This window comes from Eptesicus fuscus, chromosome 9, assembly GCF_027574615.1.
Source record: "Eptesicus fuscus isolate TK198812 chromosome 9, DD_ASM_mEF_20220401, whole genome shotgun sequence".
Classification (NCBI taxonomy): domain Eukaryota; kingdom Metazoa; phylum Chordata; class Mammalia; order Chiroptera; family Vespertilionidae; genus Eptesicus; species Eptesicus fuscus.
Genome location: NC_072481.1, coordinates 16,600,999 through 16,661,333, shown reverse-complemented (window position 1 = coordinate 16,661,333; position 60,335 = coordinate 16,600,999). Strand labels below are relative to the sequence as shown.

Here is a 60,335-nt window from a genome sequence, read left to right as displayed (position 1 = left end):
AGGGAAGCAGGGCGGAACCAGGGCCGGTCATGGAGGAGGCTGGAGGAGCTGCCAGGCATTCTGCAGTGGGTGGTGTGTGGGAGCGCAGTGTCCTCTCTCCTGCAGCCTTTCTGCTTCTGTTCCATTCATTACCTTCTCTGGTTCCTGGAGACTGGGGTTCTCCCCATGAAACCCTAGACTGTCTCCCAGGATCGCTCCAAACCTTTCCATGGTGAGGAGGGGATCCTTTGAGAACAGACCTGATGCATTAGATATCAGAGTTTATGACTTTCTTTTCCATCCCATTTTATAGATGGACAAACACCCAAGATTGTAGAAAGCACAGCGAGGATCAGAATCTAAGTCTCCTACTCCCAGGTGGTCAGTAAGGCACTGTGGTTAAACATGTGGACAGCAAGCCCAGTGTTTGAGCCTCTGTCAGTGGTTGTCATACTTTAGGGAAGTAACTGGGCCTGTCAGGGCATCAGCTTCCTCATCTCTAAAATGGGAAATGGTAACTCACTTCTTGTAGGTTCCTGTAAGGTTTGATAGGCTACACCTGAACAGTTCCTGGCCCCAAATAAACATCAGTGTTAGTTATTACAGCAGTTAAGCCCAGCGGATGTGGCTTAGTGGATTGAGTGTTGTCCCATGCACCAAAGGTCATTGGTTTGATTCCTGGCCAGCGCACATGCCTGGGTTCCAGGCTCGGTCCTCGATGGAGGGCATGCAGGAGGCAGTCGATCAATGTGATGCTTCTCTCTCATCGATGTTCCTATTTCTCCCTTTCCCTTCCTCTCTCTAAAAATCAATAAAAATACATATATATTTTTTTAAAGACCGCACATTATCATTGTAGGACTCTTAACCACTTAAAAAGCACTTTGATGTGCACAATCTCAGTATGAGTTGGAGCTTCCTTACAATGCGGTGAAGTAACTACAGCAGTATCATAACACCCATCTTACCGATGAAGAGGAGTTGAGGGAGGCTCAGGAACTTTCCTGAGGTCTAAGTATGTATTAGGATTGGCGTTCTGAGTCTCAAACCTGGGCTGTCTCTGCTGGTGACCTCTTTTAGGGCCATTAATGAGTGGATGAGGCTAGCCTGAGATTCTGTAAATTACTATAACATAGGTGCAAACTATGGCCTCATTAGGACCAGAACCTGTTTTCTTTTTTTAATATATATTTTTATTGATTTCAGAGAGGAAGAGAGAGGGATAGAAACATCAATGGAGAGAATCACTGATCAGCTGCCTCCTGCACACCCCCTGGGGATTGAGCCCACAACCTGGGCATGTGCCCTGATCAGGAATTGAACCTTGACCTCCTGCGTCATATAGGTTGATGCTCAACCACTGAGCCACACGGGTCGGGCCAGAACCTATTTTTGATCCAACCAATAGAGTGCCTCATGCCTGCCATCGTGTCCATCAGTATGCCTTCCTTCCCTGCCAGACAGAGCCTGGCACACAGCAGGGCACTTGATGGCAGATGTATGGGGAGGATTCACAGTTCCCAATGAAATCCATGCAGGGATTTTACACAACCTCCATATTTGCTAGTCCACGTCTTCCAGATACTGTGACGGCTCTGGGAGGGCAGGGGGAGTTTGTTGTGTGCATTTTCAGTAAGCCAGCGCCAGGCACACGAGAGGAGCTCAAAAGCACATGACATTAAGTGACTTCTAAAGCATTGGGCCAGGAATCAGAGATAGGGATCCAGTCCTGAATTTGCTTCTAACTCACTGGGGTCCTTAGGCAGCCCATCCTTTTCCTGCCCCTTTGGACTTCATTGTCCCTATTTGTACAATGTGGGGTAGGGCCAGATCAGTGGTTCTTAGCTCTGTTGGTAATTAGAATGAATCTCAGACTTAAAAATAATGGGTGGATGCCTGAGACCCACCTCCGACCAATTAAAATAGAATCCCTGGGGTGGGGCATTGGTCGTTTTTAAAAGTATCTTGGGTGCCTCTAATGTATAGGCAGAACTAAGAACCTCTGAGCTATATGATCTCTTACTGCCTTTTAAGTTCTGCAATCACATTTCAGCACGCTCCTAAGCACAAAGACTGGCAGCCGCCCTCTGGGGCTACACCCGCCCACCACAGACACGGGTCCCACTTCTGTCTGTTCTGCTAGACACTTGCTGTGTAGGCTTATCTTTGCCCCAGGCTCTCGATCAGTATCAGCAGGGTTGGTGAGAGCTTTGGATGTCACACATGCGGAAGCACTTAAAAATGGAACACCATGGTCTTTTTACTGTCTCCAGTTTTGCCTTTTCCAGAATGTCATACAGTTGGAATCATACAGTGTGGCTTTCAGACTGGCCTTTTTCACTGAGCAACATGCATTTCAAGTTCCTCCATGTCTCTGGCTAGAGCTCATTTCTTTTTGTCACTGAATAATATTCCATTGTATGGCCGTACCACAGTTTATCCATTTACATTTTGAAGGACTTATTGGTTGCTTCCAGAATTTGGCAATTATGACTGAAGCTGCTATAAACATTCATGTAGATTTTTGCATGGACCCAAGTTTCCAATTCATTTAGGTACATACTAAGGAGAGCTATTGCTGGATCCTACGGCGAGGCTACATTCCTTTGTAAGAAACTGCCAAACTGTCCTTCAAAGTGGCTGTACCATTTGCTTTCACACCAGCAACGAGTGTGAGTTCCTGTTGCTCCAAATCCGTTGGTCTTGTCAGCTATTTCTATTCTAGCCATCCTCAAGGTGTGTAGTATTTCATTGATTTAATTTATAATTCCCTAATGACCTAATGTTGAGCATCTTTTCATGTTTATTAGTCACCTGTATGTCCTCTTTGGTAAGATTTTTATTCAGATCTTTTGCCCACTTTTTAAATTGGGTTGTTTTCATATTGTTAGATGTTTTTTTGGTATATTATGGATGTAAGTCCTTTATCTGATGTATTTTGCAAATTATTTTCTCCCAAGTACTTCTTTTTTATTGAAGGGCAGCTGATGAGGGCTGAAAAGGTGGAGCACAGTGAATGATTCTGTATGCCAGTGTAATGGTGGATACACGATACCATGCAGAACTGTGCAATACAAAGGGTGAACTCTATTCTAAACTATAGACTTTAGTTAATAATAATGTATCAATATTGGTTCATTAATTGTAACAAATATATCATAATAAGGCAAGATGTTAACAATAGAGGAAACATAGCCAGGGAGAAAGGAGGTATCTGGGACTCTACTATCTGCTCAATTTTCTGTATGCCTAAAACTGCTCTAAAATAAAGTCTATCTCTCTCTCTCTCTCTCTATATATATATATATATATATATATATATATATATATATATATATATATATATATATATTAAAAAAAATAGTAACTCCAAATGAAAGGGAACCCCTAGTGAAATATTCCATTGGCTCCTCCTTGCTTATAGGATGAAGCCTACCATCTCTCACCACGCCCAGGGAGCCCTCCACAATTTGACCGCGCCTTCGTCCATGGGCCACCCCTCCCTCTGCAGTGCAGCTGAGCTGAGTTACTCAGGCTCCGTCAGGGATTCTGGGACTTTGCACTACACTCTCTTGGCCTGGAACATTGTCTTTCCCTTGCCTGGTCAGCAAATGTTTTGAAAAAGCTTCTGCAGACGTCAGTTTGGGAACACAGAGGAATCTGTGACACCAGCCCACAGCACTTGCTTCTGGCAGGACCGCCTTCCTGTCAGTCTCCTGTACGAAGCTGAGCATACCCCGCTGGCCCCAGCCTGGCGTTCAAATGAGCAAACAGAAAAAATAATAAAATTTCAGTAGTGAAACCATTGCTCCTACAGTACTGAGGCACAGTTCCCAAACTGTGCATCAAGCCACCTTAGGGTGCCACATTAAATTCACAGGGGGCTCAGTAGAATGTTTAAAATTTGAGATAGTCAACATCTGTTGGCTATGGAGAGAACTACGTTCAAGGTAGTTCAGTTTCATCATTAGGCTGTGCTACATTCTTTTATATTTTTTTATTTTATTTATTTATTTTTTTGTGCTACATTCTTTTAATGTCCTCTTTGAGAACCTGCGTTTCTAGTGGTTGCTATGATAAAAAGCAAATAAAAGTCAGTGTGCAACAGGAAATGAGGTGGTGGTTTCCAATCTGATTAGAGAGTTTGACATGTTTTTCAGTGCCTAACAAGCACATGGATTCTACTAATTATTGTAGTTATTTAAGAAATAAATAAAAATAGTTTCATTTATATATAGTATTTTTAAAATGACAACTGGCTTGGAAAGACATAAATTCTTATTGATTCAACTACTTAATAAATCAAACTGTGAGGTATTTCTTTTGGGTTAGGGGCTCTATGAAAAAAATTACCGAGACACTAATGGTGGGGATAAGTGTGAGTTGAGAAAGTTTGGGAACCCCTGGTCTAAGAAATCCTCCAATCCAGGACACATAAAAACCCCTGCAGGCTGTGAAATAAATTTAGTGGGTTATAACCAGCATTTTTTCTCATTAATAAAATAGAATGGGAAATAGAATGGTAAATAGAACACATTGCATGTAGCAAGGGTATTATTGTATAAAACGTATGTTCATTGTATACATATAATAAGCACAGGTATCTTAGGTCGCAATGTAAAATGTCTATGTTTGGGTTCTAATTTAAAAGTTTGAAAAACCACTAAGACCCTAACCTCCTTATTTTACGGATGAGAAAACAGCCCGAGAGTGAGAGCTGATTATTGCAAATCATAGCCAGCCACCAGTGAGCGCCGGGTGGCCACTCTCACAGGCACGCTCCCAAGGCAGGCCTCCTTCTGCCTGGTAGAGGTGTGGTTACTCAAAGTCACAGAGCTACAGAGGTGAGGGACCAGGTACCCTCACTTTGGTCCCAATACCCATTCGCACCACACAAATGCAACCAGCCGTACCTAGAACAAAACGGTTTTAATCAATTGCGTCACCCTCACTCTCCTGGGAGCGGAGCAACAAAAAGGCTCGGCTCCTGCCCCCAGAGAACAGTAAGGCTTATGTGTCTCTCCACACTGCAGGGCCAGGGCTAGACAGGCAGGGCACAGTGGGAGGGAGGGAGGGAGGGAGGGTGGGTGGAGAGCAAGGAGAGAGGAAATGGTGGGCAGCTCGAACACAGGAAAGCAAAGGGGCCCCTGCGGGTCTGTGGGCCCAGGGCCCAGCCCCAGTGCTCCTGGCTCTCCCCTCCTTGGCTGGAGAAAGGTCATGAAGAAGAGACAGGGGAGCAAGTCCCAGCAGCAGGAGGAGCAGCAGCTGTTTCCTTCGCCAATAAATAGACTTCATTACCAAGGAGAAGAGAGGGGTGGAAAGAGGGACTGGGTGGGAGGGGGGAGAGAAGCTGCCACCTGTGTTGCTGGGATTAAAGCAATGACGAGATAGTGCCAGACCCCCCACCACTATCCTCACCCCCCTGTCTTCTTAAAACTGTGAAAAAGCTTTTCACATGGCCCTCCTGTCTCCAGGGCTGCTCTGAAGCCTGACTGAGAGGAGGCACCTGGCAGAGATGGGCGGGAGGAGGGAGGGAGGAAAAGAAGGGGCTGCTTCTCCCCAGAGGCTGCAGCTGGAGGGCTGGAGCCAAGTAAGCACTGAGGGGAGGGAGGAGGGAGAGGGGAGGAAGGATGAACCAACTACTGGGAGCAGCTCCCGAGCTGAGAGCCAAGGAGCAGAGAGAGGGGGGCTTGGTGAGTGATGGGGTGACCGCTGCATCCAGTGTAAAGCTTGGGGCTGCTGAGGAGGGAGGGGACTGAGTTAGGGACTTTCCCATCTGAGTGGCTCAGGAGACTCCCCCTCCTCCCCCCAGAGCAGCAGGGGACAGAGAAAAGCCATCACTTCTTTGGTCTTTGTGGCGGCTCTGCATGTGGGGTGAGAGGAAGGGGAGAAAGGGCAAGAAGGGCCCTTAGCAGGGAGCCCCACCTCAGCAAGAGTAGGCCTGGCTGGGAGCTCTGGCAGAAAGGTCACAGTGAGGCCAGGAGCGCCTGAGAAAGGAGAGTAGCCGTAGTGTGGAAGGTCTGGCGTGGGTGGGCAGGGTACAGTGTGGTGCCCCCTCTCCCCCTCCAAGGTCCTCAGGAAAGACTGAGTACCCAGGGGTGGCCAGTGAGAGCAGGCACAGTGGCCTGGCCTTGCCCACACCAGGTCCAGGGCTCCCATCCTTCCTTCTGCTTCCACCCTGACACAGTGGCTCTGGAGGGAGGGTGGGACCCCGTCCTTTTTCAGAGCCTTCCCTGAAGACCACGGAGGAGGGAGCTAGCCTTGCCAGTCAGGGAGCAAGAGTGGCAACAGGTCAAGGCTAGCCCTTATGGACTGGGAATTCCAATCCCCTTCCTGCTGCCAACAGAAGGGTAGGGCAGCCCTTGAAGACAGCTTCAGCCTGGCCTCCACACCTGAGGCAGGCCAGAGCCCTCCAGGGACCTGGGAGGGGAGGTGGGGGGGCAAAGGGAGGGGCTTCCCCTCCTGCTCTTTTGCTCAGGGCTGGGGTCAGTCAAGGGCAATCTGCCCCAAAGTCTGAAAGCCAGCAAACTGTAGCAACCCCCACCCCCAATGCCAAACTAACAAACAAAACAGGGGAAATGAAAAAATGGGGTGGGGGGAAGACAAACCAAAACAGAACCCCCTGCCCTCCTGCCCAGGGTGGAGGGTCCAGCCAGTAGCAGGGGCTGGGGACCAGGGCTGAGGGTCTAGCTGGGCCGGCACTGCACCTGGCCCTCGGAGCTGTCCTCATCGTCAGAGGCCCCAGCACCCCCGCTGCTCAGGCCTGTGATCCGGTAGCCCATGTTGAGCAGCATCACTTCCAACGGGTCTGCGTTCATGCGCCGCTGGTTGGCCTGGGAAGCGCCCTCCATGTCCTCCACGACTCTGCCTGTGAGGTCTTCACTCTGTGGGGGAGGGACACCAGGATGTATAGGAGAGGCACACATATGTGTAGGGGACGTACACGCAGACTGAGCTATACATATGGAGGAGGATGTGCACACCAGATGTCTATGGGTTTATATCGGTTTGTCCATATGTATACATGGATAGAAGGAACATACACACTGGAATATGCATGGGACACCCACCAAGACATATGTGAGGGATACCCACATGGGAAGGGACACAACACCCTGAGATATATGTAAGGGATCCACATGCTGGGATAGATACTGGGGGGAATACACACATCAGTGTATACATGGGGTGGTCTGCACCAGAAAATGATGGGTACACACCACATCAGGACATGTACATAGGGGACCATGCATGGGCATATGTGAGGGAGAACACATACTGGGTACCTAGGGAGGGGGTACAGCCACAACTCCCCATTCTTTGCTGTTGCCACTCCCAACAACCCTTCCTTTGTCTTTCTTTTCCTTCCTCAAGGGAGGGCCCTGTAGGCTCTCTTTAAAATTCTAAGAAAATTGACTTTGGAATTAGACACCACCTGCCTTCTGTTTGGCCAGCTGGGAAGAGGGAGGCGGTGGGACTGAGGGCCCTGGCAGCCTCAGGCTGGCCCACCTGGCGACCCGCCCTGGGATTGGAAGGGGCCACACTGTCCTCCTACGCAACCTTCTGAGGTGGTGCTGTCACTCCCATTCCAGTGTGGCGATGACAAAAACCTGGGTCAGAGATGGTGAAGTCCCTTAGGCAGTGAGTGAAGGGACCAGGATTCAAACTTAGGTGTGCCAGACTCCAAAGCCCGAACACTTCCATGTGACTGAGGGATAGGCCTCTGCACAGCTTCTGGGGGACACACCACAGTGTTATATGAGGGGCAGGGTACCTGGGAGCCTGGGGTCCCCTTCTCGTGACCGGTGCTGGAGCTGGTCTGGCTCCCTCCCTGCCCTCCCTTGGTTCCTGTGCCCTGAGACATCTTCACAGCTTGCTCACAGATGTGGCCCTCAAAGGCAGCTCTTGGCCCTGGCACTGCCCACGGTATCTGAACTGTCAGAACTCAACGGCTCCCACCTTCATAACCTCGAGCCCTCGAGTGAGAGCTCACTCACTTTCTGGGGGACCCAGCTCCCTTCCCAACCCTCCCAGGCTCAGCCAGAGGCCCTGCACAGGGTCCATCCCCACCCTCCACACTGTCTGGCTTCAGCCACCTTGTCTACACCCTCACCTCTGGCCGGGGATTCCACAGCCGTACCACAGGGTCGATGCCGCTGGTGGCCAGGAAGCAGTAGCTGGGGTGCGGCTGCAGGCAGTTGACAATGGACTCGTCCCCCTGGAGCACGCGGACTAGGTTGGTGGTCTCCTTTTCCCAGATGAAGAAGGAGCCATCGTCAGAGCCACTGACGATGTACTGAGCGTTGCTGGCGGGGGGGGTGGCAAAGGGCAGGGAGGTCAGGTGGGGTACTGCCCTACAGCCTCAAGGAGAGGCTGTGTGGCTTAGGGCAAGGGGGACTAGGGAATTCTGTATCTGCTCAGCCCCCAAACTCCAGGGTCTTCACTTGACTCAGCACATGGTAGTCCTCTCCATACTGCAGGGCTCCAGTCTGTTTAAGTGTTCTCTTAACTCAGAGCCAGGGAATGCCTGGGTCCCTCCAAGTTACTATCCCCAAACTACATCCTAAGCTCCGTGGGTGCCAGGATGGGGTCGTGTGTCTCTGGGAACACCCTGTCTAAACCTTCCTTCAGTGGTCCTGCCTTCCTGGACTGAGACCCCACATTTTACACACTGTGGACAGTTAGGGGGATCTTGGTGGAGAGATTCTCGATCCACGTTCATGTGTTTTACCTACCAAAGTGCAACATCTACAAAGGAGGGGTGGGGGGACGGTGTGGGGGACACAAGCTGTCCCTCAGTACCTGAGGCACTGTTCTGACCATGATAGGTGTGCCAAGACTGCCAGCCTCTGAGGGCCTTGCCTCATACCTCCAGCAGGAGGAGGCTCCAAGCACCCAGATAAAGAACCAAGCTCCACACACGGAGGCAGAGGGAGATGGACGAACAGAGCAGGTACTGCATTGGGTGTGCTTATGAATTACCTCATTAGTCCTCCTCACTGTGGCTCCATGAGTGGGGGTTAGGGTTTTATTTTACATGTAAAGAAACTGAGGCCCACAGGGGTGAAGCCATTTGCCCCAGGGTACAGAGGCAGAACTGGGACTTGAGACTTCTAGAAAAAGTATGCCCTCACGCCCCCCAACCTCCTCCTGCCCAATCAGGCTGTGCCCTGCTCCTCTTCAAGGCCTCAGACCTGCCAAAGAAATTGGCCTCCTTGATATCCGTGGTGGTGTTGCAGTGGCCACAATAGCGGAACTGGTAGTCGTAGCTTCGTTCCCGCAGCACCATCTCGTCTTCTGAGATGGAGTCCTTGCGGCTCGTGCTGCGGAGGCGGACTGGGCCACCGCCACCGCCAGCTCCCTTCTTCTCCTCTGGGGGCAGAGAGCAAGGGAAGGTGAGGGTCCAGTCCCTCTCTCTCCTCTCCCATCTTCCCCGTTTTCAGCCCAAGTACTTAAGTGTAGGCTACTGCCCTCTACCCCTGCCCTAGAAAACTGGGAACGATCGTGGGAGAGAAGCTTCTTTGGACCCAGTCCTTGAGGATATTAAAAATGAGACCTCTGATGCCAGGAGAGCCTTGGCTCAGGTCCCTGAATAATGTCTGGAAGCCCCAAGGATGCACAGGCGCAAGGTCTGTTTCTGTGGAGGTGAGAGGCAGGGAGGGGTGGGTGAAGCACTACCAAGAAAGTTTGAAGGGTTGATTTTTCTAAACAGATCCATCGTTCTGAAGGCAGTGAGGGCCAAGCCCTTCCTTTCTAGAAGACAAATTATCATGGATCCCAACTGAGGCACTGATGGATTAAGGGCCTTGGGTAAAATCACACCAATTTTCTCAGTGCCCTAAAAGTGCCTTGTTCCTGCCTGCTTCAGGGCCTTTGCATGTGCTGGTCCCTATGCCAGGAACTATTCATCTCCCATAGCTACACTTTGTATCTAGTTAACTCTTCCTTCTCACCCTTGAGATCTCAGCTTAAATGTTTCTCCCTCAAGAACCCCAGACAGCCGTCAAGCCCTCCTCCATATACCTATACTATATCAGGTCCCCATGGCACTCATCCCACTCTTAGTTTCTCCTTCATCCCTTGGTTCCATCTCTAGGCTGTAAACTCCATGGAAGCAGAAATCCCATCTGACTTGTTCACAGCTGTATTCCCAGGACACAGCACAGTGCCTGGCACATGGTAAATGCTTAATAACTTCAAGCAAACGGATCACTGGCATGATTAATAAATTGCAAAGGGGAGAGGTAGGAGTCCATGTCTGCCTCCAGTGAGCTCACCCTTCATGTTTACAGATCACACTGCAATCACCCAGCCTGCTCTCCGCAGCTAATGGGGTGAGCTGAGCAGGGCTTCAAATGCTCTCTGTGCACATAAGGCAGCAGGTTCAGAGGCTGTGCTCTGCCCAAGGTCACATGGTCACCACATGGCAGAGCTGAGATTGGAGCCCGAGGCTCCACACCCTGCATCCAAGGCCTTTCTACTGCCCTCTGCTGCTGTCTCTGTTGCAAGTGTGCCAACGGGAACAAGCACAACCCCGGCAGCTGCCCCTCACTCAGATGCCCAAGGCCCTGTCTGTGAGGGGTGAGAATGCCCTGCAACCCACACATCCTGACTGGGCTCGGCCTACTCTTGTCCCAAGTCCCAGGCACTACACCAGGTAGGCTATTGCTAATCCTCACAGAATGGGAAGTGCTATCCTTCCTCATTTCCAGATGAGGAAATTGAGTCTCAAAGAAACCAAGTGAGTGTCTCAAGGTCACATGGCTTCTAAATCAGCATCTGAACCCAGGCCTCTCTAACCCCAGAACCAGGTCCTCTCCAGAATGTCATGTAGCACCTCAAATAGGAAGAGTGACGGCAGCCCCTCCTCAGTGCCCACTCACCACTATCGTTTTTGGAGAAGAGGGCGGCCGTAATGTCACGGCCCAATGCATCACAAGCGCTGCTGTGGGCCTGCTCCGGGAACTTCCCTTTGAAGTCATCCAGGCACTCCAGGGCCTCAGCCACGTACTTGAGCTCAAAGAGGCAGCGGGCCAGGCGGAAGTGTGCCTTCAGATGGCATGGATTTAGGGAGATGGCCTTGAGGCAGTCTCTCAGGGCATCGTAGTGATCACCATCCCTGGATAAGAGAGTGTGGCTTGGAGGTGGGGCCACATGGCAAGCAAAGAATCATCCTCACTCAGTCCCCACTTTCTGTGGCCACCCCAGCCCATCTCTGACAGATCTCAGAGCAAGGGTACTTGGGGATGAAGAGAGTCTTGGCTCAGCCCAGGAGACCAAGTATGTTAAGGAGGCAAGCCAGGAACCCTGAGGTCTTGGGGGTGGGGTGGGAGATGAGTGTATGGCAAAACCCAGTGTCAGGCTGCCCTCTGCTGGACACAGCATGCTCCTGCGTACCCGTTCACCCCAGGCACCCGCAGCTCTGCAGCAGAAGGCCTGGCATCTTGCCCATCTCGGGCTCCCCAAGCCCTCCTTCCCTCTTCCTCCATGCACCTCCTCAAATCTCCCTGACTGGCCTTCAAAGCCACGTCCAAGGCAGGGAGCCCTCAAGGACACTTCTGTGGTCTAGGGAAGCCAGAAGTGTCAGGCGGGAGACTTAGGGTCTGACCAGCAGGCAGTAAGCCCTCGGCCAGACCCCCCTCTGTCCTGGCTGACTGATCCACAGCAGCTGTGGCCTCTACCTCCTGGGGCTGGAGGATGGGGCCTGACAGACTGGCAGAGTCAGCTTTCTGGAAGCTGATGGTGGTGGTGGTGGTGGTGGTGGTGGTGGTGGTGGCGGCGGCAAGCACACCAGGAGCTACAAATCATCCCCACTCACTTCTCCAACCTCTTGAAGCATGGGTGAAGGGAAATGGAAATGTTTCTTTGTGGAAGAGTAAGAGGGGCGGGGTCAAAGGAGAAGCCCCTCCTCCCACCCACCCCGTGCCAGAATATAAGATACACACTCCCCAGCACCCATAGACGGTTCCCACCTCTCATCTGGAGAGCCAGACGGATCACAGGAGCCACTTCTCCTTTGGGAGCTATTTTATTCCTTTCTGAGCTTAAGACCCAACTATGCCAACCAGCGCTACCAGACCAGAGCTGGTGGCTCCTCCACCGAGCACAGCTCACAAGCCTCGTGCACAGGGCCAAAGCAGGCCCGACATGGAAACGTTCTCCTGACCCTTCTCTCCTACAGCACTCAGGGGAGCATCCATCCCTTGCAGCAGCCATGCTCAGACCAAGAACAAGCAGCTCAGCCAGTGTGGGGCAGGAAGCAGACGGAGTGCTTCCATGGTGTGGCCAGTGCCAGAACCAGTGGCTGTGATGAGGGAGCCGGGGCTGTTTAGAAACCAATTACCACCTGCAAGGTGCCCCTCAGAGCTCCTGGGGAGAGCCAGCCAGAGACCAGCCAGGAGCCAGAGGGCGACAGCTCCCACTGCATCCAGGAGCAGATGGCAGCCCTGGGGAGCCTGGCCTGGACAGAACATGACATTCTAGGGGTCACTGGCAGGCATGTGAGAGACAATGAGGAGAGCGCAGCCTGGCCCCAGGGCTCACCCATCCAGACGAACTGCCAGATCAATCTCCCTGAAAGGACAGCCCCGCAGCACGTCCCTCTTCTGCTCAAAACTCTTCAGTAGCTGCCCATCATCCACTGAATCGAGGCCAAAACACAGCCACTGCCCTGCATTCCAAGTCCTTCCTAGGCCGGCCCCAGGCTACCTCACAGACTCATCTCCTGCCAGTCCCTTCCCGAACCCTCTGCTCCAGCCAAATGGATTTGTTGTTCTGCAAATAAGCTCTTCAGTCAGTCCCCCACCCCCAAGCCTTTGTTCATACCATTTCATCTCCCTGGGAATGTCCTTCCCCCACAGTCCCCTCCTCCTTTTCATCTCCTTGTCTAAGCCTGCCCACACGTAAAGCCCATTCAGCGCCACATCTTCCTGATGCTTTCCTGATTGATGCCGAACTAAAGCCACCCAACCTTTTTTTTGAATGGTCAGACCATTCCAAAAGACCTACTGCTTCCTGCCTCTTTGATGACAGACCATGTCCCTGTCTTTGTCCCCTGTCCAGAGGCTGGGCGCTCCGGGGCACAAGAACTTAAGAGTGGCAACTTTGGCCCTAACCGGTTTGGCTCAGTGGATAGAGCGTCGGCCTATGGACTGAAGGGTCCCAGGTTCGATTCTGGTCAAGGGCATGTACCTTGGTTGCGGGCACATCCCCAGTAGGGGGTGTGCAGGAGGCAGCTGATCGATGTTTCTCTCTCATCGATGTTTCTAACTCTCTATCCCTCTCCCTTCCTCTCTGAAACCAATAAAAAAATATTAAAGAGTGGCAACTTTGTGTCCCTAGTACCTAGTGCATATTAGAAGCTCAGAGAACATGTCGAGGGCACCCATGGGCTGGGAATTTATCAGCCTCTCTTAGCAGGAGTGAAACAGCTCTCAGGCTAGAGTCTGGATGAGGACCCACCCAACTCCTGGGACAGTGAGGTGAAACACCTCAGGATGGCCCTCCAACAGTCATCTCTTGGATTTGGCTGCCATCTGAGCCCTGGAAAGCTCCTGATGCCTCAGTTAAGGCCTGTGGGGTATCACCTTCCCAAACCCCCACCCACCATCCTGCTGACTTGGGTGGGTTTCTTAAGCTTCCCTCTCTGGCCTGCCTAGTTACAGCCAGACGATGGCACACCAGCTGGCCTGTCTGTCTGGGCAGAGCCGACGGATGCCAGACGGAGCAGAAATGGCTGTGGGCCCAGCTCTATCCATCTCTAGTCCTGGCCCTGGCTGGGGGATGGGGTCTGCCTGTCTGCTTGCCTGCTGGTGCTGCAGGCAGAAAGGGCTGGGGGCCCTGAGGATCCCCAAAGATAAAGGGTTCTTTAAGCTATGGACCTACTCCTTTACCACTGGCCACTACAACCCAGCACGACCCACAGCCAGCTTCAGATACCTGGGATCCTGTTTGTGCTTGGTCCAAAGGGTTTAAGAGCCAGGAAAGCACTCCCCAAGGTCAAGGAGCGGCAGACTCATTTTAGACAAATATTAACTGAATTCACCAAACACCTCATTTCCATCTAGCAAGATTCAGCTGCTCCTTCAAAGTCCAACTCCAGGCCCAATTCTCCAACAGTTGGGATTAACCATTCTCTCAATTCCTACTTCCCCAGTAACCATAGCACTTAATAACAAAGCACCACGTTGAAGCTACTTGTGTGCATATTCCACTTAACTGTGAGCTTCCCTGGTGCTTGAGACATCCTGATTAATGGGTCGGGTGTCTGCCCACCCTCAGCCTAGAGGAGGGGAGAAGAGGCCTGGGCCCAAGAAGCCTTAAGAGGCTGCGGGATGTTACTACCACCACCCAGGGCTCTATCAGGCCCACTGCCTTTATCCCTCACCCTGGCCCAGACCCACTCACCACTTGCGCTTCATGTAGGCAGCAGCTCGGTTCCCGTAGAGCATGGCATTGTGAGGGGCCCTCTGCACAGCCTTGCTGTAAAGCTGAATGGCCTGGGTCCACTGCTGGCAGGCAAAAGCCTCATTGGCTTGCTGTTTCACACGCTCCAGGTATGGGGGCAGCTCTACCTGGGGGCTATGGGGGATGCAGAGCCACGTCAGGCCAGCCAAAAAAGATCAGAGCAGACCCTCAGGAAGTCTGTAGCCGTGTCTGAGGGTCACCCAGGCTTTCTTGGCCTTTGGGATCTGCACTATCATCTAGAAGAGGGGACCACTCCTATCCTTGGCCTGAGTTACTGTGACAGGTAATGGGTACAATTCCAGATACTCTGAGCCAGTAAACAAACAATTGAAGCATAAATGAAGCTGTCCTAGACAGTTTTAAGGAAATTTTTAACCAAACTCTTGGGCATGATAGTAGCTGAACCCACTTGCCTCTATACTGAGCCGAACCTTGTGACCACCCAAGTCCCTCCCATGGATCTCTCTAGAAAGAATTCTGTTTCTCTCAAGGGCTAGAGGACTTGAAAACCTCTGTATCCAAAGCCCAGCACAGGACCTGACAGAGAACAGAGGTCAGTAGATGCTCTGGGATGGAGAAAAATATAATAGGAGAGGCCCATCTGTGTGGGGCCCTGTGGGAAGGAGCTCAGTGATAAGAGGCACTTAGCTTGTGGGTCCTGACTACAGCTTCTGGTTCAAGAGACCGGAGCTTCAGTCTGAGCATGACTGGAGTCCTACCAGGTAGGAGTGGCATTGGGACCATTAATCACCCTCCAGAAAATTGTGTGCCCCAGTCCTCTGGCTCTGGGGTATGTGCCTGGGTGGGGGTCGGGAGGAAGGGTTATAAGACATACTCCTCCCTCTAGTCCATAGATGTAATTGAGGCTGGGAGGGTTGGACAAGTGAGCTGGCCTCACCTCACATATCCCCTACTCTCTGGCAGCCGGAAGCCATTGCTGTGAAGGTGCAGGCCGTTGGACACGCCGTTGGACACACCATTGGTGGACATCTTGCCATTCTGAACTTCTGGCAGGGGATGGGAAGAAAGGAATAGCAACAACTCAGGAAGAGGTCCTCATATCTCCTTGGCGGCCCTCCAGCTTCCATCATAGGGTCTGTTGGTTCCATTGTGAGGCCATCCTCCCAGAGTAAGAGCTATTCCCAGAAAGCAAGTTTTTTGCAGAGTGGCAGGTAAGGGCATAAAGAAAGCCATGTGCGCCCTCTGCTGGCTGAAGAGGAACACAGCTTCAACTTGGCATTGCCCTTAGCTGGAGTTGGGGATGGGAGTAGGAGTTGGGGGTGCAGACTTGTCTAAATCAACTTTAGGCTCCAGTAAGAAATCAATGAGAAGATTGATCTAGGACAACAAGGGAAGGGCAACTATATCAGGTCTTCAAGAGCCAACCATGGGAAGAACTTGTTTTTTCAGAGGAAGTGAAAAGGGCTGTGGCACAAATCCCTTTGACAGATTTCTGCGACCTATTGTTATCTTCTTTTTTACTGTACAGGTAGTGTATTTCAGAAAATCTACTCCTTTTGGAGGATCACAGCCACAGCCCAAGGTAAGGGGCAGGTTTCTTAGCAGAGGTGGCACACACTCAAGCTCCCCAGCAGGTACTCTAAAGGACACCCCAAGGGAGAACTTACCCCCTGAGGAGTGGCATTTTCTAGGCAAGAGGAACGTGTATGGCCGCTGCTTGTACGTCAGGTCAAACAAGTAGACCTAGAGGGGAGGGGTCAAGAAGAAATGGAGGCTGTGAGGTAAGCATGTGGCTGAGCAAGGCCTAGGTGCCTCTCAGGAACACAGTGAGTGTTGAGCAGGGAACCATTGAGCCAGGCCGGAAGGGGTTTCTATAGAGCAACCCTTAGTCAGGAAAGTCTTCCTAGTTCCTGCTGGAAATACTGTCATTTGTTAGAATCACATGCTTAAGTTGAAAAGGTCCTCGGAGGTCACAAAGTAAAACGTCTCATTTTACAGATGGGAAAACTGAAGCCTGAAAAGAGAAGCAATTTACCTAAAATAACACTGCTAGTTACTTCCCTCAGTAAATATTGTCTATTATTACTTAACATTTATTGACTTCCTACTTTGCTCTAGTAACTTTAGTTGTTTTATATGACATCTGATTTCATCCTAGAAACCCTCCCAGGAAGAGGTACTATTATTATCATCCCCTTTATATATGAAGAAATGTACACTCAGAATTTACTTTATCCAGGGCCATAAAAGCAGCATGTGACACAGCCAGGACCCAAAACCAAGCTCTTAACCACTCTGCTAGAATGCCTCTCCACTCATCCTTATGCTGCCTTTAGGCCAGATGATGGCTCAGCAATCTGAAGCCAGAGTTCTATTCTGAACTCAGGCACTCACCTATTCTCCATCCCATTTCTTTTGTACAAAATCATACCTTACCTTGTAATGTCATCAATTGTTTCACTTGCTGTGTCTCCCCTGTTAGCCTGAGATGCATTATATTTTGCAGTTGTCTCCCTCATATTTTTGATAATGCTAGTCCCAGAGTATGTGTTCAATATTTGTAAAATAAATAAATTTATGCAAGGCTTAATAAATATCCTGACTGAGAACATGCAAACAAAAGGTTTAGCAACCTGCCATTATCGAAGAACACTTCCCAAAGTTGGCCCTAAACCAGACACTGGCTGCATGCCTGAACCCCAAGATCTCCTCCTAGGAAAACAGCAGATGAGGAAACCAAGGCTCAGGAAAAAAAAAAAAAGAGACTTGTTCCAAGTCACTGTACACAGCTAGTAAACAGAAGGTCAGCATTTGAAGATAGGTCTGTCAGTTCTAAAACTTAGGGCACCTGTCTGGGAATTCCAATGATACTATGTCATTCCCACATTTTACTAGAATGGCATTTACAATAAGGCTTCTTGTCTGCATCATGGACGTGAGGTACACAGCCCTGGCTGCTGGGTATGGGGTGGGGGGAGGGGGCAGAGCCAACTTGGTCAGTTGTACATACCTGTTCCCCTCCCATGTTGACCAGCAGCTCTGTGCCACTGGGGCTAAAGGTCACGTAGGTGGCAACCAGCACTCTCAGACGGTTGTTGTAGTCAGGCAGCTTCACTGGCAGATGACCTGCAGGGAACAGTCCAGTCATTCTAGTGTGAGGCTCCCAGGACCCCAAAGAGGGGTCAGAGCGTTGTGTGAAATCAGCCATATGATGATAGCAATCATCTTCATCATAAAAACAGCAACAAGTGTTGAGCCCTTACCATATGGGCTGGGCTACTTTATGTGCTTTATATTATTTGGTCATTACAACCCCATTTTATAGAAAAGAAATTAAGATCCATCAAGGGTCAGTAATTTGCCAAATGTCACAAGATGGCTGGTTAATGGCAGTCAGAATTAAAGCCCAAGTATGTCGAACTCTCAAACTCTTGCTCTTGACCACTGTGCCACACCACCTCCCTGCACTGCCCCAGAGTGAGTCAGCACCCAGCTAAGAGTTTGGGGCCAGAACTGGGCTGAGACCTACCTGCTACGTAATACTGGGCTGCACCATCCGGAAGGGGCTTCTGCCGGTCACAGAAAGTGTGCACACCTGCAGAAGGGCTCTGCTTCATGCTCTTTCTGGTGGAAAGGCAAACCATACAGGTTACAATGCCTAGCACTACCCCTGGCTAGATCAGACCACATTCCCTGAAGGAAATCCCAAGTTTGTATCCCTGAGAGAAACAGAAAGTACCTTTCTTCTTTATGTCCACCAACTAGATGGCTGTGGACACATACATTACAGTGCTTAACAAATAGACCCTGCCAACAGTCTTGGTCCTCATGACCACCCCATTATCTTCATTTTACAGATGAGGAAGCTAGAGCTCAAGGCCTAATCCAAGTCATGTAGCATGTGAGGAGCAACAGAAGTCGCCCAAACCCATGAATAAAAGTAAAGCAGGCCACACGTTCCTGCACCTCTCCCAAGAGTCCATAAAACCCAGGCTGGTAAAGCCGCTCGGGTCTGGGACTTCTGTGGAGGTTCTAGTATATCCTATTTTTGTTTTTGAGAAAAAGAACAAAATAAACTTACATGTACATAAAAGCAATGCACGTACAAGATTATAACTATACAAACACTCAGTAAAAGAACAAGCAGCAAGTATTATACATAGTGATTTATTTTAGGTGATGGATTATGGGTAATTTTTAAATTATACTTTCCATATTTCCAAAACAAGCATGAATTAAAGTTTTTTAAAAAAATTACACAAATTAACCTGTATAATTCTGTTAGCCAGCTTCACCCCAACAAATTCAATAAAAAGGAAAAAAATTATTTTTTTAATCACAAAAATTAAAAAACCCACCCCCAAAAGAAGAGGGCATGGCAATGAGGGAAAGGGGCAGCAGGTTCCCAGGGACTTGCCCACAGGAGGCTGAGCTGTTCATACCTGTGGTTATGGATCATGCGAATGTCGTAGAGCCTCACGAAGGGCCCACTGGCCCCTACCGCCAGACAGTTGTTGTCCTGGGGGTTGACAGTGAGGCACTTGGCCTCCACCAGCTGGCCACAGTACTCTGTCAGGTCAATCAGCACTTCCGAGTGTTTGCTGTTCTCCCGAAGGTCATACTGTCTGTGAGAGAGGACAGAGTTAGGGGACTGGGGTCTGGGTCCCTGTGTTGAAGGCAGAGAAGAAGCCAAGGCCTTGTTATGCAACGTAAGTGGGAGGGGCTCTGGACCAGTTTGTAAATAGTAAGAATGTCAAAAACCACTCTCATTTCTTGAGTGCCCACTGTGTGCCAGGCCCTCTAGCAGACTTCTCACACAGTGCTTTATTCTAACATAACTCAAGGTAAACACCACTGTACCTTAAAAAACACACACAAAAACAACAACCCCAAAACATGTCAGCATTATTGCTAAATACTATTACTACTGATTACTAACACTTAGTGAGAAATTGCTTTGTGTCCAGTATTGTCCCTAAGTGTTGCACATGCATCACCTAATTAAATCCTCACACCATCCCTTGGTACCATTAGAACACTGAGGTTCAAAGCAGTTAAATAACCTGCCTGGGACAGCACTGCTAGTAAACGTAGAGCTGGGATAGCTTCCTAAGGCTGCTCTCTCCTTAATTCTAATTCTTGTTGTACTAAATCTCGTAGGAAACAAAAATAGTATGGAGGTGACAAGAAAGAGAATCTGGAGATCATCTAAGAGCTACCTAGAAACGCCAAGTGCCAACAGAAGCCCAAGAGTCTCATCCAGGTAGGTGGCAAAGGTCATGCCAAACATCCACCTGGCAGCAATACACACCCATCATTGCAACCTGGGAGCTGTTTTGCTGCTACTACATAGGCCCATGCAATGACCTCGTCACTGCCTTATCTCCAAGCTAACTCTCCAGCTCAAAACTGCAGTGATTCCTCAATATTTTCAGCATGAATGTACTTTTAGTTTACTTTTTCCAAACGTTTCAAGATCTGATTTCACATCCCTCTCCAATCTTGTTCCTCAGTTTTCTAAACATGGGTCAGTTACACAACAGTACTCTCTATCCTGTACATGCCACGTTTACCCACCTTCACAAACTTTGCTCAAGCTGGGAACCACTCTGCTTTACCTTGCCCATCCAAACCCTTCTATTCTGGAAGGCCAGTTTATGTTTACCTTCTACTAGGACACCTTCCCTGACTGCCTGCGCCGAAGTGCTGAGGCTCTCCTACACAAGATCCTCGATGCTCAGCTTCTACCTGCTGTCCTGACACAGGATGGTTGGTCAAGGTCAGCAAGTGCAATGTAGAACTGTATTCACCATTAAACAAGTGCTTTCTGTCTTAAGTACAGCAAGTCCTCAAATACTGTTTTGTTTTGTTTGTTTTTGTTTTTTTGTCCTCAATGTTGTTTCATTATAATGTTGATAAGATTCTTGGGAACTTAACTCTTGTTTATATCCATGAGGCTATGGTAAAATTGGTTTCCTTATATGTCATTTCACTTAAAGTCACAGAACCTATAAATGACATTAAGTGAAGACTTACTAAACTATGCTAAGGTTTTACTGGCACTATCTCAATTTCAATGCTCAGGCCAACAAGGGAGATATTACGATGATTCCCATTTTATAGATGAGGAAACTGAGGTTCAGTGGTGAAGTGACTTGCCCCAGTCAAACACTGAGTGACAGAGGCGGACTTGACCCTAAGTCTGTGTGACTTCAGTGCCCTGCTTCTAATTTCTGTGTTACAGTTTATACACGACTTAGCTACCTCTTCTTTGTAACAGGGGAGAAGGCACAAGGTCCTACAGAGTTTTAAGGGAGGCAGTTAAGGCAGGTTGGGGAGATAAGGAAAAAGTTCTAAGGTCATATCTGAAGAGAGGAGTTAAAGAAGGACAACGAGACCATTTTAGGATGAAGGGAAGCAGAGGCAAAGGTGTGACAATACCGGCCTCTGGTAAAGGGGACAGTCCACTTTGTCATTTCTGGGTGACTCTCCCCCTTACAGGCATATGCCCACTGACCAACTGTTCAAGAGAAATGTATCAAATGTCTCTATGTGCCAGGCACTGTGCTGGGCTCTAGGAACACAACCCAAGACAAGACAGACATGGAGCTGCTCTGAGAGAGTTTACCATTCCGTGAGGGATACTGACAAAAAAAGGTAAACCAACAAGTAAATAAAATAACTACAGATGATGCCTAGAGTAACAGAGACGACCATAGGGCACTGAGACAAAGAATCATGGGGGAGGGGTCTACTTTAGGGTGGTCCGAGAAGGTGCTTCTGAGAAGGTGACTCTTGAGCAGATCTCCTTAGGGTAAGAAAGAGTCAGACACGGAAAGAGCCGAGTACAGAGAAAACCAGCTAGAGGGAACGGCAGTGTGACAGCCCAGAGGAGGCAGACACTGCATCTGAGGTGGTGGGAGGCCGGCAGGCCTGGATATAGTGCAGGAGAGGGAAGAGAGTGGGAAGGTGAGAGGAGGGGAAGCAAATGTTCCCAGCTGAGTTTGTCCACAGACAGCTGTGGGCAGACTAATGAGGCTGGAACTCTGCTGGAGGGAAGGAGTCAGGCCTGTGGAAGGAAGTGGTATGGCAGGTGGGAGGGAGGAGCCAACCTGCAGAGAGAGAGGCACAGGCCCCATCAACGCCTCAGGCCCTTACCGGATCAGCCCATCCTCAGCAGCACTCCAGAACGTGTTGGGCCACATGGGTGCCGTGGCGATGCGCTTCACCCGGTTTGTGTGGTCTCCAAACATGTGGATCGTCTCCTTTACTGTCAGGTCGTGGACATGCACCTTGGAGTCGGCTGCCCCCGTGATCAAGATGCGGTCCCCAGCGTGAGGCAGGAACTGCTCCGGAGAGATTGAAGAAGAGATTGCAGGTGGTGGAGGTCGGGCTGGCCACAGGAGGAGACTGGCCTGCATGTTAGTGCCCTCTTTCTCTTTCCGTATCAGGTAAGAAAATGAGCCCATCCAAGACAACCCACTAGGAAAACTTTGGACCTCGAACATCAGTCCTCAGGCCTAAAGGTCAAAATCGGGGCTGCACCTTTACTTTGCCAGAGTCGTCCTAGTCCTGACGAGGCTACCTAAGGAAACATTTTCCTGATTCTTCCACAGGTAAGAGCTGAGTCCATGATAATCATAGCTGTTACCACCATGTGCTAGACAACAGGGCAGGTACTTTTCTTATTGATAGTTAAGATAAAATAACCCCACTGAAAACTGAGGTTTGGCAAACATTCAGCAGGACTGTCTGACTCCCATACGCCATACAGCCTCATGACTGCTATTGAATAGCCTGGGGGTTAAGTAACAAATTAGTCTTAAAATGAAAAGGACTTTCAGTGTTTTAAGGCAGTGCGTGTTTAAAATTGGTTCTAGTATTTCTGGAGAATAATCTGGCAATAGGTAGCAAAGATAAAAACTATTTCTATCTTTTGTTCCAAAATTTCTAGTTCTGAGAAATGATTCCAAAAGGAAAAAGAGACCTATGCACAAATGCTCAGAACGGAACTCCTTACAATGACAAATGCTGGAACTGGCTCAAATGCCAGACCTTGGGAAAGGGCTGAGCACCAGGAGGATACATCTCAGTGTGAGCCCTGGCCAGCGTGGCTCGGTTGGCTGGAGCATCATCCCGTACACCAAAAGGTGGTGGGTTCAATTCCTGGTCAGGGCACATACCCAGGTTGTGGCTTTGATCCCTGACAGGGTGGCAACTGATTGATGTTTCTCTCTCTCCCTTCTGCTCTCTTAAAAGAGAGAGAGAGAGAGAGAGAGAGAGAGAGAGAGAGAGAGAGAGAGAGAACCCCCACCATTCTGATGAGCTTGAAAATAATAATAAGAAGAACAAAACAGCTACATAATTTGTATAACAGTAATTTCTAAAACAATCCTCACCTGAGGATATAGTTATTGATTTTGGAGAGGGGGGGGAGAGAGAGAGAAACATCAATATGAGAGAGAAATATGGGTCAGTTGCCTCCTGTGTGCACCCTGACTAGAGATTAAACCCACAACCTAGGTATGTGCTCTGACCTGCAATCGAACCCTAAGACCTTTTGGTGTATGGGACGACACTCCAACCAATTGAGCCACACTGGCCAGGTCTGAATCATAATTTTTTAAAAGTATGCTGTTCTATCACCAGTGTTGAGGAAAAGAAATATTTGGATGTGGTGTTGAGTTCTTCTCTTCTTTGAGTTCAAAAGATTGGATTATCTTTTTTTCTGAATTGAAGTTTCTGGAAACCCACAAGGCTGAATGGTGTGTGTGTGTGTGTGTGGGGGGGGGGGGGCGCGCGCAACACTCTGCATTCAAACAACTAAACGCAATTGACTTAAATGTTCATGCAAAAGCAACAATTCTCTTTTCCCACACATACTACTCTAATGACTAACCAGGATAAGAGCTAGATGAAATAGATGGAATTTAATAATTTTTAGGGACAAATAGTTTAAAAATATATATATTTTTATTGATCTCAGAGAGGACAGGAGAGAAAGAGATAGAAACATCAACGATGAGAGAGAAGCATTGATCGGCTGCCTCCAGCACATCCCCAACTGGGGATCGAGCCCAAAACCTAGGCATGTGCCCTTGACTGGAATCGAACCTGGAACCCTTCAATCCGCAAGTCGATGCTCTATCCACTTAGCCAAACCAGCTAGGGCACAACTAGTAGTCTTTAATCCTGTCGAGACAGCACATACTCCATGCACAAAAGAATAACAGGAGAACCCTTGGGAAGAACTTGTGACCGCTGCCACACTTGTCACTGTAGCAGCCACCAGGGGGAAGTCGTGGGTTAAATACAGGGGTGGGCAAAAGTAGGTTTACAGTTGTGAGTCTACGAAGCTTATTCTTGTATTATTATTTATTAATTATTGTACTGTTTCCATACGAACAACTATAAACTCACTTTTGCCCACTCCTGTAAGTATATCTAGTGTTTTACTAACAAGAGAGAGAAGAATCCTTTCCACACTTTTTTTTTTTTAACAGAAGAGGAGGCTGAGGGTCTGTGAATATAACTGCCTTGCTCAAAGTCTTACTATTAGTGAATATCAAGGCCACTGTCAAATTCTGATCTCTGAACTTAACATCTTGTGCTCTATGACGCAAAACTTAGTCCTTTCTCCAGGTCTGACCTCACAGACTCAGAGTGGTCCTAAAACTTTTCAGGGGCAGAAAGCAGTCTCTGTTTGCCATGAAAGAGGTGAATCAGCATTGTTCTGTCTCTAAAACAGCAGAAACTCATCTAGGATTTGTCCCTGGGCCAGAGAGGAGAATCACAGCTTGGAAAAGAGGCAGGGTTTAGGGAAATAAGTAGGTTTTGCGCTCTTGAATTTGCCTTCTTCAGGTATGTTGTAATTCTTCTTGATATTAACCAGGAAAGGACAGCCTCACTCTCACATACACTCATGACAGAATTTCAGAGCTGGAAAGGTTCTTAAAGGTCTTTTCCTCCAACGTTAAACCTGGCAGATAAAGTTCCCAGCAAGCAGAATACCTCATGCTAGTACATTAGCTACATCCTCAGAGGGCCCATTCTACCTTTTTCAAATTGCTCTAAGCATTAGACAATTCTTTCCTTCATCAGGCATGCCTTTGCTTCTGTGGACTTATAGCTGTTGTCCTAGGTCTGTCATCTAGGACCAAAAAGGACAAGGTTCATGCCACTTCCACATAATAGGTCTCCAGAGGTCTGAGGGCACTTGTAAGGCCCTTTCCCACCTCTCCTCTCCACCACAAAACCCGCAGACCCATTTCCTATGAAAGCTAGAACAGTTAAAAGCACCTGTGCCAGGTAACATCAACCCTGTGAACTGCTACTTCCTTTTTAAAATTAAACTATTTATTCACTCATTTATTCATGAATCTAAAGGATTTTTCCTTAGCTACTACCTTTTTACAGAAGAGCAAACAGGCTCAGAGAGGTCAGGTGATTTGCCTAGTCCACATAGCTTCCAAAAGGCAGATAAGGGAGTCACACAGGTCTTCCTGCTCTCTGAATTCATGCTCAGAACCGTACCTCCCACCATCACCACTCACATAAATATAAATTCATTTAGAGCTGGTCTCTTGGCTCCAAGAGAGGAAGCAGAATAGGGAAAAGAGATGGGGTTTCAGGAATCACCATCAGATGCTCAGATCAAAGGTGTATGTGACCCCAAGGGGTACCTGGGAAACAAACATGCAAACACAACCATGTGCATAGCTCAGTCACCTTGTTCACTTGCTCTGTGGCTTATCCCGCTCACCTTGACAGAGAAGATATTTGCAGTGTGTCCCGTGTGCATGGAGAGCAGCTTCTTGTGGTGCAGCGGGTCCCACACAATCGTGTGCTGGTCATCGGAACCAGAGGCCAGCAAGCTGCAAGCAGAGTGAGGGGTTCTGACCTCTCCTCAAGTTCGTGGGCAATTTTCCCCTATCCCACATTCCCAGGTGACAAGGTGTTAGGCCACACAGAACTTAAGTAACAGTATATGTCACAGATTTTAAGGCTATCTTGTAAACACTGGTTGATTCTCTTCTATTTGTCCTGAGAATTTGCCATTATTCCTTAAACTTTGCATTGGCTTATTAAAAAAACAGTGTTTGGATGGCCATCCAACCTTCCATCTTATCTGGGCTTCATTGTTTACCTGTGTATTGAAGTGATGGACTAAACTAAACTACGTAGCAGAGAGCAGCAGTCTCTTTTCACTTGGGTCATTCTTTTCCTTAGACCTAGGAAGAGGATCTCCCAGCTGCCCCCCTCCCTTTCTTTAGCACCCCCTTCCCCTGTGCTCTAACTCATACTTACTCTCCTTTCTCATTCCACTCCAGACAGTTGACACATCCTGAGTGGCCCTGGGTAAACAAACAGAAAGGGATAAGAAGAGAGCCAGTTAGAGGTTCTCCGGGGGAACTCAACGCCAAAAAGTAGAACTGAACAGGTAAACTAATCTTTCCATCATCATTGTTTTCCAGGTGTGCGCGAGTGACCAGAATTGAATTAAACTGCCTGGCATCTTACAATACATAAAGTACTTTCATTGTCATGATTTTACTTGACACTGAACACTCCTGAGTCATAAAGGGCAGGTTTCATTGGTCCCCTTTTGCAGAAAATTAAACTGAAGTTCAGATAACAGTAACAGAAGTGAGATCCAAACCAATTTCTGCTCCTACCACTAGAAGGAACATGTCAACAGTCCCTTCGAGGGATAGCCCTTGACCACAGACAATTTGCCCAGAGAAGCATCTTCCATTCATTTGGCATATATTTAACTTATTGAGCACTCACTGCATGCCAGGTACTTTTCAGATACTGGGGGTGTATCAGTATACAAATCACAGTCCCTGCTCTTCTGAGTTTACTTCTAGTAGGAGGAGCCTGGTATAGTAAGGTACATTGCGCTAGTTTCTTGAGCTTGGAGATTTGAATTAAGAAACACTGAGAATGAGGCCGTTAATAGATGCTGAAGTTGAAAGCATGCACAGAGAGAAATCATGGCAACGCTAGAATTACAAGGAAACAGAATCCATGAAAAGCGGAAGGTATGAGCGGCAGAAACAAGTCTTACATGGGAGAAGGAGAAAACAAATCACTAGGCATTCCTACATTACTGTTCTTTCTGTTCCCTCATCCTCCTTCATTCCTAATAGTACCTAGATTTTCATCTAATCATCTCCCTGTCCAAGTTAGACCATGTGTTTCAGGAAGGGTAAATCCATTGTTCTTTCCAGTGATAGATTCAGAAACTTACGCCTAAGCCAAATTGGAGGTGGCATTCACTTGGGCATAAGAACTGGCTCAGAAATGACCCTGTGACCCCAATCAAATGCAAGGTGGACAGTTTGCTGGGAAATTCTGGGAAAGGAGTTTTCTCATTCTTAGGAGTGAGTCTATGAAAGAGATGCCTTCTTCCTCTAGATCAGTGGTTCTCAACCTTCCTAATGCCGCGACCCTTTAATACAGTTCCTCATGTTGTGGTGACCCCCAACCATAAAATTATTTTCGTTGCTACTTCATAACTGTAATTTTGCTACTGTTATGAATCGTAATGTAAATATCTGTGTTTTCCGATGGTCTTAGGCAACCCTGCTAGCGGTTCTCAACCTGTGGGTCAGTTCTCAACCTGTGGGTCGCAGCCCACAGATTGAGAACTGCTGCTGTAGAGCCTAAGACCATCGGAAAACACAGATATTTACATTACGATTCATAACAGTAGCAAAATTACAGTTATGAAGTAGCAACGAAAATAATTTTATGGTTGGGGGTCACCACAACATGAGGAACTGTATTAAAGGGTCGTGGCATTAGGAAGGTTGAGAACCACTGCTCTAGATGATGGGAGTACTGATATGACACCTGGAATTGCCACCACAAGGGAAGCCAGCCAGAGAGTGAAACTGAAGGAGGAAAGCCCAGCCCAGGGAATCATAGAAAAATGGAGCCAGTGACCAGAATAACTAACCCAGATGCCTACTCTACTCCTGGACTTCCACTTAAGTAAGCCAATCAATTCCTAACTGTTTAAAGCCATTTGAGTTGGGATGTTACTTGTGGCCCAAAGCATCCTAACTAATAAACTCCAACTCATTCTTCAGATTTCACTTTATAGGCACTTCCTTCAAGATGCCTTTCCAGTCTTGTGAATTTGGGAGGGAGGCATACCCTTCCTGTGGGCGCCTACTGTCACACTGTACTATGGCTCTGTGTTGACATGGTTGTTTGCTTCACCAGACTGAGCCCTGAGAGGCGGGCTTTGTGTATTGTGTTCATCGCATCTCCAAGGCCAGTTATAGTCCTTGACACAAATCTGTTGCATAAATGAACAAATGAGCCAGTGGGACTAACGGGAAGAATGAAGAGATATGAACAAATCTAACTCCCCGCCTATCCATCAGAAAAGGCCTTTCCTCTGCCTTCTCCTTTCCTTTCACCTTTTGCTCTGTACAGATTCTCATCTGGGTTGAGCCTCACTTCTTCCCAGGTTCTGCACTTACAAACACTGCAGACACATTTACTCTGTCAGAGCACTTGCTGACCTGAGGCCTCTCACTTTCCTCTGGCACTTGGTTGAAACCCTACCCATAGCTTTGGTCACGCTTTCTAGGTGAGAATCATTTCTGTCTTCAGCCCTCTCATTTTGTTCACCAGGCTGTAAATTACTTGTACTTGGGGGCCTCATCTTCCCAGCTGACCCTTGAACAACTCATTGCTACCATCACCTTAGAGAACTGTTTGGTAGTTTCAGATAAAGTTAAGCTTGTATCTACCCTATGACCCAGTAATTCCATTTGTAGGCATTTACTTGAGAAAAATGAAAACATTTATCCATACAAAAGCTCATTTAAGAATATCCATAGACGATTTATTTTTAAAAGCCCCAAACTGGAAATAGCCCAAATGGTCATCAACTGGAGAATGGATAAACAAAATGTAGTACATCCATACAGTGTATCACTACTCATCAATAAAAAGGAACAAACTAGATATGTGCAACACAGATGAAACTCACCGAGGATATTTTTCCATTGATTTTAAGAGAGAGTGGGAGGGAGGGGGAGAGACAGACAGAAACATTGATATGAGAGATACACATAGATTGGTTGCCTCCCGCACACCAGGGTTGGGATCAAGCCTGCAACTGAGGTATGTGCCCTTGACTAGAATCGAATAGGGGACCCTTCAGTCCATGGGCCTATGCTCTATCCACTGAGCAAAACTGGCTAGGGCCATGCTTTTCCTTCTGATCTTTGTTACTTGCTCCTTCTCAATATTCAAATTTCATTTCAAACATCACTTCATCAGAGTGGCTTTCTCTGACCACTGTATCTAAAGTATATCCCATTACCAGGTTTGATATGACTTGTTTCTAGTGAATTTACACTCAAATTATATTAAAACAAAAGCAATCAAGCCAGATTGTGAAGGTGAGATATATAATGTTTGCAACTTGTTTAAAAAAATATTAAGAAAACAAATAAGGCAAGAGAATAAATCCACCAAGCCAAGAACTATTTGTTAAGTCCTTTAAAAGAGCAGACACATAGTTGGAGTCAAAAGAATATGAACTATGGAGCCAGACAGGCCTGATATAAGTAGTAATCTTTTACTATTCATGTGACCGTGGAAATGCTCAGTTTTATCCTCCTCATTTGTAAAGTGAGATTCCTTTCCTCACAGCAGAGTGGGAACAAAGCCTAGGATAGAGCTATAAAGAAGACCAACATAAGGGCCTGATGGACCAGGAGTATGCAAAGGGCATCAAGAAAGACACTAGAGGAGTAGGAAGGAAAGCCAAGATGCTTTGAACCCATGCCTCAGAACCCAGATGACAAGTTTTGTTGAGGAAGTGCCCAGTACTACCAAATACTGTCGGATCAAGCTAGATAAGGACTAAGAAGTGTCCATTGATTTAGGTCAAGAAAGCTACAGTGGTAACCCTGGCAAGAGCCACTTTTGTGGTGTGTGGTTAGATAAACAGAAGTAGGTTGAGGAATTCGTCATGTGCCACATTCGATATTTTCAGTCAATGATGAGCCACATATATGCTGTACCTTCTAGGTTTGTGCAAGCACACTCAAGATGTTGCACAATGACAAAATCACCTAACAGTGCATTTCTCAGAATGTATCCCTGTCATTAAGCAGCACACGATAGTACTGGGAAGTGAGGAAGTAAAAATACTGAGTATAGACTACTCTTTCAGTCTGGCTATGAAGGGGAAGAGAAACAGAAGGCTATAGCTACATGTGGCTGTGGCATCAAAGAAAGACTTTCTTATATTAGAGAAGCTTGAGCATATTTAATCCCAAGGGGAATCAATAGAGAAAGGGAAAGTTAAAGATGTAAAAAAGCTAAAAGATCATCTGTGGTTGGGGTTTTGTCAGATTAATGTAGCAAAAGAATGATTGTAGTAATGAGTCATTGATTCTTAGGAGATAGGGAAGGAAGTAAAGACATGAAGTAGCTTGTAAGGACAGAATAGAGGGGTTGACTGGACTTGGAGGACTTGTTGAGGATGCAGAATCATTGAGGCATGATAGATATACATATATACTCTTTTTTTCACTTACTAATATATCTTAGAAATCACTTATATCAATTAGAATTCTTTTTCATAGCTGCATAGTACTTTATTATGTAGATGAAACAAGATTTATTCAACTAATTTCCCATGTATGGATTCTTAAGAGTTGTTTCTAATAGTTTGCAATTATAGCAATACCATAATGAATAACCTTGTGCACATGTATTTTATTACTGCTGGAGATGTGTACCTTCAGGGTAAAAACCCAGAAGAGGGAGTTGGCCAAAGAGTAAATGTATATGTGGTCTTGTTAGATATTGCCAAGTTTCCGTCCATGGGAGTTGCATCATTTTGCCTTTCCAGTAGCAATGCATGAGAGTGCCTGTTTCGCCACAACTCTCTACACACTGTGTGGTTAAGCTTTTGAATATTTCACCATTCTGACAGATGAAAAATGGCATCTCAACATAGTTTTAAGTTACATTTCTCTTGTGAATGAAATTGAATATCTTTTCCATATGTTTAAAGGCTATTTTAATATAATTTTTGTCAATTTTGGTGTAACAAAATTGAAAATAAGAATTTATATATGTGTATCTGCATATTTTTGCCAACACAAACACAAGCACAGAATGGATAAGTGGAAACTAATGAAGTTGGTTACCACTAGGGGGTGGAAGGTATATGATGAAGGGTAGAGAAAGGGTATGAGTAATCCTGCTCTGGACCTTTTTGTGAGTTTTTACTTTTAGAACAAAGTTGAGCCTGGCCAGTGTTGCTCAGTGGTTGATCGTTGTGATTCCTGGTCGGGGCACATGCCTGATCACCAGTGGGAAGCATGCAGGGGACAGTTATTGATGATTCTCTCATCATTGTTGTTTCTCTTTCTCTCTCCCTCTCCCTTCCTCTCTGAAATCAATAAAACTATATTGGGGGGGGGGAGGCCAAGCCCCCCTACTTAAATTCTGAATCCTATACCCATCAGCCTTCCCCAGGACTTTGGTCCTTCAGTTATTCTGTCCTTCTCCTCTATCAGCAATCCCTTCCTCTCATCACATACAAATATGCTCTAGCATTTCTTCCCATTCTTACAAATCCTTTCTTTAGGGGATCCCATTGACCCCTTCACCTACTGCCCCATTTCTCTGCTTCCTTTTGTAAACAAAGTTGTTCAAAATTGTCTATATAACTCAATAAAGCTGGGGGGAGGGAGGAGAAACAAAACAAAAACAAAACAAAATGACTTCGAAGGGCGGAAGCAAGGGGAATAAAGAAGATGTCATTCTTCCTCCAAGCTCCTGAAATGACTCCCCATTGGTTAAAGCAAACCAAAAGACAGAGGACAAGAGGGAACTTTAATATTCCTGTGCAAGTCAGCTGTCCAGGCAGTGAGCTGAAGAAAGGTAAAAAGTAGATGTAGAGGGGCAAAAAAATGTAACTTTAAAAGATTACTCTTTTTACTGCTTATATTCTATTATTCCTTTCATCTAGGGAAAAAGTTTGTCATAAATAAATAAACAAAAACAAATTCCCATTACTCTCTAAAATAAGAAAAAAAAAAGATAGTTGTCTACACTTGTTGCTGTTTCTTCACTTCCAATTCACTCCTCAACCCTCCAATCTAGCATCTATTCCCACCACTCCAATAAAACTGTTCTAGCCTGGCCAGCATGGCTCAGTGGTAGAGCGCTGACCTGTGAACCAGGAGGTCAAGGTTCGATTTCCAGTAAGGCCACATGCCCAGGTTGCAAACTTGATCCCCAGTAGGGGGCGTGGAGGCAGCCGATCAATGATTCTCTCTTATCATTGATGTTTCTCTCTCTCTCTCTCTCTCTCTCTCTCTCCCCCACCCCCCCTGAAATCAATAAAAGTATATTTTTTAAAAACTCCTCTAGTCAAGACCACAGTCATTGTTTTGTCCCCATCTTATTCAACCTTCAGAAGCACTGAGTACAACTGAACTTGAAATACTTTCATTACTTGGCCTTTACACTCCCCATGTTTTCTTCCCTTTCTACCTCACTGATTACATACTCTTTCTAGTTACCTTTTTTTATGTCCTTAGCTTGTAATTAACTTCTGAAGCTGGAGTGCCTCAGAGCTAGGCCTTGTACCCTATTCTCTAATGCTCCATGGACAAATGAAGTCTCCAGATTTCTCCCTATAATCCAGAGCTATCTCCAATTAGTACTGCCTACCTGATACCTCCACAAAGCTATCTAACTGGCTTCCTAACTTACAACCCCTGATTCTCTAACTTATTTTTTTTCTCAGTCTTCTTCTTTCCATCTTTTTTCAATTCTCTAAGTCTCATAAGAGGCAAAGCTGGGATTTAAACTGGGTCTTTTTAATATCTAAACCTGTGTATATTCCTTCATACTATGTGCTTCTACTACAAGTCCTGGGCAAGGTGGCCTTTAGGCAAGTGCAAATTGAAACAGTTCACCTTAACATAATTGTTTTTGAGTTGCAGACCTTGGAAAACAATAGATGGGATCCTGTTTTGTAGTCATAGAAGTTTCCAAGTCTATTCTGGACAAAGTTATCAAACCAGGAAGAGATGGTAAAGATAATATGGGTTGGACAGAGGCACAGCTAAAAGAAGCCAAGCCAGCTAGGGGTCACTGTCAATTCAGCATCAACCATAGCAGGTTTCTCAATCTTGACATTATTGGCATTTGGGGCTGTATAATTCCTTTTTTTTAAAAAAAATATGTTTTTATTTATTTCAGAGAGGAAGGGAAAAGAGAAACATCAATGATGAGAATTATTGACCAGCTGTCTCCTGCATGCCCCAAACTGGGGATCAAGCCTGCAACCCGGGCATGTGCCCTGACCAGGAATCTAACCGTGAGCTCCTGGTTCATAAGTCGACGCTCAACCACTGAGCACACCGGCCGGGCTGGGTGGGGCTGCATAATTCTTTGTGGCACTTTCTTTGTTGTCCTGTATATTGTAGGATGTTTAGCAGCATCCTGAGCTTCTACCTACTGTACGCCAGCAGTACCCTTCTAGTTTTGATAACCAAAACTGTTTCTGGGCATTGCCAAATGTCCCCTTGAAGGTAAAATCTTCCATGCCCCACCTCCAACTGCACAACAGGCATGTACTCTGAGCTTTGTTCTAAAGGAAACGTGGAAACTTTTTTAAAAAAAGGGTAAATAATAAAATACATCAAAAATCATGTTTTCAAATAATTTTTAGAGATATGGGAAAACAATAATATAAAAGTATAAAAGGGTTTATATCAAACTGTGTAAATGATACAAGATCCATTTGTAGGAAAAAAGTTAAATAAAGCATGGAAAAAAACAGGAAGATTTAAGAATCATAATTATTATTTTATTGAATTAGCTTGCCAAGATCCAGGCACTGTGTTAAGTGCTTTACACTAACCTTCTAATTTAATCATCACAATAATTCTGTTTTACCAATCAGGAAACTAGGGGTAACTTGCACAATGCTATATAGCTGTGGAAAAGATAGGTCTTGAAAATAAATGAAGCTCCAATGTCCATCTCTTAAAAAGTATTCTGCTTCATAACAAAGATAGTACACCAAACATTAACAAAGTTTATCTCTACACGATGGAATTAAAGTGATTTTTTTTCTTTTTTACATTTTTCTGTCTATTCCATATTTTCTACTATAATGTTTATTACTTCTATAATCAGAAAAAATATTAAGTAAAAGTTATGAAAACTACTTGGTAACATGGAGAAAAAGAATTATTATATGTTAACTTAAAAAAATTTAGTGCAGACCTAGCCAGTGTGGCTCAGTTGGATGGGCATCATCCCATGCACCAAAAGGTTGCTGGTTCGATTCCCGGGCAGGGCACATGCCTGGATCGTGGGCTCCATCCCTGATGGGGTGAGTGCAAGAGACAGCTGATTGATATTATATTCTCACATTGATGTTTCTCTTTCTCTCTCCCTCTCCCTTCCTCTCTCTAAAAATCAATAAAAATATTTTTTTAAAAATTCAATGTAAAGTAGGATTACAATTATATAAAACTATACAGGAGATAAAACAAAGTATATGAAATACTAATAGTATTTGTATTATGGAGGGAGGACTAAAAAGTAATTTTTACTTATATTCTCCATATTACTATTAATAGTTATATTTTGTAATGGATAAAAGTTTATAATTAAAGAAAGCAATCACAATAATCGGTAGCAGGAGTGGGGAATCTTTTTTCTGCCAAGGGTCATTTGGATATTTATAATGTCATTCGAGGGCCGAGGGTCATACAAAATTATCAACTTAAAAATTAGCCTGCTGCCCTAGCTGGTTTGGCTCAGTGGATAGAGCATCAGCCTGCAGAGTGAAGAGTCCCAGGTTCCATTCCAGTCAATGGTGCATTCCCAGGTTGTAGGCTCGATCCCCAGTAGGGTGCATGCAGGAGGTAGCCAATCAATAATTCACTCTTATCATTGATGTTTCTCTCTCTCTCTCCCTCTCCCTTCCTCTCTGGAATCAATAAAAATATATTTTTTAAAAATTAGCCTGCTATATTTGGTCAAACATTTAATTAACTCACCCCTACTGCCTTGGCAGGGCCAGACCAATGATTTCGTGGGCCTTATGTGGCCTGAGGGCCGGACGTTCCCCACCCCTGGTCTATAATCTTACTACCTTGAGATAACACTGTTAACATTCAATAAATTCTTTCTAGTCTTTTTCTAAGACCAACATGATCATTTACAAACACTAATCTGAAGGAACCAAAGAGAATTCTTACTCAACCTGCAGATAACACTAAGTTGGTTAGGACAGTTAAAAGTTGGATTCAAAACATGATCTTGAGGAAGAAAAGGAATGCAACTAACATTATGGAGTATCTGTCAGACAATGAAAAAGTGGAATTTCTGGACTGAAAGCCTGGCTCTCCATGGCCTGGACAGGATAACAACAGACAAGGTGCTTGGTCTTTCTAAACCCCCTTTTTTTTTTTAATACCTATTCCCTAACTACTTTCCCACAGCATTTCTTTGAGAAAGCATGTGTGTGTGTGTGTGTGTGTGTGTGTGTGTGTGTGTATGAAAACACTTTGGAAACTCTAAATTCCTGAATAAAGGTAAGAATCATTATTGTTCTAAGCCAAAAGTAAAAACAGTGGCATGCAATTCAAAAATCTTTTCAAGCACAAAGCAAAAAATATGACCCAAAAATAATTTCTGCGTGACCATGTAAATAACTAATCTTGATTCAGATTTACCTACCTAATATACTGCTGATAAGCAAAGGTAACCTTTAGGTATGACCTGCACAGAAAAACTTGTTTATAACTTGAATAATGCTGAAAGGATTCTCTGTAGGCAAAGGAGAGCCAGCCATCTGCATCTAGGGAAGCAAACTGGATCTCTTACCTGCAGCTCTGCTTCCAGGCCCAGCCGTCTGATAAAGGGGTCAGTGACATGGTAGTGCCGCTCAAAGCTCAGGGCACCCCGCTCCTGGGGGACAGAAACAAAACATAGTTTCACTGATTTAATTCAACATGATTTATTATGTGCCTACTATATCCAGCACTTGTGCTGGGAACTACAGGCGTTAAAAAAGATAACAAGAAATCAGCTTGTGGGAGCTTGCACTGAAGTTGGGCAGGGATTAGAGAATAGAACAGAGTATATAAGTATTAAATTGTGCTTGTTGGATTACAAAAAAAAAAAAAGGAAGAAAATTGGCAACAACAAATGGGAAATGTTTCCGTATTAGGTTGGAGTAGGTTAACATCAACTTTAGGACACATACTGTGTGAGATATGTGAAGGAAAAACTTGCATGGTCCCTCCAACTCTATGTTTCTGTCCCTTTAGGAAATGGTCCTTGCCCTTGAGGGCCACCAGTCTAATGAAATCATAAAAACCCCCACAAATGGACAAAGTTCCAAAAAGATTCAGGGATGCAGAGGAAAATACTATATGAAACACAGACTAACGTGCACAAAGTACATGGCTCCCACAGAGGCATAGACTCGATCCTTCTAGATGGTGACCACAGTTTATGCTACATGCCACTTATATTTTAAAAGATTTTTAATTAAAAAATTTTTTTTAGCATTGACAACATTTTCAAAGAACATTCTCATGTTCTTTTGGATTTCATTCTCAAGATCAGCCTGCAGGCAGACAGATGTTATTATCATTTAACAACAGAAAGTGAGGCACAGGGAGGTAAAAATGGCTAAAGTCTTCTAAGGTAGCTAATTAAGAGTGGTGGTGAGATTTAGCTCCTGACCCAAGCTTAGGGTTCTTTTATACACACACACACACACACACACACACACACACACACACACACACACACACTAGAGGCCTGGTGCATGAAATTCATGCACGGGGAGGGTCCCCAGGCATGGCCTGCGATCAGGGCCGATTGGGCCCTTCGGGCTGCTGGCCGGGGCCTTCCTTTGTTCTGCGCCACACACATCATAGTGACCGATCAAACTCACGGTCTTCCGGTCGAACTCCCAAGGGGACACTTTGCATATTGGCCTTTTATATATATAGAAGATATTTTTATTGATTTCAGAGAGGACGGGAGAGGAAGAAAGAGGTAGAAACATTAATGAGAGAGAATCATTAATCATTAAGCTGCCTTCTGCACTGCCCCCTACTAGGGATTGAGCCCTGCAACCTGGGCATGTGCCCTGACTGGGAATCAAACCGTGACTTCCAGATTCATAGGTCAATGCTCAATCACTGAGCCATGCTGACCAGATCCAGCTTAGGGTTCTTACTAGAGAAGCACATCATGTCTTGGTGTGCATTAAGCCCCTGTTCTCCTTTACTAAGGGTTTCCCTGACAAAGTCTGGGCTACCTCTCTAAATGAACTTGACTCCCCAGTCATCCACTCATCTCACAGCACTGGAGTGTCTTCTATGTACATCCTGCAAAGGACAGGTGCAGGCTTTGTTTGGTACAGGAGATCCTCGAAGAGAAGAAAGAGTCTAAGCTGAACTGGGACTAAGACTCTCCCAGGTTCTTATATGTTCAATTTAGCAGCTGGAGCCCTGGCTGGTTTGGCTCAGTGGATAGAGCATCGGCCTGTGGACTGAAGGGTCCCATGTTCGATTCTGGTCAAGGGCACATGCCCGGGCTGCCGGCTCGATCCCCAGTGGGGGGCGCACAGGAGGCAGCCAATCAATGATTCTCCCTCTACCTTCCTCTCTGAAATCAATAAAAATATATTTAAAAAAAATAGCAACTGGAGCAGCACAAAGAAGGGACATTTACTCCTGCTGTAACCCCCACACATACATATGCATGTGCCCAAGCACGCACAAACACACATGCACACACACACGAATGTGCACACACATGCACACCATACTGATGGTTCTCCTCTCTCATTTATCTCCATTAATCTCAAAGGCCCAGGTACAAGCACATGGACAGGGGAGTCTCCATGAATTTTATTGGTTCTAGTCCAGAGTCTGTCACTAATTAGCTATGTGACTTTAGGCAAGTCACCAACCCTAACTCTCAGTTTCTTTGGCTAAACACTGAACCTGTGGGGAAGAAAGGACCTCATGCTCTGGTTTAGAGGTTTGGGTGGCTTACCTTGATCTGCCTATTAATGAGGTCTCTAGTTATGTTGACTTTTGCCATCTTCTCTTAATGGATTCAACAGAAAGAAGCTAGATAAAGATCTTCAGAACCCTTGAGCATTCCAGCAAAGCCCAGGTCCGAAGGACATACATTTAATTACCTGTGGAGGAAAAAAATCATCAAACCTTGGGGGATGGAATAAGGTAGCTTCAGAGTCCCAATTTCACCCCTAAAACAGCCCCCAGCCTACCCAGTGACCTGGCTATTGCCTGTGATTTATGACACAGTGCTGAAGATCCTCTGGAGCAGTGGTCACCAACCTTTTGGGCCTCATGGACCACCAGTGGTCCGTGGACCACCGGTTGGCAACTGCTGCTCTGGAGGACAAGTGGCATAGGGGAGGGCGAGACAATGACTCACAGCCACAGAACGTATTGGAACAAACACCGAATAAGTCATGTATACTTCACCAGAAAATGGGGGTTGGATATGAGTGTAAAGGAAGATGGAAGCATATCCTGAAAATAAGACCAAGGTACACAGCAAGAAAGATGTCGTTTCACTTGCTCAGAATGTATCTGTGGCAACCAGTCTGAAACTTTTTTTAAAATGTTATCCTTTTCCATTTTTATTTTGTTTTTGTTTTTTTATTTTAGAGAGAGGAAGGGAGAGGAATAGAGAGATGGAAGAAACATCAAAGTGAGAGAAACATCGATTGGCTCCCTCCTGCACTCCCATTACCGAGGATCTGCCTGCAACCAGAGCATGTGCCCTGATCAGGAATCCAATCTTGGTTCATGAGTCGATGCTCAACCACCTAGCTACATTGGCTGGGCTGAAACTTTTAATTAATACTTCAAATCCCTGACCCTCGGCTTGGTTCTCACCAAAATCAAATCAGTATCACAGACAGATCACTCAGCCCTCTAATAGATTCACAGAATCAAAGAGTGGACAGGAGATGTAATGGGACCATGTCCAACATGCAATCTGATAAAAGAAATTCCTCTTCAATATCCTGATAGGTATGCTTTCAATCTTATAACCTCTTGAAGCAACCTATTCCTGTTTTATAATTTTGATGGCTAGAAAGATCTAGTAATCTCATTTCCGATAATGTACCATAAGAAAACACAAACTGTAATCTAAAAGTTCCATAACCCTCCCCCAAGAGAGTTCTATACCCAAGCATATTCATCACAGATTTTGTAAAATCAAACAAAAAAATTTGCTTTTACAAGTTCCTAATGATAGAGGGGTTAAATAATGTACAACCATATTATATTATGCATCATTAGAAATGCTATCTGTAAAAGAAAAATGCTTACATCACATCAAATGTTTACATGATAACATGATGCTCTTTCAATAAATAATACTATCAGTTATCTTTTTTTTCATTATCATCTCTCTCGTAAACTTTTTCTTATGGAAAATTTCAAGCATAAAAAAACTAGAATCAGCCGAAACCGGTTTGGCTCAGTGGATAGAGTGTCGGCCTGTGGACTGAAAGGTCCCAGGTTCGATTCCGGTCAAGGGCATGTACCTTGGTTGTGGGCACATCCCCCGTGGGGAGTGTGCAGGAGGCAGCTGATCGATGTTTCTCTCTCATCTATGTTTCTAACTCTCTATCCCTCTCCCTTCCTCTCTGTAAAAAAATCAATAAAAATTTTTAAAAAAACTAGAATCATATATATAAAAGGCTAATATGCTGTGTCCATCTGGGCAATGATGTCACGTAGCAACGCCCACCTTCCTCTCCCTAGTGACTAGCCTCCTTGGAGTTTCTACAGCCCAGGAACAGGACTTGCTTTATAGCCAGGTGGAAACATTTCACACTTTAACCAAATGTCTATGAAGCATTTTCCTGTGCCTCATCTCATTTGGTCCTCACAGAAGTCCTGGAGTAGGTAGATAGGAGACTCGGTGGAATCCTATTTTCTTTTCATTAGCTGGAAAACGGAGATTTAGAAAGCTTAGAAACTTGACCTGACTGAAAAGAAGAAATGGTGGACCTTGAAAATGACTTCAGGTTTTCTCACTGTGCAGAATATAGTCAAACACTGCTGCAGTTCAATATTTTACCCTTTGTTCTCCCTGTGTGACTTATAATAATAATCTGCTTCGTGTTGATATTTATTGCTGTGTTGCTGATAATTACCTGAAAGAGAAGTTGGGGTGCTTCACTGGGCTGGAAAAAGTTTAGCTAAATCAGAAAGCAGGTCTAATTAAGCAAGTTTATTCTATATCTAGAAAAGGCTAAGTTGACTCGTGCATGTGTGACACATATAAAGCTCTCGCTGGCACCAATCACACACACGTTTCCATCTGTCATTGTCGATCATGAATTTGGTTGACACTTCTATTACAGAGAAAGGGCGAATAGTGATATTAAAATATTTCTTCTAATTAATTTCCTTTCAACGTGCACAAATTTGTGCACCGGGCCACTAGTAACAAGTATAATGACTTACCAAATGCCCATCACCAGCTTTGGTAATTACAAACATCTAGCTGATCAGGGTTTACCTATACTCCATCCAAGTTTCCCCTACAGTAATTCTCAAACATATTATTTCATCCGTAGACAGTTCAGTGTATATCTGAGAAACAAGGACAATTTTATAAAAGTAAGCATAATGCCATTATCACATCTAATATATTAATAATTCCTCAGTAACATTAAATATCCAGTCCATGTTCATATTTCTCCACTTGCTCAAAAATGTCTTTTTACTGTATCGTGATTGAATTAGGACTCAAATAATGTTCACACATTGAGTGTTGTTGTCTCTTAAATTCTTTTTAATTCATGACAATTATTCCTCTTCTTCATTTTTTCTGTCATTTATTTGCTGGAGAAATCATGTCACTTGGTCTAGAGAATTTCCCACATTCTGGATCCACCCGATGGCGCCTTTGTGAAGTCCTTAAACATGTTTCTCTGTCCCCTATATTTCCTGTAAACTAGGATGGTAGAATGCAGGTCCAGTTTTTTTACAAGACTACTCACAGTTGTTGCTGTGTACTACCTATTACATCCCATCAGTAATCATATACCATCCTTTGCCTCTCTTTTTGTGATGACAGTTATCTTTTAAAAAGGAAATACAGGGTGTGGCAAATGTAAGTTTACAGTTGTTTGTATGGAAAATAATACAGTGATTAATATTATGCACTTATTATATACCAGAAATTGTGCTAAGTGCTTTATATGTATTCATTCATTCAAGAAATGAGCACAAGAAGCTTCTGTTATTGGGCCAGCTACTATTCCAGGCCCAGGGAATACAGCAGTGACTAAAACAGGCAACTTCCTTACTCTCATGGTACTTGCATTCTAGGAGGAGGGGATATATAATAATACAAATAAAATAAGAATATATCCAGTAGTGAAAAGTGCTATGATGGGCCCTAACCAGTTTGGCTCAGTGGATAGAGCGTCGGCCTGCAGACTCAAGGGTCCCAGGTTCGATTCCGGTCAAGGGCATGTACCTTGGTTGCTGGCACATACCCAGTGGGGAGTGTGCAGGAGGCAGCTGATCGATGTTTCTCTCTCATCGATGTTTCTAACTCTCTATCCCTCTCCCTTCCTCTCTGTAAAAAAAAATCAATAAAACATATTAAAAAAACGAAAAGTGCTATGATGGAAAAAACACACCACAAGTTGATATGAGAGATTGATGGGCTACTTTTAGACTTGAAGTCAAAGATGATGAGATACACATGTGTGTATTCTGGCTGTTCAGCATTTGAAACCCTTCCTATATTTTGCTAATTCCCCATCTAACGAGTCTGGTTAGAGGCAGAGCTCTCTCCCACTATGAAGTAAAAATGGTGGAGACTAAGATTCTCTTTCTGAGGCTCCTTTGAAACTAGTGTGTGTGAACACAACCTTGGTTTTGCCAACCTGGCACTCAGCCCCAGACCTTAACTGGGATTTGGTATCAAAGAGTCAGAGGACACGGAGAGTCCACGCTGGCAGCAAGAGGCAGCTACAATGGCCATGAAGGTCCAGTCAGCTGGAGGTAGTGATATTAGCTATATAAGGAGTGGAAGTGACCTCATGGACTGGTTCTGTGAATGATTTTGGCTGTGGGTCTTGGCTGCTACCCAGTTTCCCTTGTTCTAGCCCATTCTTCATGCCTGGCTTTGTGGCCTTCCATGACATTTTGTAAGTTTCCCTAATATCCTTTCAATAATCTGCCAGAGTTGGTTTCTGTGGTTTACAACCACAAATCCTGCCCAATGCAGAGAGGCTCTCTGAGAAGATGACATTTAATCTGTAACATGAATGACGAGAAGTCACAAAGAACTAACTAAGGAGGACCCTTCTGAGGAGACAGAACTAGTGCTATGGCCATAGAGGAAGACGAGCTCAAAAAAAAAAAAGCTTTCACTGTATGGTAGATGCTACTACTATCATTTTATAGACGATGAAACAGAATAATAGACATGAAACAATTTTCACAATGCTACATAGCTAATAAACTGGAACTGCATACTATTATGCATACTATTAATTTCCTAGAGTAATGATCACTATGAGACTTCACCAAAAGAGCCAACTAAATTGTCAATGCTCATTCACTAATTTTCTTAAAACATATACTGAGAATTTACCAAGTATCGAGCACTGTGTTAGACATGGGGCAGTACTGAGATAAAAGACATAATACCTATATTAGCACAGCAGAGAGTCAAAGACAAGGGGCTTTAGTTAAGATTGGTGTGTGGCTTGGAAATACTAAAAGGAAAAAGCAGAGAAACCAGACAAGCAAAAAAATCACTATAATGTAGGTAAATAGTAAAATGGAAATTGGAATTTTAAAACACTATCAAACTAGTATACAGAGGATTCAAACACCAAACAACAAATTTAATAACTCAGTTGGTATTTCTGTTCCCATCATGAGATGAAATGATAGCATACCAGCAGATAGCTCACTCTGCGTCACAGCCCTCCCCTCTCAAGGAAACAGGAATTCAGTGCCTTTCCACAAATGCTTACAGGCAGATATGCACAAGTGGAAATACTTCTAAGCAGGTTTATTTAGAAGATTAACATTAGGAGGAAATACCCTCAAATCTAACAAGAAACATAACTAGCGCCATACAGCCCAGCCAGTGTGGTTCAGTGATTGAGCATCGACCTATGAACCAGGAGGTCACGTTTCAATTCCAGTTAGGGCACATGCGGGGGTTGCAGGCCTAGTAGGTGGCCTGCAGGAGGCAACTGATCAATGATTCTCTCTCATCATTGATGTTTCTCTTTCCCTCTACCTTGCTCTCTGAAATCAATAAAAATATTTAAAAACAATAAAAAAGTATCACAAATATAAATAATCAGATCAATAAATGGTTATCTGAATATGAGAAGATTTAATCATGGTCAAATTTTAAAAGCATTATTTTAAGGAGGGCTCTGAAACAGTCAATTCTACAGAGTAAAGAACTAACTCAGATATGGAGTGATCTGAATGAATGATTTGGAATCGGACAAAGTTTTATATGTATACACACACACACACATATATACATCTCTATATATAATAGGCTAATATGCTAAGTGTCCGACCATCTGACCGGTCACTATGACACGCACTGACCACCAGGGGGCAGACGCTCAATGCAGGAGCTGCTGAGCTGCAGTGACTTGGCAATGGTGGTTCTCGGGTGATACACCCCAAAACCAGAGAGGAGGGAGCCTGATTCCTCGTGGGGCCACGCGATTCCACCTTCAGCCATGGGTTATGTTGTTGCTAGGGCACTGTCGGCCCTGAATCTGGTTTACTGCACATTTACATTTGCGTTCCACACCCTGTACAATAGCAACTTTGCAGAGTTCCTCCTTGTACTCCAGGACCCCTCGGGGGATATTGGAGAGCTGCTTTGGGTCCAATCCCGCAGGCCAGGCCAAGGGACCCCACTCACTCCACAGACGCTGGGGAGGGACCACTGGAGGTTGGCTCCAGGGTGTGTCCCACCCATCTTACCCAGTCCTGCCCCACCAGCCACCTTCTAATTAATTTCTTTTCAATGTGCACAAATCCATGCACCGGGTCACTAGTCCTACCTAATAAAAGGGCAATATGCAAATTGACCGCACCTTCGCTACGCCCAAGCCACGCCCACCAGCCAATCAGGGCGAGGATGCAAATAAACCCAACCAAGATGGCTACAGCCACAGAGAGCAAGGTTTCCCAGGCAAGAGAGGAAGCCAAGCTTTCCGCATGCCCTTGCCAGGCCTAAGCCTCCACTCAAGCTACAAAGTTTCAATTATAGAAGGTAAACAAATTCAAACAGAATGGCGGCAGCCACGGAGCTGGAGAGACCAGGCCAGGGTTGCCCGCGGCAACGGAGAAAGCAAAGCTTTCCGCATACCCTGGCCAGGCCCAGGCCTCTGCTTAAGGCTACAAAGTTTCAATTATAGAAGGCGAATTAACCCAAACAGAAATGGCTGCCAGCCATGGAGCATGCAGGAGGCTTGGCTCCGCTCCAGGCTACAAAGTTGCAATTGTAGAAGGTAAATAAATTCCAGATACCAGGGCCTCCACATGGGTCGCCAGGGGGCGTGGCCGGCCTGCAAACCACCACAGGCCCCTTGCTCAGGCCACCCCACGCCCCAAGGGAATCCCCACCCTGATACGGGACACCCTTCAGGGCAAACCAGCTGGACCCCCCTCCTGCACCAGGCCTCTATCCTATCTAATAAAAGAGTAATATGCAGATTGACCATCACTCCAACACACAATATGTCTTCCCCCATGTGGTCAAAGATCCTGCTCCCCTGTGGACACAAGATGGCCACCACAAGATGGCCAGCAGGGGAGGGCAGTTGGAGGCGATGAACCCTGCAGGGGAGGGCAGTTAGAGGTGACCGGGCCGGCAGAGGAGGGAAGTTGGGGGCAAACAGGCTGGCAGGGGAGCAGTTAGGCATCAATCAGGCTGGCAGCGGAGTGGTTAGGGGGTGATCAGGCTGGCAGGCAGAAGCGGTTAGGAGCAATCAGGAAGGCAGGCAGGCGAGCAGTTGGGAGCCAGCAGTCCTGGATTGTGAGAGGGATGTCCGACTGCCCGGGCAGTCGGACATCCCTTGAGGGGTCCCAGATTGGAGAGGGTACAGGCTGGGCTGAGGGACACCCCCCCTCCGTGCACGAATTTCATGCACCGGGCCTCTAGTACATATATATAAAAGGCTAAGTGACCGACTGTACATCCGTCTGACTGACCAACCAGTACATATGACGCGCACTGGCAATTTAAAAATAAACGTTGACTAGTGCATGCACGATACGTATAAAGCTCTGGCTGGCGCCAATCGCACGTGTGTGTTTCAATCTGTCATTGTTGATTGTGAATTTGGTTGACACTTCTATTATAGAGAAAGGGCAAATAGCGGTATTAAAATATTTCTTCTAATTAACCCTTTGCACTCGCTTGCTTTCTTCTCGATTCCTTTATTCTACTCGGGATTTAATTTTTTAAATACCCCAGATTTTACAAAGTGTGGCAGTAGAATAAAAAACTGGAGTTTCTTTTCATACAAACTTATTTATTTGGATTTTTTTATATTTCAAATTATTGATACATTCAAAGAGTATAAAAAGAGCTGCTACTGATGCTAACCGTGTCGAGTCATACTCGACATCCGAGTGCAAAAGGTTAATTTCCTTTCAATGTACACAAATCCATGTACCGGGCCACTAGTATGTATGTGTGTGTATACACACACACACACACACACACACACACACACACGTGTGTGTATATATGATTAAACACCAAAAAGGACTACAAGGGGATTTCAATCTCTAGCCCAGCAAAGTACATAATGTTTGTGCTGCTAAGAGGCAAAAAGACTGAAATAAGTGACATTAAGAATTAAAATTGTCAATGCCCACTATACCAAGTACTGTACTAGACTTTGAAAATATGGAAAAAACAAGCCAAACACAGACCCTTGTCTTCAAGAGCACACAGGGACTGAAAAAGGCTAATTTAACTGAATGACCAAAATTAATAACTAGAAAGTAAATTCAAAAGGAACAACATGGAATGACATTAAATCTTGCTTATGCTTTTTACTCATACATCTTAGAAGTACAAGAATGACCAGGGGGAAACAAACTAAACATCTGACAGTAGAGCAAGAAAAAATTTGGAAATTACTAATGAATAATGAGAACTTTAACAGATCACAAGCAAGTTTTAATATGTAGTCTTCATTCTAAGGAAAGCACATTAACTGAATATACTCTTATTTAAAAACTTAAAGCTCTAATAAGATGGAGGGCTAATTTGTTTGCAGAACATGAAAGCTCAATAAAAACTTTCTCTAGTCCTAGCCAGTTTGGCTTGGTGGATAGAGAATTGGCCTGTGGACTGAAGCATCCCGGGTTTGATTCCAGTCAAGGGCACATGCCCGGGTTGCAGGCTTTTAACTTAAGCCTAAGTTAAAAGTTTGTGGAAGGAATGGGGTTAACTGGTGACATGCAAGACATTTTAGAGCTCCAGGAATAGAATACTTTTTGGGAGGTGTAACATCTGCATCGCAGCTCATATTTTCTTTATAATATTATGTCATATGTTTTCCTCTGTGTCTTAAGGTATTTTTATATTTTTCATATTCCCCGCTCCTAGCAACTGGCTTCCTTCTTTTTCCTTTTCTTTGAGTATCAATTAGAGCTGGCCTGCAATAGCCTAAATTATAGCAGATGCCATTCTTAAACCTTTGTACTCTAGCTAGAGGAAGAGCTTTTAACTTATTTAACTTATTGCGAAACTGTCTCCCATGGACATATCTCTGCTATTATAAAGGGAGCTCATAAGAAAATATAATTCATGCTGGCCTGTTTTGCTTAGTGGTTAGAGCACTGGGCACACACTGAAAGGTCTCGGGTTCAATTCCTAGTCAAGGGTATGTATGTGGGTTGCAGGTTCGATCCCTGGCCCCAGTTGAAGGAGGCAACCAATTGATGTTTCTCTCTCTCTTTCTTCTCCTCCCTGTCCCTCCCTTCCAGTTTTTCTAAAAATCAATGGAGCCTGGCTGGGGTGGCTCAGTGGTTGAGCATCGACCTATTAACCAGGAGGTCACACCCAGAAACAAGGAGGCATCGACCGGACTGTCGGGCCTCAGAGGGAGGGTAGGGAAGGGTGGGGGTAGGGGGGAGAGATCAACCAAAGGACTTGTGTGCATGCATACGAGCCTAACCAATGGTGAAGGACAACAGGGGGGTGCGGGCATCCGTGGGGAGGGGTGTGGGATGGGAATGGGGGAATGAGGACAAATATGTGACACCTTAATCAATAAAGAAATTTAAAAAAACAACAAAAAAACAACAACAGGAGGTCACAGTTCAATTCCCGGTCAGAGCACATGTCCGGGTGGTGGGCTCGATCCCCACTGGGGGGTGTGCAGGAGTCAGCCAATTAATGATTCTCTCTCATCGTTGATGTTTCTCTCTCTCTCTCTCTCTCTCTCTCTCTCTCTCTCTCTCTCTCTCTCCTTTCTTCTCTGAAATCAATAAAAAAAATATTTTTTAAAAAAATGAAAATCAGTGGGAAAAATATCCTCAGGTGAGGATTAACAACAAAAATAAAATTCAATTAACAATTCAATTTGGAGGAATTAATCTACTTCATAATGCAAAGGGTACCAGTAACATAGCCTAAGGTCAACCAGCCTTAGAACAAAGTATACCTGGAGAAAGTACTCATCTGGAACCAGGGATTGAATGCTAATATCCCAAACACACATCAGGAATCACCTATTTCAATGTGCCATGTTCTTGTTTGGGCTCTGGATAATATGGCAGAAAGAGAAATAGACTTAAATACTTACTGAATTCCAGTCTTCTCATTGTGTCAATCAGTACATTCTGAGACAAAATACTTAACCCTTCTGAGTTTCAATTTTCTAACTTTTTTTTTTTTAATCCTCACCTGAGGATATTTTCCCATTTATCTTTAGAGAGAGTGGAAGAGAAAGGGAAAGACAGAAATATCAATGTGAGAGAAACACATCAATTGGTTGCCTCCTGCATTACACCCTGACCAGGATATGCACCAAAATGTTAGCTCTCTGGTAGAACAACAGGTGTCTTTTTCTCTCTGTTCCTCTGTATTTTCCAAGTATTGTAAACATTTGCTGCTTTTATAATCATATAAAAATAGCTGTTGGAACCAGCTTTGGACTGAAAGAAACTTGAGTCTGAATCTGGCTCTACTACACACTAGGTTGTGTGATCTTGGGCAAAACAATATCGCTTTAAGCTCCCGGGTTGTTTTTTGTCTTGTTTTTTTTTTTTTTTTTTAACCTGCCATGTAGGTATATGTGCTAATATCTATCTCATAGGATTATTGGAAACATTAATGAGATGATACACTGTAAAACAGTACAATACCTGACATGTGGCAAGTGTTCCAGAACCACTGGCTATTTCTTCACCTGTTACATGAAGATAATAGTCCCTATGTTAGTGCTGTTGTGAGGATTACATGACACAACTGGATAATTTACTAAGTGTGAGTGACAGTATTATTTCCGTGAAGTAAAAAAATTGTTTAAGAAAGCTTCCTCTGAGACAGTGGTTCTCAACCTTTTTAATGCCGCGACCCTTTAATACAGTTCCTCATGTTGTGGTGACCCCCAACCATAAAATTATTTTCGTACCTACTTCATAACTGTAATTTTGCTACTGTTATGAATCATAATGTAAATATCTGTGTTTTCTGATGGTCTTAGGTGACCCTGCTAGCGGTTCTCAACCTGTGGGTCCACAGCTGCTGTGTGGACCCAACACAATGGACTGCAACTAGCCTAATGCCAAACCAGACCCAGCTCCACCATGGAACGGAGACTTTTTCTTTTAAATATATATAAAAGACCCACTCTGGTCGGGCTGGCATGGAGATTTTGGATGCTGGCTTTGCTTCTAGCTCTACTAAATTCCCAGCTGCACATCTTCCAGGACTGAATAAGTGAAATGGGACTTTAGCAACACAGAGATGTAATTCCACGCAAAAAAAAAAAAAAAGAAAGAAAGAAAGAAAGAAAGAAAGAAAGAAAGAAAGAAAGCCTCCTCTTGACTTCTTTCTTTAAAAACTAAAAGCATCCTGAGGGCCAGCTCTTCATCTGATTCATCTATTGATCCTTTTAGGTCTCCAATAAGGGATATGGGCTTAATAGGTACCAATAAATACTTACTGAATAACAGCACGACTACCTTACATACATATAGTGTTTTATACCTACCAGAGTACTTTTGTTCATGCTTTTAATTTGAACTCTACAACAATCCTGTGAAGAAGCTATTATCATCGCCATTTAACTAGGGAGAAGTGAAGCACAATGTTATGTGTTATGAGGAAGAAGTACTGGACTGGGATCTACAGTCTGTGCTCCAGGCCAGGCCCTGCCTCTAACTGGCAGTATGACCCTCAGTGAGGCATTTCACTTTGCTAGCCCATTTCCCATCTGTAAAATGGGAGATAGACAAGTAGAGTAGAGCTTGAACTCCCATCTTTCCTCTGCGCATGCTGCCTCCCACTGCAGGGAATTGCCCTAAGCAGGAGTGACAACTGACCCCTTTTCAACATTCTGAATTATGCAAAAGATGTATGCACGTTTCCTTTCATTCTGTTTGTGGTGGTTTTCCTACTGGAGCATTCCTATGGTAAAGAAAGATAAACGCACTTACAATGCCTAAAGCTCATTGGAACTAGCAAAATAAAATAAAATAAAATAAAATGAGTTGGGCTGTGGAGTCTGAGACACCTAAGGTTCCAATCCCAGTTCTGCTACCTACTTTCCGTGTGACAGCATTTCTAAATCTGGGTTTCCTAATCTGTAAAACAGAGATAGTAATGCCTACCTTTGCAGAGTGATAAGAAATGGAAGAGCCATACATGTAAAATACCTGCCACTGAGCCTGGTAAATATTTACTGAACAGTCTAAGCATTTTACAAGTGTTATCTGACTACTACTCATAACAACCCTATGAGACAGGTACTATTATTATCCTCATTTTACAGATGAAGGATCGGAGGCATAGAGAAGGTCATTTGCCCAAAGTTAGAGTCATTAAATGGAGAGTCAAACTAGATAAGTTAATTGCAGGACCCATACTGTTGGCCATTAAAAAATAGTTACTATTACCATCTGTAATCAGGCCATGTCCAATTAGTCTTGCATAAAAGAAATTTTTCCTCCTACCATTTGTTAGGGTTAAGCTAAGGAATCACAATCACCTTGACTCTGCTGGTCTCAAACACAATAAAGAGTGCATTTCAAATAAACACCAATCAGAAAGGACATATGCACCCCTATGTTCATAGCAGCACAATTTTCAATAGCTAAGATTTGGAAGCAGCCTAAGTGCCCATCAGCAGATGAGTGGATTAAAAAATGGTGGTACATCTGCACAATGGAATACTATGCTTCTATAAAAAAGGAACTCTTACCATTTACAACAGCATGGATGGATCTGGAGAGCATTATGCTAAGTGAAATAAGCCAGTCGGAGAAAGATAAATAACACATGATCTCACTCATTTGTGGAATATAATGAACAAAATAGATCCAGACATAGAAGCATCAAATAGACCATCCAACCTCAGAGGGAAGGCAGGGGAGGGGGGAGTAAGAGATAAACCAAAGGACTTGTATGCATGCATATATGCATAATCAATGGACACAGACAGTAGCGGGTGAGGGCATGTGCTGGGGAGTGGGAACAGCCAGTGAGAGATCAATGGGGGGAAAAGGAGACATATGTAATACTTTAAACAATGAAGAATTTAAATGAAAAAAAAGAGAGAGAGAGTGCATTTCGGGGTCATGGACTAAGTTGGCACAAGGATAGCATCTAAAAAAGGTGTGCTCAGTAGGACTGGCCTATCTGCTAAGCATCTTTGGAAAAGTTCTTTGCCATCTTTGAGGCTCCAGGCTCAAATGAGATGTTCATATGGGGCTGACAGAAGCTTTTTATGTGGAAGTCCATCCTAAGAAATCTTTCATTTTGTGGGAGACCCTGGATGAAAACTAACCTTGATGTCTTCTCTGCCTGAACAGGTTCTGTTTTGCCATGTGAGCTTTGTGAAATTAATTTCCTTGATGTTTTCAGAAATTTGCTTTTCAGTGATCTCAGCTAATTTACCTGCCTTCTAGGGCCACAATTACCTATGATAGTGGGAGAGAACAGAAAGAGAAAAGGGAGCATATTTTGATAACACTGTCCTCTCTCACTGTTTTTACGAGCATCCACAGTCTTGGATTTTTGCCTTCGGCTTGCATCTTTATCTTGCCATGACTCAAAGTATCTCATAAGGAAGGCTTTGAAGTTTCACCCTCTAACTTTACTCCTAGCAGAAAGGTCAAGGGACAGTAAGCCAATCAATTTGGAAATGCTTCCTTCTATTTCAGTTATAGCTGTGTTACATACAGATATCTGACTCAAGAGGGAACAGGTAAATCATCAGCATCGAAACAAGCCTCAACTTATGAAGTTACCTGACCAGAAATGCCTGACTCCCATTCTGAGAAAGGCTCTCTAAAAGGTTATGGGCCGAAACCGGTTTGGCTCGGTGGATAGAGCGTCGGTCTGCAGACTGAAAGGTCCCAGGTTCGATTCCGGTCAAGGGCATGTACCTTGGTTGTGGGCACATCCCCGGTGGGGGGTGTGCAGGAGGCAGCTGGGCGATGTTTCTCTCTCATCGATGTTTCTAGCTTCTATCCCTCTCCCTTCCTCTCTGCAATAAATCAATAAAATATAAAAAATAATAAATAAATAAATAAATAAATAAATAAAATAAAAGGTTATGGGATAGCCCTAGCTGGTTTGGCTCAGTGGATAGAGCGTCAGCCTGTGGACTAAAGGGTCCCAGATTTGATTCCAGTGAAGGGCACATGCCCGAGTTGCTAGATCCTCAGTAGGGGGCATGCAGGAGGCAGCCTATCAGTGATTCTCTCTCATCATTGATGTTTCTCTCTCCCTCTCCCTCTCCCTTCCTGTCTGAAATCAATAAAACATTTTTTAAAAATAAAAGGTTCTGGGATAAGCAGTTTTATATTAACTGAAAATAGAATCTGGAGGTTATAAACAAGGACAAAATTCTACCAAGGTCCTGATCCTAACACTGCCTCCAAAGAGCCTCTATATAGGTCTGATCCTGTTCTGTGCCCCCGAACTCCAAGAAATGGGTTTAATGCCTCCCCAGATGGCTACAGGGAGATTAAAGGTTATTATTCTTGGCATCTAGCTCTATCACAGCTCTAACAATTGTGGCCTTGTTCATCCTAAAGTAAGACTTTAAATATAAAAAGGCAAACAGTGATCCCTAATTCTGACTCTAGAGTAGGATGAGAATTTTCTTTCTACAAGGCATCTGGCACTAACTCCTATATTCCAACCTGTTGACTGAATTCTCCTTTTTTTAAAATATATTTTTTATTGATTTCAGAGAGGAAAGGAGAGGGAGAGGAAGAGAGAGATAGAAACATCAATGATGAGAGAGAATCACTGATTGGCTGCCTCCTGCAGGCCCTCTACTGGGGACCAAGCCCGAAACCCAGGCATGTGCCCTTGACCAGAATCGAACACGGGACCCTTCAGTCCGTAGGCCGACACTCTGTCCACTGAGCCAAACCAGCTAGGGCTGAATCCTCTTATTCAGGCCTCAAGTTTTTAAGTTATTAGTCACTAATGCCACAAAGCCCTTTGAGGAGTTGGCAGCTATTGCTAATAACACAAAGAATGAACCCCAGAGTTCTCAGGGTTTCAGTCAGGTCTGAATTCACCCTGAAGAAACCAAAGTATCCCTTTACTCCCAAGACTAGACTCTTGAGGGCAACCAGTGAGGTCTAGTGAAAAGCATATATTACATCATTTTGTCCTCATAAACCCATGGTAAAGTGGGTGCTGTCACAAGTCTCATTTCACAAAGAAATCTAGCTCGGAGAGGACATATGATTTACCCTAGGTCACACATCTAACTAAGTGCAGACATAGGCTCAAATATCAGCCCTGTTTGAAAAAGACAAAACAAAACCAGCCTACTACTACTTGCTATGTAACCTCCAGTATATATATTTTTAACTTTCTGGAATCTGTTTCCTCATTTGTAAAGTGGGGATAACAATAATACCTATCTCCTAGGGGATTTCTGAGGATTAAATGAGATATTATAGGAAAAGTGTCTAGCAAGTGCCTGGCACAAAGTATTCTTTTTTACAGATAAAAAGGACGGGACTTTGACATAATTTTCACATAATAGAAGTGAGTACTAAAAGATCACTTAATCCAATTACCTACATAAATATGAACTTCTCTACTTTATCCGTGATAAGAAGTGGCAAAGCCTCTCCTTGAATACCTCTAATAGTGGGTAACTCCCTCCCTTATAAGGCAGCCCATTTTGTTTTCGGAAAGCCAAATTCTCTCCTATCAAGCTGTCCACCCTCTTGGAATTTCCATCCTTTGATCCTAGTTCTGCCTTCCAGAATCACAGAGAAAGTCCAGTTCCCTTTCCACGTGACAGATCTTCAAGTATCTGAAGGCAGGTGTCATGTTTCCCAGACTCCGAGCTTTGGTCCTTTCAGCTCTTCCTCATGTGTCACAGCCCTAGAAGTGACAGATCTGGGTTTGAATTCGGAGCCTTTCCCTTACTAGCTGTGTGACCTTAAGCTAGTTATTTAACATCTCTGAAGCTGTATCTTTTTTTGTTTTGTTTTTTGTTGTTAGTACTCACCCGAAGATATTTTTCCATTGATTTTTAGAGAGAGTGGAAGAGAGAGAGAAAGACAGAGAAATATCAATGCCTCCTGCACGAGCCCTGACCAGCCTGCAACCAAGGTACGTTCCCTTGACTGGAATCAAACCCGGACCCTTTAGTCCACAAGCCGGTGCTCTATCCACTGAGCCAAACTGGCTAGGGCTGAACCTGTATCTTCATATGTATAATACAGAAAATGATTTTCACCTCACAGGGAAGTCTTGAGGGTTAAATTAATTAAAGTAAAAACACTACTTAGACCCAAACAAATAGCAGTCACTTTTTTAGGATGCATGTCAATTAGTATGTAACTCTCAAAGTAAATTAGTCAGAATTAAACGTGACACCAAGGGACTGGTTTCTGGTGGGTTTTTGAAGAGCTGTCTAAGAAGAAAGCACAGCCTCGGAGTTATGTGGGCCATCTGCAATGGCAGCCCCACGATGCAGTGGAGAATCTGGAAAGGTGAGGATGAAAAAAGATAAAAACGGGATGTATCATTAAACCAAAAGAAAAGGTAATATCACCATATTACATGCTGTCTATTACTTCCCCAGGCGCCGCATGTGGGCCACATTTCCTACTTCAGAAAGGAGCAAAGAAAATAAAAATAATTAAAGTCACAGTTCTGCATCTTCCCAGTAGTTGGCCTCTCCAGATCCACAGATGTTTAGTGGGGACCTTCAGTTATATCCTTTAAGATCCTGAAGTTCAGGTGTGTGAAAATACCCTACACAGGATGTCCTAAGAGTCAATACTGACTTTCTTCCCGCTAGATTCTAGCGGCTAGAAAAATTGTCAGCTGTGTGACAACTCTAAAACTCAAAACTGGCAAATCTTAAATGTTAATACCATCACCATAATCTACACACATTTTCTTTCTGTCAGTAATCCCAAGGGAAGGAGTCCCAGGCAGAAATATGAATTGTTGTTCAATTATTCTGCAGTGTTGACTCAAAGCACTGCTACTACAAATTGAGATGTGACTTGAACATAAGTGCCCCGAAATAGGTCAAAAGAAGAAAGGATAGCAGGACCCCAGAATTATTAAAGCAGCATGATCACAAACTATGGCAGAAAAGGTATTTCCCGCCTGCCAATGAAATACCATAATCTCTAATGAAGAAATCCATTGTTAGTCTCAGACTCAGCCAAAGGAACCCTAACAGTTACCCCTTAGTCTGTCATAGAGGATCTAACAACAGCCAAGATTCAAGTCAATCCCTTAAAAAATATAGAAATTACAGCCCTGGCTGGTGTGGCTCGGTTGGTTAGAGTATAGATCTGTGCACTGGAGAATCGCCGGTTTGATTCCCAGTCAGGGCACATACCCAGGTTGCAGGTTCCATCCTGGGTCAGGGTGCGGACAGGAGGCAATTAATCAATGTTTCTCTCCTCTCTCTCCCTCTCTCCCTCCCTCTCTAGAATCAAGGAAAAACATATCCTTAGATGAGGAGTAAAATAAATAAATACATAAAAATTACAAGGAAGAATAAGCCAGAACGCAAACCAGAAATAGCCTTAAGTAGTTCCTTCACCTAGAGAACAGAGACTGACCACTCAGGACTATAAGGTACAGAAAAGCTTAGTGCAGGCCACTGGGAATACCTGTGCCCTATGTGGGGATTTCCTAACGTCTCTAAGTCAAGACATGCCCTCAGAACAGTTTTCTTCCCAAATCTGTTTCAGGCTTTGTTAAAAGGAAACTCTTCACTGTCACTTTAACCCTGATCATCTACCCCATTCCTGGGAAGAATGAGGAAGCTACAGCCAACCTGCCAGGCTTCTACACTCACTGGAAAACTTAGAAGTTGCTCCACCACTACCTCAGGAAGCCAAAGAAAGTCACAGAAGAAAAGGACTTGGGGTGAAATAGTCAAACGAGGCTGCCAGACATTAATCCTAAGTCCCCATACCTCTTCTGTAGAGACCTTGGTACACCGCAGAGGAGAGGAGGGCACAAAGCAAGCGCAACCTGGCTGGCAAAGGGGCGTCCCACTGCAGTTTTCAGTACCAAGAATGGGACCCTGTAGAGTCCCAGTCTCTCTTCTACCCCGCACTTCCTACTTACTCTTCTAAATGCCTACCGAACAGCCCGCCCGGTCCCAAGTAAAGGCCCTTTGTACCGGCGAGAGAGTCGCCTGGTGGGGAAACCTTGGCAGAGTTCAGTTCGGTGCCAGGATGGGTCACTGAAGGCATCTGCGGCTGCCAGAAACCTGGACACGAACACACGACGGGGGGGGGGGGGGGGGGGAGAGAAAAGAAGGAAAGAAAAGAAAGGAAAGGAAAGGAAAGGAAAGGAAAGGAAAGGAAAGGAAAGGAAAGGAAAGGAAAGGAAAGGAACTAAGGGAATAGAGCAGGGAAATGTTGCCCTCTCGGCACTTCCACCTGCCCCGTCCTCCCTGAGAATCCGCGCCAGATCAGTTGTCAAACAAAAACTCCGCAAAAAGTCCCGTGATGGGACGCCTTCCACCTCTCCCACGGCAGAGCCTCTCCGGACTCCCAGAGCCTTCCCCCGACGTCCCGGCCAGCCCTCCGTGCCCACCCCGCCCCCGGCCCACCCCGCCCTCCGCCCCAGCGAGGCCTGAACCCTTCTCGGGACACCCCGGAGCCCCGAGGTGGGCGAGCTCAGGCCCCCGGGCCGGCAGCGCTGGGGCCGACCCAGAGCGAGCGGCCCGTGTGCCGGGCTGCGGAGCCAGTCCTCGCCTCTGCGCCCGCGGAGGGCAGGGAGCGGCGGCTCCCCGTACCTGTCAGGCCTCTTCCCAGGACCGGCGGCGGCGGCGCAACTTCAGGAGCCCATGTCGGTGGGGGGCCCGGCCCCTCTCCCGGGAGGGGGGGCGCGGATCCCGGGGAGAGGGCTGGGGGGCCCAGGCAGCTCTAGCCCCTTCCCATGCTCTCCGCCCGGCGCCTGGCCGGGGCCGGACAGCGCCTCCGCCCGCCCCTGCGCACCGTCTCACACCCGCGCTCACACACACTCACACTCCCTCGCGCGCTCTCACACGCACTCCCCTCCCTCCTCCTGCTCTGTTTATCTCCTCCAGCTGTCTGGGGACCCAGGAGAAGCCCAGCACCGCGCCTGCGCCACGCAGTCTCCGCCCCCGCCCGGCGCCTCACAGCGGCCGCTACGCTACGGAGGGAGCGCCCGGCCGTTCCCAGAATGGCGAGCCGGGCTCCCCCTCCACTCGCGCCCGGTCAACGTCTGCTGCCGGCGGCGCCCACTAACCTGCTAGTAGGGGAGCCCCGCACGGTCGCGACCAATCCACTTTGCCGCTCGCCGGACCGGCAGCCAGTGGGCGGGCGGGAAAGCCGGACCAAGCCCTGGAGCATCCTGGGAGTCGTAGTTTTTCCTCTGTCGTAGCGCTGCTGCTGGGTGGGCCACCCCACCCCACCCAGTTGCCATTAGTTACGCAGACGCACCTCCCACCCTACATCCACGTAAAACGCTCCCTCCCGTCGCTTCTGGGAGAAACCTCGCACTAACCCTTTGCTCCCCAGAGCCTGACACAATCTAAGAGCCTCCTCCTGACTTCCTCAGAGCCCCAGAATTGCGGGACCCCCAGGCTAGGGCCTCAGGGTTCCCCAGAGCCAGGCTCAGCATATTCCTTCCAGCTCTGGGAGGTTGACATTCCTCACTCTGTCTCCAGGGTCTGAAGGAAGAGAATAAAAGCGATTCCGTTCTACACGGAGTGGCCTGGAGGGGAGCCAGCCACACACACGCTTTGGGAACCCTCAGGCTGATGCGAGAGATAAAATACATTTGAGACAGGTGGAGGCACTGCTGTTCCCACCTTTGATGAAGAGATGCAGTTTGAGCCTTTTTCTCTCCTCTTCTAAGGAAGTTCCCAAGGTGACTAGGAGGGCATTCTGCTTAACTTCTGAAGGCAGAGACCAGGCCCCACCCAGGAGGAGCCTCAAGTCAGAAACGGCAGTGTCACCTGAGAATGGAAGCTTGTCACTCACTCACCAAGGGGTGCCATTTTGTGGGATAATAACAACACTTTGCTTTTATTGAGCATTTACTATGTCAGCACTGTATTGAGTACAGTCCTTTAAATAGGTACTCGTACTATCCCTGTTTTGCAGACAATGAAGTTAAGGCATAAAGAGGTTAAAAGCAACTTGCTTATGATCACATAGTTGATAAGGAACCAAGCAGAGATTCAAACCCAGATCTGCCTGACTCCAGAGCCCAAGTTTTTGAGCACTACCTGTCCCTCCAGTGAGAACCAAGCAGCTCCCACCCTCAGGAAGGACTGAACATACAGTCATGTGATATTTAGTGATAGGAATATGTATTGATAACTGATTTAGCCGTTGTTCAAACATCACAAACCTATAGCCTACACACCTAGGCTGACTGGTATAGACTATTGCTCCTAGGCTAAAAGCCTGTATAGCATGTTACTATACAAAACAACACAAGATTAAATCGAGCATAAGAGAAAATGATTCAATCAAGAGACATGGTAGCTAGTAAGCATGTCCAACTAGCGTGGCTCAGTGGTTGAGCAGTGACCTATGAACCAGGAGGTCACAGTTCGATCCCAGGTCAGAGCACATGCCCATGTTTTGGGCTTGATCCCCCGTGTGGGGCATGCAGGAGGCAGCCGATCCATGATTCTCTCTCATCATTGATGTTTCTCTCTCTCCCTCTCCCTTCTTCTCTGAAATCGAGAAAGAGAGAGAGAGAGAGAGAGAAAGAGAGAATATGAGCATAACCAATGGATACAGACAGTAGGGGGTTGAGGGCATGTGCTGGGGTGGGAATGGCTGGGGAGAGGTCAATGGGCGGGGGGGGGGGGGGGAGACTTATGTAATATTTTAAACAATAAAGAATTTAAATTTTTTAAAAAAGAAAAAAGGACATGGTAAACATGAAATGTATGAGGCTGTTACTACCAGAGCAACATGACATACTGTTTTACAGCATACATTTTTTTATAAATAGAAAGAGTACACTCTTAAATAATAAAAGGTATAGTAAATACATAAACCTCTGACAGTTGTTTATTATTATCATCCTCAAGTATTATGTACTATACATACATAACTATACGTGCTATGCTTTTATATTACAGGCAGTGCAGTAGGTTTGTTTAGCCAGCATCACCACAAACTCATGAGTAATGCATTGTGCTACAAATTTACTGCCGGCTACGATCTCATTAGGCAATAGGAATTTTTTAGCTCCATTATAATCTTATGGGACCACCGTCATGTATGGGGTCCATTGTTGACCAAAATGTTGGTATGTGGCCCATGACTGTCTATATTTAGTATTAGTAGTGTTTGTCCCATGTTTATCATTGCTTGTTGTTGCTGTTTTTCTTCTACTTACATTCAGTATGAATCAGTCTCCGTTCAGCCGAGTGCTCACTTCCAGCTCATTTCAAATGGCGCAGCCGGGAGCCTGGCCTTCGGGACAAGGTGGAGTCCCTGTGAGTCCTGAAGCTCAGGCTGCAGCAGGTCTGTGGCCACGGCAGCCTCCGAGGCTATCCATGAATTCTCTTTGTGACCGACAACCAATGGGTCCGCTGCCTGTCACTACTTGAGCCAATTAAGCAGGTCAGGGTTGAACCATACCAGGTATATGTTGAGCATTTGTTCCAATACTGCCGGCAGTATGGGAGAGCAGCAGGTCATCCACAAAAATCTGCTCTACAGCCCACTATAAGCCGGCTGCTTATGTTGGGTAGGACAAAGGTTGCATGGGGAAGTAGGGAATACAGGCATAGGCAAGGTGGGCTGGGGGAGCTGGGGCGGGACTCCATTGTTTGGACAACAAGGTTGTTAATCTTTTTGTAATAGACATAAAAAGATGATGAATAGGGATGGACCACATTCCAAGGTTGATTCCTAGGGACAAGGTTGACTCACGGGTCCTGGGGGTATACCACTCTCAGCCAGGTTAGAATGTCCTTTCTTTAATCAGAACAAAACAATCATGGTTAACAGAGCATGATTAATATTTCTTATTTTGTTTCTTATAACTAATAGCTAGCCTCCAATATTCTACTTCTGTCCCTAACATCTTCAGGGCAAATGATGTGAAGGTTGGGCCCAGCCGGTTTGGCTCAGTGGTTGAGGGTCGACCCATGAACCAAGAGGTCGCTGGGTCATGGCACATGCCCAGGTTGAGGGCTCGATCTCCAGTGATTCTCTCTCATCATTGATGTTTCTATCTCTCTTACTCTCCCTTCCTCTCTGAAACCAAAAATAAAATAAATAAATAAAAATAAGATTCAAAAGTGGGTCCCCCTTCAACACCTTATAAGTAAAGACAATGAAAAACAATTTAAACATGTAAAATATGAGGCTTTTCATGTAATTGCACTTTTACTGCTTACTGTTAACTTGATTAAAAGAAAGATTATGGCTGACTGGGTAGTTCAGTTAGTTAGAGCGTTGTCTCCATATGCCAAGGTTTCAGGTTCACTCCCCAGTCAGGGCACATACAAGAATCAATCAATGAATGCATAAATAAGTGGAACAACAAATCTCTCTCTCTCTCTCTCTCATAAGTAAAAAATTATTTTTTAAAAATTTTTAAAAAAGATTATAAGCCCACCTGGTGTGGTTGAGCATCCACCCAGAAACCAAGAAATGATTCCCAGTCAGGGCACATACTCAGGTTGCTGGTTCGATCCCCAGTAGGGGGCGTGCAAAAGGCAGCTAATTGATGTTTTCTCCCTCCTCCTCTCTCTCTAAAGTCAATAAAAAGATATTTTTACAAAAGTAAATAAAAAAGATTATGGCCCTAACTGGTTTTGCTCAGTGGATAGAGTATCGGCCTGCGGATTCAAGGGTCCCAGGTTCAATTCCGTTCAAGGAATGGCTTGTACCTTGGTTGCGGGCACATACCCAGTAGGGAGTGTGCAGGAGGCAGCTGATCGATGTTTCTCTTTCATTGATGTTTCGAACTCTCTATCCCTCTCCCTTCCTCTCTGTAAAAAAATCCATAAAATATATATTTTTAAAAAGATTATGAATTAGTCTATACCTCCCAAAGGGTGATTTCTCCCTGTCTGGAGCAGTTAGAACTTACCCTTGCGAAATTAGCTTTGTGAAATGCCTTTC

General features: G+C 45.4%; 1 protein-coding gene across 4 annotated transcripts; it reads right to left on the bottom strand.

Annotated features, from left to right (window-relative positions):
* Positions 1–4,889: 4,889 nt before the first annotated feature.
* Positions 4,890–56,502, bottom strand: WDTC1 (WD and tetratricopeptide repeats 1). Of its 4 annotated transcripts, none has more exons than XM_054721510.1 (16): positions 56,482–56,502; positions 37,501–37,648; positions 35,308–35,391; positions 25,714–25,760; positions 25,169–25,280; positions 21,565–21,752; positions 18,849–19,031; positions 17,936–18,030; positions 17,417–17,532; positions 16,074–16,149; positions 15,344–15,452; positions 14,386–14,559; positions 10,863–11,098; positions 9,174–9,351; positions 8,093–8,285; positions 4,890–6,863 (listed from the first exon to the last, which is right to left on the bottom strand). In XM_054721510.1, the coding sequence occupies exons 2-16, from the start codon at positions 37,546–37,548 to the stop codon at positions 6,666–6,668; spliced, it is 2,037 nt and encodes a 678-aa protein (XP_054577485.1). In that variant the 5' UTR covers positions 37,549–37,648; positions 56,482–56,502; the 3' UTR covers positions 4,890–6,665. The 4 variants fall into 4 exon arrangements, with proteins under 4 accessions (XP_054577485.1, XP_008146242.1, XP_054577486.1 ...); XM_008148020.3 differs by lacking the exon at positions 56,482–56,502 and adding an exon at positions 56,006–56,436; XM_054721511.1 differs by lacking the exon at positions 56,482–56,502 and adding an exon at positions 39,963–39,982.
* Between the last annotated feature and the right edge of the window lie 3,833 nt (positions 56,503–60,335).

Coding starts and splice junctions, on each gene's coding strand:
- WDTC1 (XM_054721510.1), bottom strand. CDS start 37,548: ATGGCAAAAGTCAACATAACTAGAGACCTCATTAATAGGCAGATCAAG. Junction 21,753..25,168: donor CAAATATCTTCTCTGTCAAG/GTGAGCGGGATA, acceptor TCTCCGGAGCAG/TTCCTGCCTCACGCTGGGGA. Junction 15,453..16,073: donor AAAATGCCACTCCTCAGGGG/GTAAGTTCTCCC, acceptor ATCCCCTGCCAG/AAGTTCAGAATGGCAAGATG.